This window comes from Mixophyes fleayi, chromosome 2, assembly GCF_038048845.1.
Source record: "Mixophyes fleayi isolate aMixFle1 chromosome 2, aMixFle1.hap1, whole genome shotgun sequence".
Classification (NCBI taxonomy): domain Eukaryota; kingdom Metazoa; phylum Chordata; class Amphibia; order Anura; family Limnodynastidae; genus Mixophyes; species Mixophyes fleayi.
In genome coordinates this window covers 118477311-118549399 of record NC_134403.1, presented here as the reverse complement: position 1 = coordinate 118549399, position 72089 = coordinate 118477311, and positions in this window count along the sequence as shown.

Sequence of the window (72089 nt, the reverse complement as noted above, 5' to 3'; positions counted from 1 at the left end):
TTTGTAGTTTGTTGCTTTTGGTTACATCACTTTACTGGCTATTTACTATCAACTCGCACTTTCATACATCGGCGGGTTCAAGCTCGACCAAGAAAATCGCTTAAAAAGGCAAATTAAAGCTTGATACATTTTGTTCCTTGTCTCTTTATCTTTGTATACATTTTAGTGCCTATGTGAAGGAGTGAAAACAGTGTATATATTGAACAGAGAGTAGTGTATTTTTTCGAATGACTACAATTGCTGCGGTAAGTGCATGTTGGGCAAGGTTATTTGCGATATGAACAGAATTTGCCATTTCAAAGAGATCAAGTCGTATTTCTTCCAAGAAAATCTTATTATAATCAGCAGTGATGTCATCTGCCGATGGGCTTCTCCCTGTATTTATAAAGGAGCCTGAAAAGGACCTAATGCAAGTATTGAAATGTTTAATAAAAGCAAAAAAATAATAACAGTGGAGACTTGTAATGTTATAAAGAAATATTGGAATAAAGAGCTCAAAACTGTTTGAGATTATGGCAGCATAACACGAAGCATCATCACAAACTGCTGGAGGATTGGGGCTGAGAATGGCATCCTCGTAGGGAACTCAGAAAGAATAGCAGCTTTGATGCTTAATCCAATTCACAACAATGTAATGTGTTTCAGAGCACAGTGGCTATTATTCATCAGGCATGGTAAAGATGTACAGAATAGATTCGTAAATAACTGGTTAATCCAGCTCATCAGTTAAAAATAAATCAATATGATTTCAAAGATCCAATAAATAAGATAATATCCTAAGAATCGAGAAAAGTATAAGTATATTATCAAGAAAAGTATATAAAGAATCGACAACATCAATATATGTGAAATTATACAATAACATATGTAAGCAAACATAATATTACCTATGAATATGGAGACATAATGGGGCTGATGTTGAGTTGACTTGTTTGTTCAGTGTAGAATAAGCAAATCTGTACTATGCATGGGTACCAATAAAATGCACGTCTACATCCATGAGCAGAGTTGGATGCATCTTACACTTGTGACTTTGTCCATTTAGAGAGGCACAAAGAAGTGTAGGGGTTAGCAAGCTTAGGCATTGTAAAGTAATAGCATATCTGGACACAGCTGTATGTACACCTGTCCAGACCCATATCTATTACAGCTGCTGAAGTGTTGGTGCAATATTCCATACTGATGATGATGATCATCATCAGAATGGACCTTGGCGTGGCCCCTCCCAAAAGTATTCCCCACACCAGCATCATATCCTGGGCTGGTAGCAGAAATATTGGGGGATAAACAGAATAGGGCCCCACCATGAAAGTTTCTACTGGTACTAGACTATGACAGGCTGGGCTGGTGACACTAAAACAGAAAAACACGAGCAGTTCATCATGCTTTAAGCATTCACACAAAATGATACCTATAAAATGATTTGTACATGTTTTGTGTGAGCACATTTTACATTTCCGTTTTGGTTGCAGATGCATTCAAACTCTACAGGCCTCACTGCCTCTTGCTCATCTTTAATCCCCCAGCAGTCTGCATTAACACTTTGGGCCGGAATCATTAAGGAACATATCTGGCGGTTTTGTGCCTATCATTTGCAAAAATCATGCTGCGCATGCTCAGACCTGGACAATATGCAACAGAACACAGCCACATCCAAGTCAGCTTTAAAAGCAAAGACACTTACTACAGCCTACAATTAAGGAGAGTGAACAGGGTGGGGAATGGGTGGATTTATGTAGGTAACATACAGTAAGAGTGTTCTTGTGCAGCAACATCCAAGTCAAAGTCAGCCTCACACAGAAGTACTTTGGTTTTCTGCCGTATCTCTTGCACAAGCTAGGGTTCTGGTCTAAATCTCGAATACTAGCTATGACAGCTGAGTATGCATGCTAAAATAAGTGTTTGCAATCAGGAGAAACTGTAAAAATGTCTGTTATGTAAGGTAGACATTACGAACACCCTAATAAATGTTTTTCTTGAAAACATTTTTCTTAAATGTTCATGTATAATCATAAATGGCTATAATATTGACATTTAACATTAATTGAACATATATTCTTTTTTCTTTGCAATCTTTTGAGATTTTGTATTCCACATAGTTATTGTACGAATACTGCATTGTCTGGTCTAATAGAGCAGAGCAAGCCTACACCTGTAGTCATCACCACACGTATCTTGAGATCCATTCCCTGTTGACTTTGGGAGTATGCAGAGCCAAGTTACGTGCAGTTTAAAATGAACACATGCTGTAGTCCTCTCATTTAACTTTGTGTTGTTTATGCATTCCTTTAAAACATTATAAGCCTACATTGTTATCATTTTTTAACTTCTGTTAAACATTACTACATTGATTTGCCTTTTTAGATAATTCACCTCCAGCATGGATCATGTGATGCAGGAGTTACGGCAAGCATGCAAAATATTTGCACCTACCTGGGAAGCATTCTAATCAATAGCCCTTCCTGTATTTATTTACTTGGACCTCCTCTCTGGATCTGGGCACTGTTTTTCCATTCATAGACATTAGTTGGATATATATTTTAGATGATAACAGCAACGTATTATTGTAAATAATATACCAATATACTGACTTTTTAATTTTCATTACTGATATTATTTTTATACTGTGAATTATATTCATCATTTTATTAATAATATTTAATTCATGGTTATTTGTCACTCACCGGACCGTGAGTGCCTCTTCCCGGACATTTAGGAACCGTGGCCGTCCGCCATCCTGAGGGTCTGCGCATGCGCAGCCCTTTTCTATACTTCAGTGTATACCCCTTTAACTCAATTGGCAGATCAGGCAACCTCCCTATATTAAGCACCTGTGGTCAACACCACGTTGCCTGATCTTGGAGTCTCATTCCTCATGAGTCTATGAAGGTGTTCCTGTATTACTCGTGTATTCAGCGCTGCTGATTCCTGTGGTTTCCAAACCACTTCTACTACTGTGGTTCCTTACCACTTCTACCATCAACTGTATCATCATTACTGTTTGCTCATTGCTATCCGCTGCCTCCGTGCACTCCAGCTTTTACCTCACTCACCTGCTTCTCATCAAGTCTGTTTGCTGATTTCTATCCGCTGCCTCCGTGCACTACAGTCTCCTGCTTGCAACGCGCCTGTGTTTAACATCGTGACTGCCAGCTGACTACTATCCGCTGCCTTTGTGCACTACAGTCTCCTGCTTGCAACTCGCCTGTGTTCAACATCGTGACTGCCAGCTGACTACTATCCGCTGCCTCTGTGCACTACGGTCTCCTGCTTGCAACTCACCTGTGTTCAACATCGTGACTGCCAGCTGACTACTATCCGCTGCCTCTGTGCACTACAGTCTCCTGCTTGCAACTCGCCTGTGTTCAACATCGTGACTGCCAGCTGATTACTATCCGCTGCCTCCGTGCACTACACTCTCATCTCATCTTTGCTGTGACTTCCTCGAGACTGCCGCTTTTCATTATCATCTGCTACACTTCATGATCTACAGCTCCTGCCCTGCGCTGCACTCCTGTTTCCCATCGCTGTTGGTTCCTGTGGTTGCTACTGGTTACCTCCGTTTGCCGCTGAGTCCTGCCGCTGTGGTCAGCGCTATCGTCCATCTCCTGCTGATCCACTCTCCACGCCTTCACGTGTTCTACTGGTCTCTACCCTCCTGTCAGCATTGGATTTGCATCTCTTCTACTACCCTCTGCTGGATCATCTCCATTCTCCTGGGTTTCCTATGAGTCCAGTTCCACGTGTTGCTGACTCCTGTGGATTCGTGTCCCTGTCGGTCTACTCACCTGTGCGCTGCACCTGCTAGACCGCTGCTTCATATATCCAGGGACTTCCTATCCAGTCGGCCTCCAGCCGCTCAGGTACCGCTGCATTCCCATCTGACTGCTACTGCTGAACCACGGTATGCATACTTCTCATTGACTGTGCTGTGTATTGCATATCTTGCTGGACTGTGTTTGGTTCTCTCTGGAGTCTGCTATCCGCTGAGTCTATTGCCATCATTGACTGTGTTATCATTGTGCTGGACTACTTCAAGAGACTTTCTAGATTGCAGACCTGAGCAGTCATTTACATATATATATATATATATATCTATATTGTGCATATTACTGTGGATCGTGTATAAGGTGCCTGTGTATATCCTGTGTTGCAGTCTTTCCCCGTGCACCTCCTCACATATATATTCAGTGGTACAACTTGCTGATGTCAGACCACTGATCCCTGTTTCCGGTATCACCTGTTCCATTATCCTCTCACATAGCAGTGGTACAACTTGCTACCGCAGACCACTGACTACCTGGATACCTCCACTTGGATTCCATTCCTTCACTCAGACAGCGGTACAACTTGCTACCCGCAGACCGCTGACTCTCATCACCTCCTTGTTTCTGTTGGACATTCCTCCTCACTATAGCAGTGGTACAACTTGCTATCGCAGACCACTGACTACCTTCACGTGTCCTTGCCCATACAGTTCCTTGTGTATCATTACCTCATTATTACCAGTGTTGCTAGTCATAGACTTCCCTGAGCATCTCATCGGTCATCATTTCATGTTCCGTGATCACCCAGCTACCAGAGTACCCTATTACCATCTACATTGCTCTGGTAAGCCTACCATCTGGTGATCCCTGGGTAAAGACTCCTAGTGCCCGTGACAGTAGTAAGATCAGGCCATGACAGACCCAGATGTGGAACCTACCGCCAAAGAGATGCTGCAACATCTGGTTAGCCGTGTGGAGCAACAGGATGCCCGCCAACAGCTGTTACTTCAGTGTTATCAGTCATTAACCTCCCAAGGAACATCTGGACAGACTGTGACAGCTACTACTGAAGCTCCTGTGCTTTCCTCCGTTTCCCCATTGCCATCCCAGGTGACTATAGCTTCCACGCTTCACCTGCCTACTCCGTCAAAGTACGATGGAGACCCCAAAACTTGTAGGGGTTTCCTTAACCAATGTTCAGTCCATTTTGAGCTCTAACCTCAAAATTTTTCTACCCATCGTTCCAGAGTGGCCTATCTTATCTCTTTGTTTTCAGGACAAGCCCTGGCTTGGGCCTCCCCTCTGTGGGAGAGGAACGATCCAATATTACAAGATAGTGCCAAATTCATTTCTACATTCCGAAGTGTGTTCGATGAACCAGGTCGTGTGACCTCCGCTGCTTCCAGCATCCTCCGTCTGCGACAAGGATCTCATACTGTAGGCCAGTACGTCATTCAATTTAGGATCTTAGCCTCTGAACTTCAGTGGAACACTGAAGCCCTAGTTGCCGCCTTCTGGCAGGGGCTTTCCGATAAAATTAAAGATGCACTGACTACCCAAGAGCTTCCTTCGTCACTTGAAGATTTGATCTCTCTATGCCATCGTGTTGATATGAGATTTCGTGAAAGAGAGGCTGAGAAAACGACTTCTGCTAAAGCACCTTTTCGCTCTAACCCTCAATTTCGTCCAGTGTCACCCGCTGTGATTCCCATGGAGATAGGACGTTCCAAGTTATCTTCTGAGGAGAGGAAACGAAGAGTCAAGAATAGACTCTGTATCTATTGTGCTGATTCCACTCATGTCCTCAGCTCCTGCCCTAAGAGAGCGGGAAATGCCAGGCCCTAACTAGTTCTGGAGAGGTGAAGTTAGGGTCCCTGGAGTCCTCTCCATCGTCTATGAAATCTAAAGTCTGCGCTTTTGATGTGACTATTTCCTTTGCTACCAAGACCTTTGAGTCACAGGCATTGATTGATTCCGGAGCAGCAGGAAATTTTATTTCCAAATCGTTAGTTAATCAATGGTCTCTACCAATGATTACCTTAAAAACTCCCATTACTGTGACGGCTATCGATGGATCACGTCTCATCAACGGTCTCATCACCCAGAGTACGTCTCCAGTAACCCTTCAGATTGGTGCTCTGCATCATGAAGAGATATCGTTTTTAATTCTTCCTGTTACGACAAGTCCGATTGTCCTAGGCCTTCCATGGCTTCAGTGTCACTCTCCCCAGATTGACTGGCGCACCCCTCAAGTCACGTCTTGGGGGCCTGAATGTCACCATCATTGCCTTTCCCAAGTCATCCCTCTCAAGGTACAGCAAGCTTCCATCTCAGCTATTTCACCGGGACTCCCTCCTCAATATGCTTCATTTACCGATGTTTTTGATAAAGCTCAGTCTGAACGTCTTCCTCCTCATCGTTCTTGGGATTGTCCGATTGATCTTCTTCCTGGCAAGACTCCTCCCAGGGGCCGGGTCTATCCACTCTCGTTACCCGAAACTCAAGCTACATCTGAATATATACGGGAGAACCTCCAGCGTGGGTTCATTCGACCTTCCACCTCGCCCGCTGGAGCTGGGTTCTTCTTTGTCAAAAAGAAGGATGGATCATTACGCCCTTGTATAGATTTTCGTGGACTCAATGCCATTACTATCAAGAATCGGTATCCCATTCCGTTGATCACTGAGCTATTTGACCGCATCAAGGGAGCCCGTATTTTTACTAAGTTGGATCTTCGTGGTGCCTACAATTTAATCAGAATCCGTTCCGGTGACGAATGGAAGACGGCGTTTAACACCAGAGACGGGCATTACGAATATCTGGTAATGCCTTTCGGGCTATGTAATGCCCCCGCTGTTTTTCAGGGCTTCATCAATGAGATTTTTCGGGACTTATTATATGTATGTGTCGTCGTCTACCTGGACGACATATTGATTTTTTCACAGGACCTGCCTTCTCACCACCAACATGTGGCAGAAGTCCTCTCCAGGCTACGGAAAAATTCATTGTTCTGTAAATTAGAAAAATGTTCATTCGAATTACCCCAGATTCCATTCTTGGGGTATATTGTTTCCGGAGTTGGTCTGAAGATGGATCCTGACAAAGTAAATGCTGTACTACATTGGCCCCAGCCAACTACTCTTCGTGCCATCCAGCGTTTTTTAGGTTTTGCCAATTACTATAGACGCTTCATTCAAGACTTCTCTTCCATTGCATCTCCTATTGTGGCTCTGACTCGAAAAGGGGCTAATCCTAAGCAATGGTCTACTGAGGCTATTCAAGCCTTTCAAACATTAAAAGAGTCCTTCTCTTCGGCCCCAATCCTTCGTCAGCCTGATGTGACACTCCCCTTTTTTCTAGAAGTAGATGCCTCTAATGTGGGCTTAGGAGCTATTCTCTCCCAACGCTCGGAACAGCAAAAACTCCACCCTTGTGCCTTCTATTCTCGGGGCCTCCTACCCGCAGAGAAGAATTATACCATCGGAGACAAGGAATTACTGGCTATCAAAGCCGCATTAGAGGAATGGAGATACTTGTTGGAGGGAGCTCGCCATCCGGTGACGATCTTCACGGATCATAAGAACTTGTCATATCTCCAGTCTGCCCAATGCTTGAACCCTCGTCAAGCAAGATGGTCTCTTTTCTTTTCCCGTTTTGAATTAATAATTACCTTCAAACCAGCTGCCAAGAACAAAAAAGCTGATGCCTTATCTAGAGCCTTTGTTACGTCCTCTGATATAGAAGAGGTTTCCAACCATACCATTCTAGACCCCAAATGTATCTCACTGGCTGCTTCATCCACCAAAACGCTACCATTTGGGAAGACCCTCGTGCCTCCTACTCTAAGGAGGAAAATCCTTTCGTGGTTCCATGCCTCTCGTTTTTTGGGACACGCCGGTGAACACAAGACTTTTGAGATCCTCTCTCGAAGTTACTGGTGGCCTTCAATGAGGAGAGACGTCAAAGAGTTCATTGCTTCCTGTGAATTATGTTCGCAATTCAAATCCTCCCGCAGAACCCCAGCAGGGTTACTGCGACCACTACCCATTCCCTCCAAACCATGGACCCATATTAGTATGGATTTCGTTACTGACTTACCACCTAGTAAGAACCATAACACTATTTGGGTGGTAGTGGACAGATTTTCGAAGATGGCTCATTTCATCCCTCTGTCTGGTTTGCCTTCCTCGTCTATCCTGGCTGAACATTTCATTAAAGAGATCTTCCGTATCCATGGATGTCCATCTGAGATTGTGTCTGATAGAGGAGTACAATTCGTGTCCAGATTCTGGCGAGCCCTTTGTAAAACCTTGGGCATACGATTAGCACTCTCATCTTCTTACCATCCACAATCCAATGGACAAACCGAACGTGTCAATCAAGATCTTGAGACTTTTATAAGGATATTTTCATCAGCCAATCAAGACAACTGGGTAGAGTTACTCCCTTGGGCTGAGTTCGCCCATAACAACATGTACCATGAGTCATCATCCAAAACTCCATTCTTTGTGGTCTACGGTCACCATCCGTCTTTTCCGGAATTTCCTGCCCTCCCGCCCACCCAAGTTCCTGCGGTGGAAACGGTTTGTCAGACCTTTAAAAATATCTGGTCTCAGGTCAGAACCTGTTTAAAGAAGACATCTGTCAAATATAAATCTTTCGCTGATAAGAAGAGGCGGGCTATTCCACCACTAAAAATTGGAGATCGTGTCTGGTTATCCACAAAAAATATTCGTTTGAAGGTTCCATCCATGAAATTCGCCCCTCGTTTTATTGGTCCATATAGGATCATTCAAGTTATCAATCCAGTATGTGTGAAACTCCTTCTTCCTAAGAGTCTTCGGATTTCTAATGCCTTCCATGTATCTTTGCTCAAACCTCTTATTATCAACCGTTTTTCAACTCCTCCCTCAGCTCCGCAGCCAGTTCAAGTTCATCAGGAGGAGGATTTTGAGATTACCGAGGTACTAGATGCAAAAATTTCGCGAGGAGTCCTCCACTTCCTCGTTCATTGGAAGGGCTTTGGTCCTGAGGAGCGCTCTTGGATCAAAGCTGAAGATCTTAATGCTCCTGCCCCTTTGAAGAAGTTTTACTCCAAAAATCCGGACAAGCCCGGTTCCAGGCGTTCTGTGCCCACCTTTAAAAGGGGGGGTACTGTCACTCACCGGACCGTGAGTGCCTCTTCCCGGACATTTAGGAACCGTGGCCGTCCGCCATCCTGAGGGTCTGCGCATGCGCAGCCCTTTTCTATACTTCAGTGTATACCCCTTTAACTCAATTGGCAGATCAGGCAACCTCCCTATATTAAGCACCTGTGGTCAACACCACGTTGCCTGATCTTGGAGTCTCATTCCTCATGAGTCTCTGAAGGTGTTCCTGTATTACTCGTGTATTCAGCGCTGCTGATTCCTGTGGTTTCCAAACCACTTCTACTACTGTGGTTCCTTACCACTTCTACCATCAACTGTATCATCATTACTGTTTGCTCATTGCTATCCGCTGCCTCCGTGCACTCCAGCTTTTACCTCACTCACCTGCTTCTCATCAAGTCTGTTTGCTGATTTCTATCCGCTGCCTCCGTGCACTACAGTCTCCTGCTTGCAACGCGCCTGTGTTTAACATCGTGACTGCCAGCTGACTACTATCCGCTGCCTTTGTGCACTACAGTCTCCTGCTTGCAACTCGCCTGTGTTCAACATCGTGACTGCCAGCTGACTACTATCCGCTGCCTCTGTGCACTACGGTCTCCTGCTTGCAACTCACCTGTGTTCAACATCGTGACTGCCAGCTGACTACTATCCGCTGCCTCTGTGCACTACAGTCTCCTGCTTGCAACTCGCCTGTGTTCAACATCGTGACTGCCAGCTGATTACTATCCGCTGCCTCCGTGCACTACACTCTCATCTCATCTTTGCTGTGACTTCCTCGAGACTGCCGCTTTTCATTATCATCTGCTACACTTCATGATCTACAGCTCCTGCCCTGCGCTGCACTCCTGTTTCCCATCGCTGTTGGTTCCTGTGGTTGCTACTGGTTACCTCCGTTTGCCGCTGAGTCCTGCCGCTGTGGTCAGCGCTATCGTCCATCTCCTGCTGATCCACTCTCCACGCCTTCACGTGTTCTACTGGTCTCTACCCTCCTGTCAGCATTGGATTTGCATCTCTTCTACTACCCTCTGCTGGATCATCTCCATTCTCCTGGGTTTCCTATGAGTCCAGTTCCACGTGTTGCTGACTCCTGTGGATTCGTGTCCCTGTCGGTCTACTCACCTGTGCGCTGCACCTGCTAGACCGCTGCTTCATATATCCAGGGACTTCCTATCCAGTCGGCCTCCAGCCGCTCAGGTACCGCTGCATTCCCATCTGACTGCTACTGCTGAACCACGGTATGCATACTTCTCATTGACTGTGCTGTGTATTGCATATCTTGCTGGACTGTGTTTGGTTCTCTCTGGAGTCTGCTATCCGCTGAGTCTATTGCCATCATTGACTGTGTTATCATTGTGCTGGACTACTTCAAGAGACTTTCTAGATTGCAGACCTGAGCAGTCATTTACATATATATATATATATATCTATATTGTGCATATTACTGTGGATCGTGTATAAGGTGCCTGTGTATATCCTGTGTTGCAGTCTTTCCCCGTGCACCTCCTCACATATATATTCAGTGGTACAACTTGCTGATGTCAGACCACTGATCCCTGTTTCCGGTATCACCTGTTCCATTATCCTCTCACATAGCAGTGGTACAACTTGCTACCGCAGACCACTGACTACCTGGATACCTCCACTTGGATTCCATTCCTTCACTCAGACAGCGGTACAACTTGCTACCCGCAGACCGCTGACTCTCATCACCTCCTTGTTTCTGTTGGACATTCCTCCTCACTATAGCAGTGGTACAACTTGCTATCGCAGACCACTGACTACCTTCACGTGTCCTTGCCCATACAGTTCCTTGTGTATCATTACCTCATTATTACCAGTGTTGCTAGTCATAGACTTCCCTGAGCATCTCATCGGTCATCATTTCATGTTCCGTGATCACCCAGCTACCAGAGTACCCTATTACCATCTACATTGCTCTGGTAAGCCTACCATCTGGTGATCCCTGGGTAAAGACTCCTAGTGCCCGTGACATTATTTAAGCATAATCACATACACTTATTAAAACTTGTTAACTTGGTGGCATGTCATGCCACCTCTTCTCCTACTGCCTTCTAAGTAAAACTATCAAATTCCATTTTTCCAGGTGAGACGGAACAAGAGTGTATGTAATCCATTCCAACGTTTCAGTATAGTACTTTCCTCAGGGACATCATGTGAGAGTCTGACAAACATACTTAATACATATAGTGCACAGCATAATTAACATACCTTACACCTGTTGCAATGTTAAATAAGCTGCCTATATTAACACTGCCATCCCAGCATGCATTGCAAGGGAATACCACTGCCACCAGATCAAAACTGCCAATCAATAAGCAATGCAGAGCAACATCATCATAAGGTTCATGGCTAACAAATGTCAACATGGCAACCCAAAAAAATACAAATAGTCTAATGAAAAGGTATTAAACCAGCATCTGTTTACTCACTAATCACTGGATAACCACCTAAAGTGCCATAACAATTTAAAACTACACTAAATAAAGACATTTAAAAAGAAAAGGAAAATGCATATATGTTGATATACAAATGGCAAAGCCACACTCATTATACAATATGTAAGTGTCACTTACCAATATCTGCATATATATGTAAGTTATATTTAATGAATGAAGAGAACGCTTACTGTTATTAATACATATATTAACCATTAATACTGCCACAACCTGGATTTCTACATTCTAAATAAATACATCATCTATTAATTGCATGATCATATTTAAATAAATCAACTATAGACCACTAACAATACATTGTATGTTCTAATGAATGTTCAAGAATCCATGCCTATGGAAGACCACCAAGGCTCGAATAAAAGAGCCTGGGAAGTTTCACAAGGAGCATGCATCTAGATCTACAGGAAACAATTTAGAGGGAGATTCTCATTAAGCCCGTATGGAGCCATTGTATTCAAGCGATATATCCAAGTAGATTTCAATTGTATTAATTTACTATCTCTATCTCCACCTCTTAGTAATGGTGGAACATGGTTAATAATTTTATACTGAAGCATAGCCATATTATGTCTAGCATTCAAAAAATGTCTACCAACTGGTTGTTCACTGTTGTGTTTTTCTATGGCCATTCTTATAGCTGATCTGTGAAGAGCCATCCTTTCATTGATTTGCTGAGATGTTTTGCCCACGTAGTAAAGGCCACATGGGCACATGATGATATACACTACGTATGTACTGGTGTAGGATAGCATGAAATTATTTTTTTTTTGTTTTCCTGAGTGAGGATGTTTAAAGATGTTTCCTGTCTCTATATACAGACTTGTTTGGCAATTTGGACACTTAAAGTAACCTATGCATACTTTTGTAAATATATCAATAATTTCAGATGATTTGATGTTTGTGACATCTGTGCGCATCACTAGGTCTTTGATGTTTCACCCCCATTTATAACAGGGCATAATGGAGACTTCTCTTAGTGATGACAGTTCTGGATCCGTTTGGATTATTGGCCACAAAGACTTGACAGTTTTAGCTGTATTTGGGCTTTTTGTGTTATGACACTGTACCGATTTTGTATATATATATTTACACAGTGGTCAAAGTGGACTGGTATACGGTGTCATTGCAAAATCCATAGGAACCACTTATTAAACTGTTATTATTTTACACTTTTTTTCCTGTAGCTGTCTAATTTTAAGCTGTTTGTCAGTCTTTAATAGTGAATGCTGCTCCATTACCTCATTGGAAAGGCATGCCAGATTGTGCTTTTTCAGGTAATCATTAATCATTTAAATATGAGTGTCATCCCTGCTGGAGGCCTGACTGATGGAGATGTGATACAGATCTGTATAATATTGTAAAATTATTGCCAAACTGTTTTGGTGATGTGTGTTGTTGTTTGGATTTATGTGCTCTGGCAAACATTTTATCAGATCTATTTCTATATAAATCAAATTTATTTAGAAAATATAAAAACATTTCAAAAGAAAATCAAAGTGACTTTATAGATGCTTTGGGAGACTATTTACTTATATGTTGGTTCCTTTTTGGCGAGGTATTGTTACACTCAAAGAGCACTCTTGGGGTATTTTCAGTCATGCTGGCTGTACCAAGGAGTATAATGAACCCCCTGCTCTTCAAGAACTGCTGCAAGGTCATATGGTCTTTGCTGTCAAAGGTTTGCAGGTCATGGCCCCAGAACAGCCCACTGACATGATAACAAAAGGGAATGGGGCAGGGACTGATGACGCTTCAGAAGTCTAAGGTCTGGTACGCAATCTGGCAGCATAATACAAAAGGGAGAAACTAGATCCGAAAGTCTGCAGAGTAGCCAAGGTCATCCAAAATTTCAGTGCAGTACAAAGGAGAATCAGGATGCGTAGTGCAAGGGGTAGCCAAAGTCCAACACTAGGAGATCAGATATAGGTGCACAGTACCAAGAGAAATCTGGTTTGTGGTCAGGTCAAGCTGAGGTAATACACTGAAAGACAATTAGAAGAACACAGGCCGCAGAGAAGCACAGAGTTATAGGCTAAGGGAGAAAACTTGTTGTTCTGAAACTGATAAAGTGTCAGAGCTGTTTGATTTAGGAAAAGGGATTCAAAATTCCTGCCTATAGGTCACATGACCGCAGTGATGATTCGGAGCCTCTCACCCGGAAGTTAGATGGCGCGAGCGGCAGTACAGTATGAGAACCGGATTGAGGGAGAGGTAAGTGCGTCTTCACCGAACTTACGCTGGGCTTCTGGGACTTTAATTTGACACTCAAGGAGTTGAATTTCTTTTTTTTATTTGTTTTTCTACAGCTGAGCCTCATCCTATAAACTAATAGTACATTTATGATCCTCCAAAATTGCCATCTTTGATGTGTCAGTTCTCTTATTTTCATGGAAAAAATATGACAGGATAGATTTTATGGTTTCCATTCTTATAGCGTCTGCAATCAATGAGGCATAATGCTTTAGGAGCACTGTCTCCTCTTTAATGAAGAAACCTCTAAGATGAGCACCACTGGTGTATGGTCTGTCTAAGTTATGTTACCTATAGGTACCTGGTGAATGTGGTGTAAGCAATAATGGGGCATAAAGAATAAACCATGCTTAGAGTACATATTATGTTGGTGAAAAAGTGATTGCAAAGTTTCCATGCATATAAGGCTTTCCAACAATCTAATAGCTGCTTATCATGGAATTTACTTCAAAGTCAAGCTATAACCATTTTGTGGAATATTATATTTGCTTGAAAAAGAGTCTAAGGGTAGTAAAAATAACTCCCAAAGAAGTACCTTTTGCTGAAACAAAAGCAAATCAAGGTCAAGGAAATGATTACGTGCAATATTTCAGTTATGTTATAAATGCAATTAAGTAAAACTCTATCAAAATAGTAATAAACATTAAATGAAACACATCGGGCCTGAGTCATTAAAGAGAGCAAAACATAAAAAAAGGAGTAACTTCGCAACTAGGCAAACCCATGTTGCTTTGGAGGAGGGAGGTAAATTTAAGATGTGGGGACAGATTTATAGTTGAGATAGAGCATGTCCGAGATCAACTTTAAATTTCAGTGTAAAAATAAAGCTATCAAGTATTTGTGTATTACATTAAAAATTTGTCAGTGTTTAACTTATGTGCAAAATAATAAACTAATTTGCACCCCTTGCATTGTAACATGATTTGTCCAGTAGAAAACTTACTCCTTTGTTTGCTTTGCTCTCCTTAATGACCCAGGCCCATCATGTCTACCCACAAGGGCTCATTTACAGTGAAGGTTGATGGCATAAAGTTACTTAGGTCCTGTGGTATAGTATTTCTCCAATAAATCTGCAAGAAAATTACATTTTAGTGCAAGTGGTGCTAAATTACTCAGAGATATGGTTTAAGCCACAAAGTACTGCCATAAATCAGGAGAATGCTAAAAAGAAAATGGCATGTGTCTCTGGGGATTGGGGATGTTGTTCAGTGGATGAAGGTTGCAAAGCCTGATCAGAATTTCTCTGGTTCCACTCTTCAGATGTGCAATCTTCTCTGCCTCTACAAAACATCTGGGGTTTTGGAATTTTTAGGAAGTGGTCATTAAGTAAGGAGGCTTTTGGAGAAGCATAGGCAACTGGCGTTCCCAATCAGGTAGGGTCGGAGTAGGCAAGAATAGCTGTTTTCATAAAAATATGGGTTTTTACCATGGAGGGACTACTACCATTAAGAGGCTCATTTTGGTATGGAAGCATTTGCACTTGAATGTACATAGCAAAACAAAAAACGTATTCATGTGCATATGTTCAGAAAGACGCATCACAAGATGGATACAGCTGTAAAATAGTAGCAAGAGAGAATAGTATCTTGACTGCTTTAATTGTAAATGCTTAATTTGCATTTTCAATATAAAACATAATAAAATACACATAGAAAAAACAAAGCAATTTAAATTAAATTAGCAGTAGTCAAAATAGAAATGTCAATTAAATAATGTTGCTGCTACTTAATATAAAAAGCCAATGTACTAATGATTTAAGTATTACCAGCTGGAGTACACAAAAAGCAATCATTAGTTGTCATCATAATTCCGTTACTTTGCAGCTGCACTCCAGCACCTGCAAGAGGTACACAGCATATTTGTGTACACATCTAGTTATTTTGATGTTATATGAGCAAACCATTACTGTACTTGGCTTACGACTGCCCACCCCCATTACACCTCCCCATTATAATTGGATAACAATTCAGTGATATGCAGAAATGTATATATCAATGTATTTGTTGCACAATATGGTGCACATTCACGGTATGGAAAAGCATATATTAGGTAAAAAAAAAAACAACCCTAGATGTATGTCCACTTTGACGTGATCCCCTAAGTGTAATATTAAAAACAAAAGAGAACCCTCTGCCAGAGTAACCTGGTGGATTTAATATCCTTCAGTTCTGCTTTGCCAGCCAGCAAAGATCTTGGCTTATTTTCACTTCTGAGGCTATAAATTTGTTATTTTGTATGTAAATGCATTGCACAACATGCTTTATTACTTAAGCATTGGTCCTGGAGGCTTTCTGGCTTGCAGGACCTATGATTGTTATACCTATAATTCTGCTATAGAGCTGTGCAATGTCTGCTTTCATCTCAGTCAGCTCCTCTGTCTCAGTAACAAAACACAAATTAGGTGTAAGTAGCGCTTATGAAAATAATACCCCTAGAGGAAAATATGAATACTTAAGAGAAAAAAACTAATACAGAAAAGTAAATTTTGTTGGTGAATAGCCACCTTAGAGAAATATTTGGGGAAACAACTTATACCGAGAGGTTTAAGGATGACAAAAATTCCCATATTTAGCACAAATTCTAAAGAATTTGCATAAAATTTTTAATCACTGCTCATTTTCCCTTATGGTGTTTATTGTTATAAAAAAAAGGAACTTACTAATATTAGCTATGAAATTGAAACATTGAAAACACTTATAGTTCCTTTTAGGGAATTGGAAGATTATAAAGAAATGTAATACAACATTAGTAGAAAATAAGATAAACAATAGAAAATGATTATGTTGACAAAACATGGAGAAAATACAAGAGGGATAGGAATGACTTTACTATAGATATGGTATGTATAAGTTCCGGCAAAGAGAGGAAAAAGATAGTCCATCAGGAGTATATTAAGTCAATAAATTCCCCTTTGGAGAAGAAAAGAGTATGAAAGAAAAACTTGAGAGGACACTACAGATAAATGTAAAAGTGATGATATAAAGAGATGGTCTTCCCCAAATCATTTTTTGGATGGAAGACATGGAGGAAGAGGTTTGAATTCCCTGGTCCAATTTTTGGACTGAAGGGACAAACAACAGGGACCTAAACTGTATCATAGAAGGAGTAGAAATTCATGCCATCCCAAAAAAGCTCTTGAATAGAGAAGAATAAGAGGGATGCAAAGGAAAAATTCTGATGGGATACAGGAGAAGGGGCGAACATACCCAAATACAAGAACAAAAATTCCTTGGAATAAAAATTCAGATTACCACCCAAAGATCACATGTAATGGATACGAAAAATCACATTGAAATAATTTTAGGATAATATAAATTAGATATAAACAAAAAATAAAACCAAAAAAAAAGAGGAAAATAGCAGGGAATAAAATCAATAGTAAAATAATAGAAATCAGAAAAATAAAACTAAAGGAAATAAAAAAAATTCTAGGGAAATATATGAAAATTTCAAAACACAAAGAGATACTAAAACTTTTAATTTGTGTCAGTATACATTAACAAGGGATAAGCAATCAGTTCTTAAAAAGAGTTTAAAATTCGCTCCCTCCAATAAAACAGATGAATTTGATGTTATTATAGATGTACAAAAATTTATATGTAAAATTACTTTAAAAATAAATTTTAGTCACAGGAATTCGAAAGAAGAAAAATCATATAAGTCTACAGAGACACAAGACAATAAAATAGATTCCTTTAAAAAATTAAAATCAACATTTTTTTCTACACATTGTAAGGGCCCAATTGTAGAGACATTTGAAAGGTTAGTTAAGGGGACGTACAAAAATTAAAACATGCAAGTAAGAGGCAAAATCTAAATAAGAAGGAATGAGAAGCCAACAAATCGTTAAAGTCCAGCAAAAATTTTATAATTACGCTTGCTGATAAGGGGGGCAGAATAGTAATACAAGATATTGAAATGACACCAAAATTAAATGTTACCTGGGTGATATGAGCACATATGAAAAGTTGAAAGACGACCTTACAGAAGCAATTTCAAGAAATCCTTTTGGTTTTTTAGAGAAGTCTGAAAAGTTTGAAGCTATTTTGCTACAACAGAAGGAATATATTAAAGTTGAAAATCCATGGATCCCTGTCCTATACACACTCCCAAAAATACACAAAAATCTTACCTGCCCTCTTGGGAGACCAATAGTGGCAGGCACATCATCGGTTACTTCTAATTTATCACATTTCATCGATCACCAATTACAGCCATTTATACATCAAATCAGATTGTATCTGATGGATACCATGTATATTCTCAATATTTTACAGACTCTGATTTAGAAAGAAACATACATAATGGTGACTGCTGATGTCAGCTCACTCTATACCATCATCAATCATGATGATGGTATCATCACAGTTATATATTTTTGGATCAATCTTCCATCAAATTAGAACATAAAATATTCATTTTGGAGGCTATAAAGATGATCCTTTGTAATAACTACTTCTGGTATGATGATGATTTTTGTAACCACAAGACTGGCATGGCGATGGGAACCAGGATTGCCTGTAGTTACACCAATATGTTCATGTCGTGGTGGGGGGATACCCACATTTGGCAAGATTCCATCATGGGGCAAACCTGGTTCTATGGCATCACAATATAGATGATGTTTTCTTTGTGTAGCAGGGAGATATAACATCATTAGAAGAATTTTATTTCAATTTCAAACTCTAACTCTCTAAATATAAAATTCACATTTGAGAAATGGTCCACTTTTTAGTCCTTGAGATTTACATCAAAGCGAATCAAGTGTTTACTTGTTATTATAATAAGCCTATGGATTCCCATTCATACATCTTAGCAGAAAATAATCACCACCATATATGGTTAGAAAGTATACCAACCAGCCAATTCTAAGGCATCAAAAGGAATTGTCGGAAAGATGATAGTTTTAGAGCACAAGCAACTATAATGAAAATCAATTTGTGTTGAAAGGATAAAAAGTAAATAAATTGGATAAGGTTATTAATAAAGTAGGCAAATTAGATAGAAAACTCCTCCTAGTTCCCAAAACAAAAGGAAAAAACAAATAAAGTTGAAAATAATGATCCATTTTTCATGCAATACAATTCAGAGTATAAAAATATAGAAAACGTCATTAGAAAATATTAGCCTATTCTAGGTAGGGATACAAATTTGAAAAACATAATCTGACACTCCTCTATTCATATACAGGAGAGCAGCAAACCTGAAAAACTATATAATTAAGAACTGCAATTCAGAACAAAGGGAAAACAAAATCACAACCAAGGACTTCTACAGATGTGGGTCCTGTACAATGTGTAGGAATATAAAAAGTGCAACCCCAAAAATATAGGAAGTTAAATTGAGTTTGACTAATTATACATACCATATAAATGACTTTATGTTGTGTAATTCCAAAAGTTGCATTTACAGTATATCATAGAATGTGAATGCAAAAAAATATATATAGGGAGGACATCCAGAAGACTAAGGGAAATGTGGGTGGAACATTTTAGGAATATTAAAAAAGAGTATTCTTTACACTTTCTTTCCAATCAAGTTGGGTACAGCATATCGATGCTGACTACCCCGACAACACTTATCCCGACATCTTCACAATGAACGACTCTTTCCCAACGCACTTATAATGATGACTGGTTGAAGTCACATTTGACAACACTCGTCATTGTAAGTGCGTCGGGAAGGAGTCGTTTACGTGAAGATGTCAGGGTAAGTGTTGTGCTGACTACCACCATTCCAATCATTGTAAACAAGAACATAATTGTAAAATCAATTCCATAGTGTCTTTCTGTGGAATTAAAAAAGTAGAGGGTGATTGGAGAGAGAAAGAACCTAGCATTAAATTAGCACAAAATGAGATGTGTCTCATTTATTTATTTGACTCATTATTCCCTAGAGAGCTAACTAATAATTTTGAATTTAAGTGGTTCCTTTCATAACAAAATGTGCAGAAATGCTTGTTAAATAGCTGTATCTCTTCTTTTCTTTTTTAAACATTGTGATTGTAAGTATCAGTGCATCCATGGATTAAGAAATCCAACAAAAAGTGAAATGGTATGTTTGTAAGGTTGAAGGTCGTGGGGTCAGTCCTGGAATCAGGGTTGAAGCAAATTGTAACATATTCATTTTCCTCTAATGGCATATTGTCCAGATAGGAAACAGGAAATTGGCAAGCATATTTCCATTTAATATAAGCTCTGGACACACTGATACGGGTTATGCCAAGTATTTTAAGGATTGGAGTTTAAAGTCCAAGTATTTGAAGACAGATTTGGAGAATTATTTATATAAATTGCAGAGAGTAAATTTCTTTTTTCCAACTTGGGAAGTTTGGTTGTGTTTGAAGCTTGTAAAATCAATTTTGCTCACCTGCGAATATGTGCATAATTTTTTTTTTACTACAATGTGTCTTTTGTAGGTTGATATGTTTGTACTTCTTATCTTCTTTTTTTTTATTCATCTTGATTTCCAGCATTATGGTGTCCACAGATTATAAGACTTATATAAGATCTACATGGCACAAGGAGTAATCTTCCGTTATAAGACTGAAGGTTGGAGTTCAGTCCTACAGTTAGGGTTGTATTTAAATAGAAAAAAAATATATATTTTTAGAAATGGAGACTTTTTCCCCCAAAGAAAGTGAAAAGTAAATATGCAAATATATTTTTATCTCATATGATCTTTGGACATACTAATGTATGTTCAGATGGTAATGATTTGAAAGACTGCGATCTAATTCTGTTATGCATTTATTCAAATTGTTGTGAATGTGATTGTTTTATGCTAATTGTGTTTGCAAAACCTATTTATTGTTATCATACATATGTTGTTCAACAATAATGGGAAAATGAGAAAAGTTGTCTTGTAATAGCAAATACAGTTTGTACATGATTAGTAGAGGAAAATATTTGGGCGATAACTTATTCTTTGCAAAGGTGAAGTTAGATAGTAATGAAGTTATTCCGCAAAGCTGATTGATTAATTGAATAAGTATGTGCTAAAGACATTAGGGGGCTATTCAATTAGGTTACCGGTCTGCGGTAACGTGCGTTACCGTGAAAAGTGTGTAGTATTGACGGTTGTACGGTACCACAATAACACAGATTTTCACTACTAACCGAGCAGTCCCTGGACTTGCCAAACTGCTTGGTGCTTTGCATTTTCTGGCTTCAGGAACATTTCAGCCCACCTTGGCAATTATTGCTGCGTTTTCCCAACCCACCTTTTCTAGGATCCTGTTCCAGGTTCTAAAAGCCCTCAAAAAGTACACTGCAACTTTTATTAATTTCCTGCAGTCTGCCAATGAGTGGCGTGAGGGCAAAGCTGATTTTTATGCTTTAGCTAAAATGCCCAATGTGCTGGGTGCAATTGATTGCACCCACATTGCACTTACACCACCCCACTGAATGGAAGAAAGTTTTCGTAATCGTAAACACTTTCATTCCATAAATGTTCAGATGGTTGGTGACGCAAACCAAAAAATCACCAATGTTGTTGTTGGTTTTCCAAATTCATTGCATGACTCCTTCATCTTGCAACAGTCGTCGTTGTTCTGGAATTTTGAAGCAAGATCCTTTCCACATGGCTGGCTGTTTGGTAATTAATTTTTTTGGGTTGTTTCAAATGTACTATTTATTGCAAGCAATAAATTGAGCTAAACCCAAAAATAAAGGTTAAGATTATGCCAGTGCTACTAAATAATGTTTTTCTTTTTTTTTTTTTTTAGGAGACACTAGATATGGAAACCAGTCTTGGTTGCTGACTCCATTAAGCAACCCTGCATCTTCCACAGAAAAAAGGTGCCAAGCAGCACACAATCATACAGGGGTGTTATTGAACGAAAATTTGGTGCCCTTAAAGGCCGGTTTCGGTGTTTAGACAGGTCCGGCGGTGTGTTTTTATATTCACCCTGTAAAGTTTTTGATAAAATTATTGCTTGTGCTATTCTGCACAATATTTGTATTGCAAACTGATTGGAGGTTGATATAGATCCAGAGATTTCTTTGGATTTGGACCTTTTTTACTGAGGTAGGATAGATTGTGGAGCTGGGAATTCATGTCCGTCAACGTGTAATAGAAGATTTCTTTTCATGTAAGTAATTTTTATTTGTAAGGCAAAAGTTATATTTGTGTAGTTAAATAATATAAATATGACCTTGTCATCCAATATATAGGAATGATGCCCAGCTGTCTAGCTGTCACCAAAGAGGATATTATCTAACATTTGGAATAATGAGCAAGAAAAGAAAAAAAAATCCATGCTGACTATAGTCTTTTTACATTACACTACTGTGTTAAATTGTTGTTTTGAATTTATATGTAAGGGAGTGATGTGACCTGGATTTGTCAATTGATAACCAAATTACTGACCCTTATTTTTTTACGTTAACGATTAAATGAAATATGAATGTATTACTGACATCATTTTTATTTTCTAAGATCTCCACCACTATTAAACATATCAACATGGATCATCTGTTTTCTGACTGTACATTGATATCCAGAGCTCAGCAGTGAGGTGTCCACTACAAATGTAATATTTTTTACAATAATATAACCTAAATTTAACTATATGAAATTTTACCTATATTTCAGTACAATAAGTGAGCAGTGCAATACCTCTATGAAGGTTCTCCAAGTAAAGTGACCTTGCAGATGGAAATCATTCATCATGAATGTGTTTTTGTACCAATCAATATGTTTGATTTTATAAATAAAAATTACAATTAAATTGTATTGTGATTTTTTTTATTAGGTACCCAATAATGGTTGACTATAGGTTACAGCCCAATGTAATTGTTTTTCTAAACAGCCACTAGATATTACTGAAGATATGTTTACCAAAGTAAATTAGTACAACTTTCATGAGATTTATTCATCCCAATAGAGTCAGGTCCCAAAAAGTTACAATGTTATAAATGCACCGATATTATGTGAAATGTGCTAATTCTAATTTTGCCTATCACAAAAAATTGTACATGAGTTTGTACAAATTATTACAACATCTATTTTACACCTATATGATAAGTCAAGTTGTTTAGACCCCTACTTATTTTGATTTTAACAAGCAAGACTTACCTCCTGACCATTGCACGCTTTGTTAGTTTCGGCAGTGCCCAATAAACAATTTGTTTGCATACCTGAGCGTAAAAATACACTTCCACAGTAAAGACGTGTCCCACCCCAACCTTAAGTGCGTTTTGTACCTGATCATAATTTTGTAATGTAATGTCTCAATAATTTGGGTAAAGGTGTATCTATTTAATAAAAAAATGAAACAATATTCTTTCAATGTTTTATTGAATATGAAAACTAAAATTAATAAGACATTTTTCACAATCTTCAAAATCGGTCCCTTTGCTTTTCTTGCAGTCTATTGGCACTGATATCAACATATTCTTCAATGATATCTGCAGCAAAACATAATGAAAATATGTTAAAGCTGCAATAAATATTACATTTTATAGTAGCCATTACAATTTGGAGGAGTTAGATGGGTATTTTTAAACAAGCATTGTAGGTGATTGAGGTTTTGGGGTTGATATAAAGCCACCTCTGTCAGTTTCTTGGGTGGTAGGGGGAAACTATATAAGCTATGTAAACAAACAACCAAAACATGTTTTTTGGTGAAACTAAAATAAATCCACATTGACATTGAAGTTTCACCAAATTGGAATTTTTTAAGTTAATTCTAGGGAGACGTGCTATCCTATACATTCACATCTTGTAGTGACATTACAATGTATGTATACTCAATTTTCTAATACATAAAACTTTACAGAATTATTACCTTCAATCCTTAGATGCCTTCAATGGTGTGTTCCAGGTTCTTTGACACTGGATCAACTTGCTAGTCTCTCGCATTGTAAAAAAAAGAAAAAAGTGCATGTGAAAACTCTATTTGATTTTTTTTTTACAATTATTACTTTTAAAACAAGGAAGGATCAGTATGGACTCCAATATAAAACATTTTTGTATCATTGTCCATTGGTCACATCATACCCCTTCCAGAAATTCAGTTTAAAAAACACCAAGAAAACAGACTAAACTGAAACAAACTCACCGCGTAAATTATGCTGGTATTCTTTCCGACTGTGGTTGATGAAAATTCGTTTATTAACAAAAATCTCTGTCTTGTATATAGATCTATATATATATATATATATATATATATATATATATATATATATATACACCAATATATTAGAGATACATAGATATAATAGATAGATAGGTAGCTAAAGACAGAGATCTCACTTAAATAAAAAATACCTTTAAAGTAACAATGCATGATTTCAAGGGGTTGATGGTATCTTCTTCCTCATTGCCCCTCCTGGGTCTGGTCAACGATTTTTCAGGTTTAGCTACAATCAAACTAAAAAAGAAATAAAGGATACATTAAATTTCTCAATACTACCATTTCACTTTAGAAAGTAAAAAATAACAATACATATGACAAATATATATATATATATATATATATATATATATATATATATATATATATTCTGGTAATCAGGCTATTAAAAATGGATATAGTTTTTTTTTATCTTATTTTCTTCAATCTGACTCTTCTTCCTCTTCTGACACTGAGTTGATGATTTTCTCTTCGGCCTCTTCTTCAAGCACTCTTCTCCTTGCTGCCTCAGGTCTTCTTATTTCTACCACGGAGGTGTTCAGTTCCGTTGACGTCCTCCGTTGTGGTGTGGAGGGAACAAGTCCAGAAATATTCCAATCAGGTAAAGGGAGTGAAACATTACCCTGGCCTCACCGGAACCTTAGCTCTTCAGAAATATTTAGAAGATGCATTGTCATCATTTAGAGATGCATTGTCTGTTGTTGTTGTTGAACATGCATCTATGCCATGGAGTGATTCATTCGATAATGGAGCGCTGTATTCTGATCCATTGAGACTGCCATGAAAGTTGTTGCTCAAGCGCAGAGATGCGAAAATTTCTGCTTGGACTGTGAGTAGTCGCTCCAATAATGAATTGGGGGCATTATGGGAGCTTCGTACCTCTTCCACAACAGACGTCAAATGGTCTACCGAATCACCAATTCTCTGGACTCTCTCTTCCAAATTTCAGCAAGTAGTTTCCTGCCTTCCTTCCATATGTCTTGCAAAGTGTCACGGGCACTAGGAGTCTTTACCCAGGGATCACCAGGTGATGGACTTACCAGAGCAGTATAGGTGGTAATATGGTACTCTGGTAGCGGGGTGATCACGGAACAGGAGACAGCAGATGGTAGAGAATGCTCGTGGAAAGTCTATGACTAGCAGCACTGGTTAAATATATGTAATAGTACACGAGGAACTGAATGGACAAAGGGAACGTGAGGGAAGTCAGTGGTCTGCGGGTAGCAAGTTGTACCACTGCTATAGTGAGGAGGAATGTCCAGTAGTAACGAGGAGGTGATGAGAGTCAGCGGTCTGCGTTTAGCAAGTTGTACCGCTGTCTAGGTGAGGGAACGGAATCCGGGTGGAGGTATCCGGGAAGTCAGTGGTCTGCGTTAGCAAGTTGTACCACTGCTATATAGAAGGATACAGAAACAGGAATCAGTGGTATGCCTCTAGCAAGTTGTACCACTGAAATATATATGTGAGGAGGAGCACGGGGAGATAACTGTAATGCAGAGTATACACGGGCACACTGAACTTGATCCCACGATGATATGCACAAAGTAGTAATAACTGAGCAGCACTGCATAAATATATAAAGTCACAGGAACTATCCAGACTACAAGGTAACACAGTCAAATGATGGCAATAGTCTCAGTAGATAGACAACTTCAGAGAAGAACAACTCAGTCCAGCAAGGTATGCAATACACGAGCACAGTCAATGGTAAGTATGCATACCGTGGTTCAGAAGAGCAGGCTGTCAGAAAGGAGTGCAGGGATACCTGAGCGGCAGGAGGCCGGCAGGATGTGAAGTCCCAGGGAAATGGAAGCGGTAAGCAAGTAGGTGCAGCGCACAGGTAGGTAGACCAGCAACGATGGAAACAATACTCAGGAAGCAGTAGTATATTGGACAGGTTACCTGGAGATCACTGAAGAGTAGAAGTAGTATGGCAGGGAAGACAGCAGCGGAGCGTTGATCCAATGCAGACAGGAGTTGACACAGGCAGGAACACTGTAGAAGCATGGAGAGCGGCTGGCTGCAGACACGAGTAGTACTGGAGGGTAACGACAAGCAGGACACTGCAGATACACGGAGGTAGCGGATAGGAATCAGCAGGTGCAGTAACGATGAAACACGGGAGAGTTGAGATGAGCTGGAACTGTTGAGCACGGAGGTAGCGGATAGGAATCAGCTGGAGCAGTCTCGATGAAACACGAGAGAGTTGAAGTGAGCTGATAACAGTAGTGCACGGAGGCAGCAGATAGGAATCAGCTAATGCAATCACGATGAAACACAGGAGAGTTGAAGTGAGCTGATAACTGTAGTGCACGGAGGCAGCGGGTAGGAATCAGCTAATGCACTCACGATGAAACACAGGAGAGTTGAAGTGATCTGAACTGTAGTGCACGGAGGCAGCGGATAGGAATCAGCTAATACAGTCACGATGAAACACAGGAGAGTTGAAGTGAGCTGAACTGTAGTGCACGGAGGCAGCGGATAGGAATCAGCTAATACATACAGTCACGATGAAACACAGGAGAGTTGAAGTGGTCTGGAAACCACAGGAATCAGCTGAGCTGAATACACGAGGAAACACAGGAACACCTTCAGAGGCTCATGGGGAATGAGACTCCAAAATCAGGCAACGAGGTATAGACAGCAGGTGCTTTAAATAGGGAGTGTTGCCTTATCAGCCAATTAACTAAAAGGAACATGTACTGAAGGTTTGAAAGGGCTGCACATGCGCAGACCCTCAGGATGGTGGCCGGCCACGGTTCCTAAACACACGGGAAGAAGCACTCACAGTCTGGTGAGTGACAGTACCCCCCCTTTTAAAGGTGGGCACAGAACACCTGGAACCGGGCTTGTCCGGATTTTTGGAATAAAACTTCTTAAGAAGAGCTGGAGCGTTGAGATCTTCAGATTTGATCCATGAACGCTCCTCAGGACCAAAGCCCTTCCAATGAACGAGGAAACGAAGAACTCCTCGCGAAATTTTTGCGTCCAATATATGAGTAAATTGGAAATCTTCCTCCTGATGAACTTGAACTGGCTGAGGTGCTGAAGGAGGGACCGAGAAACTGTTGATGATGAGAGGTTTGAGCAAGGACACATGGAAGGCGTTGGAAATACGAAGATTCTTAGGAAGTAGAAGTTTGAAACAAACTGGATTTATCACTTGAATGATCCTATATGGACCAATAAAACGGGGAGCTAATTTCATAGATGGGACCTTCAACCGAATATTTTTGGTAGATAACCAGACACGATCTCCAATTTTCAGTGGTGGAATAGCCCACCTCTTCTTATCTGCAAAAGACTTATATTTGGCAGATGTCTTCTTCAAACAGGTTTTGACCTGAGACCAAATATTTTTGAAGGTCTGACAAACAGTCTCTACAGCAGGAACTTGGGTGGGAGGGAGGGCAGGAAATTCCGGAAAAGACGGATGGTGACCGTAAACCACAAAGAATGGAGTTCTGGAAGATGACTCATGGTACATGTTGTTATGAGCGAATTCAGCCCAAGGAAGCAATTCTACCCAGTTGTCTTGATTGGCTGATGAGAACATCCTTATAAAGGTTTCAAGATCTTGATTGACCCTTTCAGTTTGTCCGTTTGATTGAGGATGGTAGGAAGATGAGAGTGCTAATCGTATGCCCAAGGTCTTACAAAGGGCCCGCCAGAATCTGGAAACGAATTGTACTCCTCTATCTGACACAATCTCAGACGGACATCCATGAATACGAAAGATTTCTTTGACGAAATGTTCAGCCAGAGTAGAAGAGGAAGGCAAACCAGACAAAGGGACAATATGAGCCATCTTCGAAAATCTGTCCACCACTACCCAAATAGTATTACAATTTTTACTAGGCGGAAGATCAGTAACAAAGTCCATACTAATATGGGTCCAGGGCTTGGACGGAATGGGTAGTGGTTGAAGCAAACCCGCTGGGGTTCTGCGGGAGGTCTTAAACTGAGAACACAATTCACAAGCAGCTACAAACTCTTTGACGTCTCTCCTCATAGAGGGCCACCAGTAACTTCGAGAAAGAATCTCAAAGGTCTTGCGTTCACCAGCATGTCCAGAAAAACGAGAAGAGTGGAACCACGAAAGGATTTTCTTCCTAAGAGTAGGAGGCACGAGGGTCTTCCCAAATGGTAGCACTTTAGTGGAAGAAGCAGCCAGCGAAATACATTTGAGGTCTAGTATAGAGTGGTTGGAAACCTCTTCAACGTCAGAGGACGTCACAAAAGCTCGGAATAGAGCGTCAGCTTTCTTGTTCTTTGCAGCTGGTTTGAAGGTTATGATTAATTCGAAATGAGAAAAGAAAAGAGACCATCTTGCTTGACGAGGATTCAAGCATTGGGCAGACTGTAGGTATGACAAGTTCTTATGATCCGTGAAAATTGTCACAGGATGACGAGATCCCTCCAACAAGTATCTCCACTCCTCTAATGCTACTTTGATACCCAGCAACTCCTTGTCCCCGATGGTGTAATTCCTCTCCGCAGGCAGGAGACCCCGAGAGTAAAAGGCACAAGATGGAATTTTTGTTGCTCCGATCTTTGGGAGAGAATGGCTCCTAAGCCAACATTAGAGGCATCTACTTCTAGGAAGAAGGGAAGTGTCACATCAGGCTGTCGAAGAATGGGAGCAGAGGAGAAGGACTCTTTAAGAAATTGAAAGGCTTGGATAGCCTCAGATGACCATTGCTTAGTATTAGCACCTTTACGAGTCAGGGCCACGATAGGAGATGCAATTGACGAGAAGTCTTGAATGAAGTGTCTATAGTAATTGGCAAAACCTAAAAAACGCTGAATGGCACGAAGAGTAGTTGGCTGAGGCCAATGTAACACAGCATTCACCTTTTCTGGATCCATTTGTAGGCCAACTCCGGAGACAATATAACCCAAAAATGGAATCTGGGGCAACTGAAATGAACATTTTTCTAGTTTGCAGAATAATGAATTTTTCCGGAGACTGGAAAGAACTTCTGCCACATGTTGGTGATGAGACGGCAGGTCCTGTGAAAAGATCAATATGTCGTCCAGGTAGACTACGACACATACATATAACAAGTCCCGAAAGATCTCATTAATGAAGTTCTGGAAAACAGCGGGGGCATTACATAACCCGAAAGGCATTACTAAATATTCATAATGCCCATCTCTGGTGTTGAAAGCTGTCTTCCATTCGTCACCGGACCGGATTCTAATTAAATTATAGGCACCACGAAGATCAAACTTGGTAAAGATCCGAGCTCCCTTAATGCGATCAAATAACTCAGTAATCAGAGGAATGGGATACCGATTTTTAATAGTAATGGCATTAAGTCCACGAAAATCTATGCAGGGGCGTAGTGATCCATCCTTCTTTTTTACGAAGAAGAACCCGGCTCCAGCGGGAGAGATGGAAGGTCGAATAAAACCTCGCTGGAGATTCTCTTGGATGTATTCAGATGTAGCTTGAGTTTCAGGTAACGAAAGTGGATACACCCGACCCCTAGGAGGAGTCTTGCCAGGTAGACGATCGATCGGACAATCCCATGAACGATGAGGAGGAAGACATTCAGACTGAGCTTTATCAAAAACATCGGCAAATGAAGCATACTGAGGAGGAAGTCCCGGTGAGGAAGGTGAGATGGAAGATTGCTGTATTTTAAGAGGAATTACTTGGGAAAGACAACAATGATGACATTCAGCTCCCCAAGACGTAACTTGAGGAGTGCGCCAGTCAATCTGGGGAGAATGACATTGAAGCCATGGAAGGCCTAAAACAATCGGACTTGTAGTAACCGGAAGAATTAAAAACAAAATTTCTTCTTGGTGTAGCACACCAATCTGAAGCGTTACTGGAGACGTACTCTGAGTGATGAGACCATTGATAAGACGTGATCCATCTATAGCAGTCACAGTAATAGGTGTTTTCAGAGTAATCACTGGTAGGGACCATTGATTCACTAGGGATTTAGAAATGAAATTTCCTGCTGCTCCAGAATCAATCAGTGCTTGGGACTCAAAGGATTTGGTAGCACAGGAAATCGTAACATCAAAAGCGCAGACTTTTAATTTCGTAGAACATGGAGAGGACTCCAGGGACCCTAACTTCACCTCTCCAGAACTAGTTAGGGCCTGGCATTTCCCGATTTCTTAGGGCAAGAATTGAGCATATGTGTGGAATCAGCACAATAGATACAAAGTCTATTCTTTACTCTTCGGTTCCTCTCCTCAGAAGTTAATTTGGAACGTCCTATCTCCATGGGAATCACAGAGGATGAAGCTGGACGAAATTGAGGGGTTGAGCGAAGAGGTGCTTTAACTGAAGTTGTTTTTTCAGATTCCCTTTCACGAAACCTCATGTCTACACGATGGCAGAGGGAAATCAAATCTTCTAATGACGTAGGTAGCTCTTCGGTAGTCAGTGCATCTTTAATTGTATCGGAGAGCCCCTGCCAGAAGGCGGCAATTAACACTTCAGTGTTCCACTGAAGTTCAGAGGCTAATATCCTAAATTGAATGACGTACTGGCCTACTGTACGAGAACCCTGACGTAAACGGAGAATGCTGGAAGCAGCGGAGATTACACGACCTGGTTCATCGAATACACTTCGGAAAATAGAAATGAATTTGGCACTATCCTGTAATACTGGATCGTTCCTCTCCCACAGGGGGAAGACCATGCTAGAGCTTATCCAGAAAACAATGAAATAAGATAGGCCACTCTGGAACGATGAGTCGAGAAATTTTGAGGTTGGAGCTCAAAATGAACTGAGCATTGGTTGAGAAAACCCCTACAAGTTTTGGGGTCTCCATCATACTTTGACGGAGTAGGCAGGTGAAGCGTTGAAGCCGTAGACACCTGGGATGGCACTGGGGAAACGGAGGAAAGCACAGGAGCTTCAACATTAGCTGTAATATTCTGTCCAGATGTTCCTTGGGAGGCTAACGCCTGGTAACATTGTAGTAACAGCTGTTGGCGAACATCCTGTTGCTCCACACGGGTAACCAGATGCTGCAGCATCTCTTTAGCTGTAGGTTCCGAATCTGGGTCTGTCATGGCCTAATCTTACTGTCTCGGGCACTAGGAGTCTTTACCCAGGGATCACCAGGTGATGGACTTACCAGAGCAGTATAGGTGGTAATATGGTACTATGGTAGCGGGGTGATCACGAAACAGGAGACAGCAGATGGTAGAGAATGCTCGTGGAAAGTCTATGACTAGCAGCACTGGTAAAATATATGTAATAGTACACGAGGAACTGAATGGACAAAGGGAACGTGAGGGTAGTCAGTGGTCTGCGGGTAGCAAGTTGTACCACTGCTATAGTGAGGAGGAATGTCCAGTAGTAACGAGGAGGTGATGAGAGTCAGCGGTCTGCGTTTAGCAAGTTGTACCGCTGTCTAGGTGAGGGAACGGAATCCGGGTGGAGGTATCCGGGAAGTCAGTGGTCTGCGTTAGCAAGTTGTACCACTGCTATATAGAAGGATACAGAAACAGGAATCAGTGGTATGCCTCTAGCAAGTTGTGCCACTGAAATATATATGTGAGGAGGAGCACGGGGAGATAACTGTAATGCAGAGTATACACGGGCACACTGAACTTGATCCCACGATGATATGCACAAAGTAGTAATAACTGAGCAGCACTGCACAAATATATAAAGTCACAGGAACTATCCAGACTACAAGGTAACACAGTCAAATGATGGCAATAGTCTCAGTGGATAGACAACTTCAGAGAAGAACAACTCAGTCCAGCAAGGTATGCAAAACATGAGCACAGTCAATGGTAAGTATGCATACCGTGGTTCAGAAGAGCAGGCTGCCAGAAAGGAGTGCAGGGATACCTGAGCGGCAGGAGGCCGGCAGGATGTGAAGTCCCAGGGAAATGGAAGCGGTAAGCAAGTAGGTGCAGCGCACAGGTAGGTAGACCAGCAACGATGGAAACAATACTCAGGAAGCAGTAGTATATTGGACAGGTCACCTGGAGATCACTGAAGAGTAGAAGTAGTATGGCAGGGAAGACAGCAGCGGAGCGTTGATCCAATGCAGACAGGAGTTGACACAGGCAGGAACACTGTAGAAGCACGGAGAGCGGATCAGCTGGCTGCAGACACGAGTAGTACTGGAGGGTAACGACAAGCAGGACACTGCAGATACACGGAGGTAGTGGATAGGAATCAGCAGGTGCAGTAACGATGAAACACGGGAGATTTGAGATGAGCTGGAACTGTTGAGCACGGAGGTAGCTGATAGGAATCAGCTGGAGCAGTCTCGATGAAACACGGGAGAGTTGAAGTGAGCTGATAACAGTAGTGAACGGAGGCAGCGGATAGGAATCAGCTAATGCAATCACGATGAAACACAGGAGAGTTGAAGTGAGCTGATAACTGTAGTGCACGGAGGCAGCGGGTAGGAATCAGCTAATGCACTCACGATGAAACACAGGAGAGTTGAAGTGAGCTGAACTGTAGTGCACGGAGGCAGCGGATAGGAATCAGCTAATACAGTCACGATGAAACACAGGAGAGTTGAAGTGAGCTGAACTGTAGTGCACGGAGGCAGCGGATAGGAATCAGCTAATACAGTCACGATGAAACACAGGAGAGTTGAAGTGGTCTGGAAACCACAGGAATCAGCTGGGCTGAATACACGAGGAAACACAGGAACACCTTCAGAGGCTTTTGGGGAATGAGACTCCAAGATCAGACAACCAGGTATAGACAGCAGGTGCTTTAAATGGGGAGTGTTGCCTGATCAGCCAATTAACTAAAAGGAACATGTACTGAAGGTTTGAAAGGGCTGCACATGCGCAGACCCTCAGGATGGTGGACGGCCACGGTTCCTAAACACACGGGAAGAAACACTCACAGTCTGGTGAGTGACACAAAGTTTGTGATGGAACCAAACCAAGTGCTTTCTTCTGGTAGACCGCACACCAGTTGTGGTGGAAGACTGGTGCCTGTGGAGGGTACCCTTGCTTGAGATGAACCTTCCCCTGTGGTGATGGGCTTGAATTTTGGTGGAAGGCTTCCTGGAGCATCTCAAATCTTGTAGCAGCATCTTCGTGGACCGAAGCCTCAGCAGGAGAAAATGACAATGAATCACTGTCATGTTCAATTTGCTCTGTAAACATAAACATTTTTGAAATAAATGAAATATTAAGCAATGAAATAATGTTTAAATTGAAAAAAAATGTAGGTAACATGTATTTAGTACACCAATTAGAAAAATAATTGTATACTCACCTGATTCTGAGACAACAACAGATACTATTTCTTCCATGGCATCGGGTAAATGATACGTGGTGATTGGAGTTACAACACGTTCTTGAGTGATAGATTCTAAAAATAAAAAAAATTAATTTGTCACAAATATAATATATTTTTGGTCAGTGTATATCTAATATATATATCTGTCTAGATAGATATATCTATATTTATATGGATAGATACCAAAATATATATATATGATCTTTCCCCAAAAAAAATGGATGTAAAACAGACAAAAAACAAAGCAAGCTTAAGTGAAACCATGACCTTGATGGACATTTCAACTCCAGCTCAAACACGTCTACAATGGTACAAAATACTAGCCTACACTACAATGGTATAATTTTGAACAACTAGGTTAATGAATACTTTTACCTATATGCAAATCAGATACTATGCAATAGTGTTAGAGAGCCGCGGCGGCCGTGAGCACCGCCGCGACTTACCGCCCCTCTCTCTCGGGTGTCCCGGTCGTCTCCATGATGACCAGTACGTCACTTCTGAAGAATTTGGGCCGATCGTTGCCAGGGCAATGATCGGAGGCCGAATTAAGCTCTGTGCGCTCAGGCAAGCCTAGCAGCCGGGCGCATGTGCAGGATTTTCAGCCTGTGAGCTGATTAACAGGTCATATTATTAATTAGCCTACACCTGAGTGTAGGTTCAGGGCAACCCCTGATTGGTTGATTCTAGTATTTAAGGCAGAAAGGGCTTAGCCTTCCTGCCGGTTGTAGCGCTTACTTACCAGTTTGCTGAGCTGCTCCAGTCTTGTCTATTGGACTCAGTTCCTGTGGATACTCTGCTATTGGATCTCCTGTTGTGACCTTCTGCCTGTACTTTGGACCTTGCCTGTTTGCCCGTGACCCTGACCCTTTGACCTGTATCTTGTACTCCACTTCTTTGCCTGTGACCCTGACCCTTGGCGTGTTTACTGACCATTCTGCTTGCTTGTGACCCTTGACCTCGGCTACCATCTGACTATCCGCTGCCTTCTATTCAGCCTCCTGGCCTGCCGCTAAGGGCCTGTATTGCCAAGTCACACTATGCCTGGAGTTAAGTCCTAGGGGAATCTGAGTACCGGTGAGCATATAAAGCTCTAAGGGAAAGGCGGCTGCTATAGGTGAAGACCTCCGCCATCTGGTTCTGTGAGTTGGTGATCAGACCGTCATTCTAACAAATAGGACAAATCTAACCAAGGTTAATAAATATATTACTTTGACATAAAAATGCTAGCAAATACTAAACATTATTAATTATTGGCCTAGCAAATCTTTAAAATATGTTTTATTACCTAATCTGCAGTTTAAATAAAAATAGTAAATCGGAACTAGGTTAGAAAAAATGTCCTTATCTGAAATTTAACTTTTTTTTTACACAAATCCTATATTTTGCACAGTGAACAGAAATACAGGGAAAATAATACAGTTTGGTGGGATATGTATGTGGTTGTGTGATTACAGCCAAAAAAAACACCAATGAGGAATACGAATTTGTATTTTTGTGTATGTATGTATGTATGGATGTATGTATGTATATATGTGTGTGTGGTGTAAGTAAGTGCTTGTAGTGTGGTATGTCTGTAGTATATTTGTGTATGTATAATAATGTAGTAGTCTCTTGTGTGTTATATTAATAAAAATTTGAAATATAAAAAATAAAAAGGGATTTTAAAATAGTGTAATGTAGTGTAGTTGTATGGAAATTCTCAGGAAAACTCACAAGCCAAATGCAGCAATGCAGAAGAGTCAGAGGCCAGAGCAGTCACCAAACCAGCCAACAGCTATCAGCAAATGACCGTTTGCTGATGGATGCATTCATATTTATATAGTCACGATGGCCGCGTTAAACCCTTCTCCACTCCCATGACAAAAACTTGCTCAGACCATTCATTAGCGCGCGAGGGCATGGTTGAAAGATTTTGAATTGAATTGCACAAGTTTTAGCGCTGTGTCAAGTAATAACGGTCGCTCTACCAGGTTAAAAACCCGCGTGGGTTTTTTTCTTTTAACACCGCGGGGACAAAAAAATCTCGCTGACAAATAAATACCCCCCTCTGAGACTTGCAGGATGCTGAGAAGTTGTTGCTGGCATTCTGCTATTTCACAGTGCAGAAAATTGCTTCACTTACATGCCTGTATTTCTGCTCAGTGGGGTAAGAGTACATCTTTACAGGGATCGAAGGCCATGAGCATTGAATGCTGAAATGTTTTTATGTTTGTATCCAGTTGCTTTTCTGGTAATAAAGAATATTTGTATTTTTTTTAACCAATGTGTTGGTTTTAATCTGAAGTCAATATATAAAATAAAGTGTGTACTGTATTTTATCAGCAGTGATTGTATGGTTAACACATGAATCAGTATTTGCATTACACCTGATTAGTAGTGAATGTTTGTTTTGCTTCCCCAGAATTAAAGAGAGGGGATAAAACATGCTTTTCAATGTACAGTCATTATGAGAAATTCTAATAAGTAATTATTTTTCCTTATTGCCACTTTTATGAAATGTTTTGTTGTTCTGGATAGTTTAAAATATTGAATACAAAAGAAGGTGCGGTCTGCACTATGATGTTTTATTCATTGTTTTATTTTACATGTTTTACTGAGAGAAAGAGGAATAAATCACGATTATAACAAGAGAACACACCATTCCAGAGAACTTCCAGAATTTTCACACGATTGTTGAACATTACTTTGAAATTCCATATATATTCATTGGATTTAATGAATGTTAATTGTTGAGAATTGTATTGACCCACTATTTTGAAATAGGAGGGGAATTATTTTCATAAGCACTATTTACACCTAATTTGTGTTCTTAGAGTGGAAATTGTTTTTTGGATGATAATCTATGGTGTACATTGCTGCATGTAATAGAAGCGCAGGTCAATTTAGAAAATCTTTTATAATCCTTTCACTGTGTCTCTCACAAAAGCCCTCATTGTGTCTTTCATTGTATCCCTGAATCCAAAGTTGGTGGGATGCTTGGGGAGGACTCTGCCTTCGTAGTGAGCCCTTCCTTCTTCTTCTTCTCATTATCCTCCATATCTTTCTCAATCCTGCTCAGGCCATGAAAATAGAGAACAATCTTTCCAGAGAGGAAAAGAGTTTGTCAAGTTGGACCCCAACTTCTTTCCATTATTCCCTGGGATGGTTTACCATGAAAGATAAACATTTGTCTTTTCCCATGACCACTTTAAGTGTTACTATATTAAAGAAATGGTGATTGTTATCTGTATACATGCAGGTCAGTCTCTAGCTACAACCTCTACAGTGATTCTTAGTTAATTTACCTGTTATAACAGATGCATGTCCTATCCAATTAAAGTAAGAGTGTAGCTCTGAAGCTTGATTAAAATCATACTGAATGACATGCATGCAATCTAATACTTATGCTAAGTGAATCAGGGGCTGGCTGGCAAATTTTAGCCATGGGGTGAGACTTAACTCAGAATATTCCCATGCCCCACTAAAGATGATTGAAGTTGCTGTATAATTTGATGTGTAAATGTTTATGGTGCAATAGGCCATTTCTCAGAGGTGCAATGCTGCAAAGATACAATCTTTTCATACTACTTTTGCTTTGCCATTTCCCAAAATGCCATTCTGTGCTGTATTTGTAAATTTGCCGTATTAACATTTTGCCTAATCTATAGCCTATAAATAGTGCTGTGATGGCAATGGTCAACTCATTCTGCTTTGTGGTGTGGTTAGGGTAGGACTAAGAACACTTAAGGCCAAAATTATTTTTGAAACATTTTCCTTACAAGCGTTCTTATACTTTGAGGAACAGTTGTTAAGATTTTGCTCAAGTCTAGTGTTTACACACTTTGAAGGGGCATTGGTGCTTGTCTCTTGGCCACCTAAATCAGTCGCACCTTACTCTAAGGTTTAGAAATCTACTGCAAACAAAGTTATTAATATTTCCACTTGGTGATTATTTACAATGGCAACTGGTAGAATTATAGTATTTTCAGCAAAGTACCAACTGTATCGATATTATTTTGGGATTTCAATTTTGTAGAAGGCCTGAGACATGTAAGGGGGAATTCAAAAGTAAAAAGTATTGCGGCCTGCGCACTGCTACTGTTATTACGGTAATAGTGCGCTTAAATACCGTTATTACGGTAGATTCAACTACGACTTTTTGCAGCTCAGGGAGCCGGGTTAAATTTACTGTAATAATGGTAATAGATTTAACGCTGCGCTAATTCGGGGGGGATTGAATTTCTCCTGTGGTGTTCTATCACTTTGTCATTGTTAAGACATTCATTTGAGCATTAATTAATGTGTGATTGCTTAATATGTTATATTTTATAATTGCTACTGTAATAATAATAAAAATAATAATACTACATTATTGTTCTTTTACATTTAAAACATGCTGAAGTAGGACACCCTTTTTTCTTGTACAAACTCATACTTCTACCAATGTAACTTGCGTATTTGTTACATTAGCTTTCTTTAACTTGGCGAACTTACAGTGGAAATATGATTTTGACATATAAGCTGTTTCTCTTTATTTAGATAATGAATTATGAAGCTGATTTACAATATGTGGATTTTGTATTATTCATTTTTCCAGACAGATGGTTTAAACCTGAAATGTAAATATGAAAATTGGCTTGAAATATTCAGTTCCTCATCAGCTAGGTCACAATATCTTACTTGGCAGATAAGGATTCTTGGTACTGATTATGTAACCTATAGCATCTGTAAATTTTCCACTTCATTGTGCCTTGTCTAAAGTGGTAATTTTTACAAATGTCTCATAGTCAGTAGAAGGGTTATGCTATTTAATAAACTGCTACGGACACATGGTGATCTAATATGTTTTTCTTCCAGAGGTTATTTTAATTACATGTAAAACAGAGGACAGGAAAGATTTACATACTTAAGTTCTGTATGTATATGTATATGTAAGTATGTACCATTTAACATGTAACTGTCATGTTACCGTAGTTTGCTGCTGTTGTTTTTTAACTTGCTATAATTTAAATGATTTGTTTACTATGTGATATGCTATCAAGTACATTACCATGTGGCATTGCCAAATAAATCCATTCAGGAATGAAGAATGATGCATGGGAAACCAAACTCTGTCCTTATATGTAAAGTTCTATTAATAGATTCATCTGCAAACTAAAATTAGTAATATTAAATGCAGTTTGCACTGCGACATGGGTTTCTAGCAATATCACCAAATGAATTAGTACTGATGGAGTTTGATAATCAGAGTATTTATTGACTTGGTATATAACGTTGGTTCAATTTAATAAATTATGGTTTAATCTCTAGAAACTGACCAATCATATTGAACAGGCCTGGCCAACTTGTGACACTAAAGGTGTTGTGAAACTACAAGCCTCAGCATGCTTTGTCAGTAGTGAGCACACAAAACAGCTATTTTCTAAAACACTATTTACATATTTGCAAATGTATTAAAAAAGAATCCCATTGTACAAATGGAAAGCCAAATAAGCATTGCACCCATTGACAAAGACTGAATGGAAAGGGTTGCTTGTAGCTGCTTATAAAGTAAGCTGAAAGGAGCTGGAGCTCTAGGTATTGTAGGACACTTACTGTATACTCAATAAGACTGAAAAAGCATGTCTGAATTGGCTTGAAATTTCTTGTTTTCAGACATGAAAAATGAGGAATGCCCATTAAACTGCTTTATTAGCAAGCATCCCCAGAAAAGCATGTTGAATTCTGGGGTCTGATCCTTTCAGGAAACCTAATATGACTGATGTAAAAAAAACACATTAGCCAACCCAAAATTAGGAAAATATGTCTGCAAAAACAGCTAAGCAACCTCTTGGAACAATGACTGCATTTCTCTTCACATTTAACTAGAGATGGGCGGGTTCGGTTTCCCAAGATCCGAATCCTGGATATCCGAGTACCGAGCCGAGCACGCTCGGTACTCTCCCGCCTATTTGGATTTGAAATCGAGGCAAAACGTCATTGTGACGTATTTGTTTTTCTGAGCTCGGTTCTCGCGAGATTTGAAAAGCATAAATACCAGCCTCCACAGCAATCCATCGCCATTTGACAGTGGGAGAAAGCAGGGTTAGGTCACACTGGCTATATCAGCGCAGGGACAGTAATTGATTTTATTCAATACCATTGTAATCAGTTGTTACAGCAGTAAGAGGAGAAGAGAGGAGGGTTTTTGTTCAATTTCTGGCACTCCAAGTGCGGTTGGGGTGTCCGCCATTGTTTTGCAGAAATTTATCTGACTGTCCAAAAAGTCCTATTTTGCAGCAGTGCCAAAAAAATATATTTAGCACTCCCATTTGTTTTTGGGGTGTCCCCCATTGTTTTGCAGAAATTTATCTGGCTGTCAAGAAAGTCCTATTTGGCAGCAGTGTCAAAATAATATATTTAGCACTCCTATTTGCTTTTGGGGTGTCCCCTATTCTTTTGCAGAAATTTATCTGGCTGTCAAAAAAGTCCTATTTTGCAGCAGTGCCCAAAAAATTATATTTAGCACTCCAAGTGCTTTTGGGGTGTCCCCCATTCTTTGCATTAATATTTCTGGCTGTCAAAAGTCCTGTTTGTCAGCAGTCTCCAAAAATAATATTTATCACTCCAAGTGCTTTTGGGGTGTCCCCCATTCTTTTGCATTAATATTTCTGGCTGTCAAAAGTCCTGTTTGTCAGCAGTCTAAAAAAATAATATTTAGCACTCCAAGTGTTTTTGGGCTGTCTCCCATTATTTTGCATTTATTTTTCTGGCTGTCAAAAGTCATAATTGTCAGCAGTATCTAAAACAATTTGTAGCACTACAAGTGCTTTGGGCTCATAATGGATTCAAAGCAGTCCACATATGAGCAGAATCAGCAACCAGGTTCTGTCACCAGTCCTGATGGTAATGTTCCCAGTACGTCATCTAGGAAAAGCAATGTCAAACTACACAGTCTTTTGAAATCAGTCAAAAAAAACAAAAACCCCCAAAAAAATTACCGTGTTGAAGCGAAAAAGAAGTGTAACTGAGGAAAGGTTAAGTGTCGATAAATTTTTTTTTTACAACATGCCATTCTACACACGCAGTGGCAAAGAGAGAATGAGGCCTTCACCTTTGTCTATTAGTGACAGATCAAAAAATGTTACCAAGCCTACAAGTGGTGCACAACTACTGTAACGCGCCAAAGCCGAGCTGCAAGATAACAGTAAGACAGTAAAGGATAAAGTTTGCTCTGAATCACAAATGACACCAATTCCTGTGGAGAGTCCATCCAACAGTGGGATGTCTAATCGTTAGCATTCTGTTAGTGTACCCATAAAGACGGACCCTTTCAGCAGTTCTGCTGATGTGTGCCTGAACAGCCCGAGTGTAGCCGGTAATACACAAATTGAGGATGCCACTTTGGAAATAGAAGAGGATGAGAGGGAGATTTGTGTAGGCGACGAGGGCGCTAATGAGGATGTTGATGAGGATGAGGTTGTTTGTGTCAGTCTTGCACCAGTGGCAGCAGTTCTGGCACGTGACAAGAAAAAGGCCATTGTCATGCCAGGCCATAAAACAAAAAAATCCACTTCTTATGTGTGGAATTATTTCTACCCCAATCCAGACAACATCTGTATAGCCATTTGTAGTGTATGTCAAGCCACAGTCAGTCGAGGGAGGGACCTTAACCATCTTGGAACCTCGTCTATGTTACGCCATTTGATGAGATTTCATGGCAAAGTGTTGGGAAAAGCTGAAAGTTCTTCCAAAAAAATTACAAGCACTCCATCATCAGCTAGCACCCTCCGCTCACCGACATCCTAATGGCTACAAAATACACCCACCACACCATCCTCATCTATATCCTCAGTAGCGCTCGGAGTTAGCCCAATTATTAAGGCTGGATGACTCCTGCACTATTATTGATTCCTCTGAAGAAAGCGTTAGTCCCACTGCTGCTGCTGTTGCTGCTGTTGGGGGTGAATCGTCAGCCCAGAGGAAGGCCAAGAAAAAGAGCAGTCCTACATTTCAACAATTAACTGTGAAACAATCATTTGCTAGGGGAAGCAAATATGACAGCAGTCATCCAGTCACCAAGCCCGTAAGATTTCAGGCAATTTCAGGCATTCTGCTACAGCATGTCGGGGATTGCAGCAGCTTCAAGAGCAGTTTAACTTGCCCTGCCACCAACTTAAGCAAGAGGTGGTAACTAGGTGGAATTCCACCCTGTACATGCTGCAGAGGATGGAGGAACAGCGCAAAGCAATCCAAGCGTATTGCACAAGCCATGACATTGGGAAAGGAGGGGGCATGTATTTCACTCTTGTACAGCCTTTCAGTGCTGTGCAAGGTGCTGAAACCATTTGAAGTTGTGACGTGTGAAGTGAGTGCAGATTGTGCTAGTTTGAGCCAAGTCATTCCTTTAATTAGACTATTGGAAAAGCAGCTTGAGAAACTGAAGGAGGAGATAAAAGCAAGCAATTCCGCAAAGTATGTTGGCCTTGTCGATCAAGTACTTAATTCGCTTCACAATGTTCCTCGAGTTATTAGGATCTTGAACTCGGATCAGTACGTTTTGGCCACAGTGCTTGATCCAAGGTTTAAGACCTACATTGAGTCTTTGCTTCAAAATGAACGAGATGTGAACTTTTGCAAGGAGCTATTGCTCAGCAAGTGGTCCGCTGAACTGGGCCTTGGCATGACGACATCTCCTCCTTCAGTTTCTCAAGCAGCTGCTGCTCGTAAAAAATTGAATTTTCAAAAAAGAAGCAGGGAAGACACAGAGGGCAGACCGGAACAGTTTAACATCTGGGTTGGTTTGAAGGATTTTTCTAAAAAATGTGTGACCTTGCCCATAACTCCATCCAATATGAGTATTAACATGCAAAGGATGGTGGAGGATTATTTTCAAGAGGTAATTGATATGGAAATGTCAGACAGTCCCTTACCTTACTGGGAAGAAAAGCAGGCAATTTGGAAACCCATGTACCAACTTGCTTTGCAATACTTAAGCTGCCCACCCTCCAGTGTGTACTCTGAACGAGTGTTCAGCACAGCAGGGAACTTAGTCAGTGATTGCCGTAGAAGGTTACTTCCAAAAAATGTGGAGAAAATGATGTTTATAAAAATGAACTACATCTTCCACGAGGAAGGCCTTTATCATCCAAGACATCCAAGCACTGACTGTTCTCTAATAGCGGATTCAAGCGGCGATGAATTGATAGTCTGTGATGATGACGTACACACTGATGAGGGTGAGGATGAAGCTCCAGATTATGACGATAACATCTTTTTAAAACTTTCTATGTAAGTGTAGGGTGCAATCTACCCTTAAAGAGGAAAGGGACTTGGGGCATTTCCATATCATGTACCGTCTTGAAAGGATGCTGTTTGGGCAATTTCTCCTTAAGGGTAGGGTGTCATACACAGAGTGACCCCAAACTGTCTTTGTTTATTTCTCTTAATATTGTACAGTCTATAACGGCTGAATTTTTTGGTATTTTCTACAACTGGAGGGGGGCCTAGAAAGACAGAAACCAAACTGCCTTTGTCCATTTCTTTACATATTTAAGTATAAGTGTAGGGTGTAATATACATCCAAAGACAATGGCTGCATTGCCAATAATTATAGATGGAGAGGAAGACAATCTGGTTTGTGTGTCGAATTAATGAAGGCCTACCAGAAATTAAACTGTTTTTTGGATAATTTATTAGCTTTACAATTACATTAATTATCCAAGAAACAGGTGGAGCACTAAATTTGGTTATTTTAGGCCCAAAAACATTGATTTTTAAACAAAATAGCAAAACAAAACCAAACTAATGCAAAACCAAAACCAAAACACGCAATGACGGTTTGGCAAAACCAAAACCAAAACACAACGGTAATCCAGATCCAAAACCAAAACCAAAACACGGGGGTCAGTGAGCACCTCTACATTTAACATTGCCATAGAAACTATTCTCTATATTTTTCTTTAACAGCCTGGTAATTTTTTTATGTCCTAAAGATACAACAGTACTCCCATTGCTCTCCTGTCTCTTTACTGTGAGACTGAACAACATTTGGTTAAATTAATGTATCCCAAACATTCTTCTCCTATAAAGTGTAGACAACCAGGAAATGTAGCGTGACTGTAAAATAGTGTTCTTTCACTTGCTGTGGAAGTCAAATTAAAGACATGGGGGTAAATGTAATAATGTCCGGATTCTTCAACTCCGGCGTGTTCAGCGTCTTCGGCGATTAAATTTAAAGCGGCGCTGCATTGTAAAGGGAAGTTTCAGTTCAGATTGTCTCAGTTCTAGGGGTGTATATCTATTATTTGCTACCATACAGCATCACTTCCTTATTGCTCTAAGCGGGCCCCGCATTATTACCTCTTCAGCACACCACTCCCAGGGTACAACTTTACGGACTCTATGTTCTTGTTAAATGCTAGGCATCAGGGATTGATCACCTCTCTAATAGGCCCCACTGTGGCCATGCATGTTAAATAGCACACATCCTCTTCTTCTCACCCATACACTCCTCTATCACCAACTACTACCTATAATGTACGTTGTGCCTCAACCTTTAATATGCATAAAACTACTGACAGGGGGAATAAGGGCACACCAGTGAAATCACGCAGTACTCCTCTAGACAAGATAAACTTACTTTTTTGCCACCACCTTCATCCCCTCCGTGGACACATTTTGAATCTGATAACGAATGTTCTACTATCCCCTCCACCAAAGCCAGTTTTGCTGTAATGTGTACTCTGATAATGTACCTCATCACTCTATTTGCGCTGAAAGCTAAAGAGGAATTGAAAACGGAAGTGTCCACACTTTAAAAAAGAACCACTCTTCTTGAGAGTAAAGATGTCTCCACTCTTAAATTTCAAAGCAAGAAATCTCATGAACTGGACTATCGTCTAAGAGAACATTTCTTCCTGAAAGCCAAATTGGAAGATTTAGAAAACCGGGAATGCCGCAATAATTTGAGGCTTTGTTATGTCCCTGAATCAGTGGAACCTAAGGAGTCAGAACATTACTAATGTAGATTCTTCTCTTCATTGGATCCTTCCCTGTCCAAACACCCCATTCAGATTGAAATGGTACATAGGTTTCTGAGGCCTCACCCAAAGGACTCTGATCCCCCTAAGGATGTGATATTGTGTATATTCTCCTTTAAATCCAAAGACTGGATTTTCTCAGCACTCAGGAACTCTCCATATGTCTTATTTTAGGGATTTCAGATTCTCGAACCCTCTTCTATTGTAAAATGATATGACTTCAGATGTGACTCTCACTTTACTTGACAATGGATACCAATATCGGTGGGGCTTCTCCTCCCGCGTCATGGTGGAGGGTAGGCAGGTGACCCTTCAGACCCTGAATGAGGGGAAAGACTTAATCCATCAGATTAACCTTTCTCACTCTAATCAGGACTCCCGATATGATCATTACCCTTTATAACAACCTCTGCGATCCCTGTTCTTTCCCAAGACCGCTCTGAGACTGGCAGTCAAGTTATCTCTCTTTCTCTATGCTCATTCTTGTCATTGTGAATTATATTTGTAATGTTTATTATTAACTTTATTATAGCCCTACGGGTTCCATATTTTTCTTAGTGCAGCTAAATCAGAACCAAGACTATGAAACCATGTGCCTTTGTTTGCTCCACTGTAATTATGTTTCACACCTAGATCTCTCTGCTCCTGAGACTTGTGTCTACGTTCTTTCCCTCCTGTACCTTTTTACTTCTTGGCCCTCATGGTATCGTCTCTTTGTCCCGCTCTCCTCCTTTTATTTTTCTTGCTTGGGGGAGCCCTGGCTTTTCCTCCTGGGATACCACTTTCTCTCATTAAGGCTACTTCCCTTAATTATCATGCCAACCATGTTTCACTCGCTTGATAGCAAAGGTTTGAACAGACCTTCATGTTACTCAAACCATCCATAAACTTAACAGTTTTTTTCAGGAATCGCATTTTAAGTCATGTGGTTATTCCTCACAGTACTCACACAAGTTCTCCTCGCTATACTATGCCTCTCATTCGACCCAAAAAAATGGGGTAATTATTTTGATTCGTAATACTGTTATATTTGCCCTATCATACACTAAAGTTGATTCTGAAGGCTGTTTTCTCATCCTCGCTGCCAAAATCGGACAAATAGACATCACTTTAGCAAATGTCTATACACCCAACATAGGTTAGTCAGTCTTTTCCCATCACTTTTTCACTACACTACACCACATGCATAGGGGATTACATCTGGTTTGTGGTGATTGGCAGTGATCTTAATATTATTATGTCACCTTCTCTTGGTAAGTCAGCCATCAGGTCTCCTCCTTTGCCATCTTCACACACATTAGCTCTCCAAACACATGTAGTTGAGGATGGTATTTTTTCATGTCTGGTAGTCATTGTATCCACATCCAAGGATCACACTTTTTACTCCTTCCTGCACAAATCTTATTCACAGATCAATTTGTTTCCATACTTTCGTTATTAATTAATTTGTTACAGAACCGTCAGGAGAGGACCTCATGTAAATTGAATGAGACTCTCCTTAAGTTACCTCACTTTAAAAAGACTATATCGGCCTTGATTATAAACTAATTTGATACCAGATGTTTCCATACCCAGGATATGGGAGGCCCACAACCCAGTGATTTATGGGAGCATTGTTAAGTTTGCTTCCCATAGGAATTTATCACGTTTTCAGCCCAATTGTGTGGCGTAGAAAAACTCTTCACAAATACTCCCACTTCACGTTTCTGTTCAAACAGATACAAAAAATCAAGGGGGAGCTCCAGGACAGACTGATTGTAGTTTTTGTTGGCTGAATAAGACTTTCTACGACAAAGGCGATAAAGCCAACTCGTTACTGGCAAACAGGCTTAGAGCTAAAAGGGCATTGCAAGTTATGATGTCACTTAGGATTGAAAAAGGGACACTGACCTTTAACCCCAGGGTCATAAACAACACGTTTTGATCATATTATGATGATTTATATAATTTACAGAATATGAATTCCTCTCCTGTAGCCAATATGTTGGCAATTCACTCTTATCTACAGAAGTTTTCTCTACCTAAATTGTCTCAATATCGGGTCTCCTCATTCAACCATGACATTACCAAGAAGGAAATTTCTTTGGTGCTAAAATTCCAGAAACCCTCTAGGGCGCCAGTCCTGACAAGTTTTATGATGTCTTATTACAAGGTGTTTGCAAGAGAACTGTGACTTAATTGTCTGACAAACTTGTTATGTTCCACAGTACTCGGTTGCCACCAGGCTCAGGTGGTAGCAACTATTGATCTAGCACCTGCCCAGTGGAGAGTGTGAGTAGGAGGCAATGAGCAACCAAGATATTAGCAGATTAGCAGACTTCTGAGCCAGACAAGCAAGGTTTAATGTGGAGTAGTCTGGCATTTGTCTGAAGTGGACAGCACACGGCAGCAAGTATTGACCAACCAGACTGTAAACAGCAGAACTCAGAGTCAGACAGGCAGGGATCAGGAGTACAGAAGACAGCAGAATCCATTAAACAAGCCTGCAATTAGGGCAGGTAAAAATATGAAAGCAAACCCATTTAACAAAACCAAAAGTCAGGAGTGGAGAAGACAGCAATTCCTATAAACAATCTGTGTCACGAACTAATAGCAGAATAGTCAGGAAACAAGGCACACTAGCTCAAGCAGGAACTATCACCAGCATTGGTATGCTACCATGAAGAGGTTTATAAAGGCAGTAACATCAATCAGAACTGCAGGATGATTAGCTGCATGAGTGTGGTAGTTGACTGCATATCTGAGGCTGCCAGACTGAGAGCTGAATGAAGCTTGTAACTATTTGCCTAGTAACCAGCTGCACCAGTGAACTGCAGTTATGATTCTACATATAGTAGTAGTAGTACCTGCACAGATGATAAATCAAACAAACAAACAAACAGGAGAGCTCCTATTTCTTAACAACATCCTTGACTCACTCCGATCAACTTGGGTTTGTCCCCACTGGACAATTGACATATATCGTATATTGACGAATATCAATAAGCGTAAGTTATTATGGCGATAGATGACGAAAAATACTTTAATAGGCTCTTGTGGCCCTTTATGCTTCGAACTCTGTAGCATTTTGGCCAGAACAAGGCCTTCATCAGTGTTATCTAGGCGCTTTACCACCTCCCCTGCTCATCAGTCCTAATCAATGGGCTGATGTCCTCCACTTTCACGCTGAATTAGACAGTGGTGCCCTGTTTTTCCTTTATTGTATGCCCTATGAATAGATCCCCTAGTTACCACCATTTATCGTAACAGGGAATCAAGTTGGGTCTTTCCATTTTAAACTGTTCTTATTTTCAGACAATACTTTGTTGACCCTTTATAACCATTTGATGTCATTGTCTAATTTCTTTAAAGAGTTGGCGACATTCGACTCATTGTCTGGGTAGAAAAATTATCAATTGAAAATCTGATGCCTTTTCTCTTCACACCACCGCTGCTGCAACTGATATCCTTGAGGTGAAATTTGATTTTCAATGGTGACCCCTGTGTCTCCATTACTAAAGATTATAAACATTTATTCCAAACAAATTATACCCCTCTTTTCATCTCTATTAAATGTGATCTTGTCAAATGGGATCCACTTTTCATTTCATGGTTTAGTAGAATCTGTGTGGTAAAGATGAACATTTTGCCTGTGTTCTTATTATTTCTTATTAGTTCTTATCCTATTTTAAACCCTCACAATTTCAGTTCCAGGGACATTTTTGTCCACCTTGCAAAGGCTTTGCAGTAAGTTCATCCCTCTCCTCTTATGACATTATGGCATCATCTGCTATTTTCTCATGGAAATTTTCCGGCCTACATCTTGTCTTGGCAACTTGCGTGTATCACCTAATTTACACATATCTCAGACGAATTCGCTCCTCAGACATTCTCAGCCCTCTGTGAGAAAACAGGCCTTCCCTCATCCTTGTACATCTCCTATCTACAACTTAGGGGGTTCATTCAGGCACAATGTAAACCTGCTAAGTTATGTAGACCCACAATCTTTGAGAGGCAATGTATGCACTTGGTGGGTTTTCTTGGTCTTGTATCTCTTATGTATCATTCCATCCTGTCTCCTAAAGATATGCCTTTGGTGTCTTTTGAAGCAGCGTGGGAGTCAGATTTTCAAAGAACCTTGCACCGGGAGAGATAGTTACATTACATACTTCATATAGCTAAATTCTCAATCAACACCTTTATAAAATAAACCGTTTACAGAGTTTACACCAGACTTTCTTGAAGGGCATGTTTGTGTGTGGGATCTTTCTATCATATTTAATGGCAATGCCCTATGTGTCCAGGTTACTGACCTCCTAACCCAGATTTTGAGCACTCATGTAGTCCCTGACTCCTTTCTTATGCTTCTGTGCTTCCCTCTGAAATTGATTTTGAAACACAACAATTAATTGGTAGAACATGTCTGCTACAGTTCACCTACAAATAGCTAAAGACTGGAAGCTCTCCTACCCCCCCCCCCCCCCATTGCATCCAAACAGTTATATTGTGTATATGGTACATAGTGGTGATGGAGTATTTCACTTATTTGTTGCATGACAAGATCTCCAATTTTCACAAGGTTTGGGACCCTTGGTATGACTTTTACCAATCTCCGATGCCTGATTCCCAATAATTCACTTACATTACTCCCACTTACTTGTTCCTTCCCCCTATGGTTCATGACTGAGTCGATGGCACTTTATAGCTCTGTTTCTTCCCTCTCCCTCTCTCTCTCCATGTTTGGGTTTGAGATTTGCTATTCTGTTTTATATTCCTGTTATCGCTTTGGTATTGCAACCTAAGACAAAAATATTTACTCCTGGTTTTCCTTGCATAATTGTTTACATTTTATATAGTAGATGCCCTGATGTATAGTTTGAACTGCTGTATCTCAGTGCAGCTTTTCTTTGTTTTGGTATTCATTGATGTTGACATAAATAAAAAGATTTAAAAAATGCGCTCAAAGCCAAAAGAGAACCATATGCTCTTCCATCCATATAATCGAATTCACATTTCATAAATTAAATTATGCCACAACTGCACATTTGAAATGTTGAATCTTGTATAGTATTTGTGCACTGTTTTAAGGGGAAATTAGTAAATATCCAAACAACTAAAATTAGAAGTTAAACATAAACAAGCCCCAAAAAATTATTTAAGAATATTGCAAACAATACTCAGTCTGGACACTAAAAGCAACATTTGCTAAAAAGTTCCTAAACAATTGTGTTTGGCAAGAGGGCATATTGATTTAGGATTCTTCAGATGCCAGTAGATGGGATGATTCCGCCTTACCTAATTACCTAAATTCTAATTGATTTTTTAAGCCAAGCAACTGTTCTTTGCAGGGTAGTTGATGTCTCCATTCTGTGCACAATCCATCCATCTATCATGGGGGAAGATGAAATTCTAGCTTCCTGTCAGGCAATGAGTAATGTGTTTCTCCGACATTTTCCTCCTCCAAAAACTTTCCATATTAGACAATTTAATACTGTTTTCTAGGTTCCTCTATTAATTAATTAGCATATAATTGCAACTGGTTTAATTGATAGTTGTCAAACCTGATGTATTTCTAGCATATTGGTTATCCATAAGCTTGAAAGTCTGTCAAACTTGATCAGATTAGTTGGACATTTATTTTATACATGCACTTAAAATTTTGACAATTTCAATTAAGGTATGCATCCTACCTACACTTTGCTGTCCACATTATTCAAACTGAATATATCCCACAGGTCAATGGACAGAAAATAAAAGAACATTTTAAAAAGAAGAAGAGAAGGTTTAATTATATCAACAGTTTTTACAGACATTATCATAGATTGAAGAAGGCTTTCTGTAAATAGAGAACAGACTTCTCAGGAATTCTGAAAAATAATTAGGATATGTTAGCTTATGCAACCTAATGCTTATTGTCAGTGTAATATAAATGTATCTAGGATAAACTATTTACTGTGTATACTAAACTGCAAGAATATTCTTTAATATTGGGTTCAGTTCATCTGGTGACAATGAGATAGTAAATTCATAAGGTTAATCTTGGTTATCCAGACATTTACAAAAGCAGCAATCATGACATAGCTAGTGACATCGGTTAAGTTCTCAATCTGATCAGTTTCGCAGATATTATGATTACAGGTTTCTAAGACTTATCACAACATTATTGTCAATGAAACAAAAGAACCATGGGGGCAGGGGAAGGTATAGGAGAGTCAATAGCTCCCATTGTAAAGCATTTATTATAGCCCGTAGTAGACAAGTGCTAAGAGAGCTGATTGACCAAACTTGGTTGAACACATCCTAAATCGATAGAGGAAATAGCAGGCTTGTTAGGACCAAGCATTCCCTTTTCCATCTCAAATGCGGGAATCTCAGGCAACATCCTCTTAGGCATTGGGTGTAAGGTAGAGTGTACAAAGGGTGTGTTTAGCCAGTTACCATCTACAACTTATTAGGACCTAAAAAACATAAAAAAGAGTCCAATGCAATATGAATGTAAATCATGGAGTTGATCTATTCAGTGTCTTTGATAAAAAAAAATCTTTTAATATTCTGATTTTCCCAAATAAGATGTATAAATGTGCTGTCATCTTTGCCACATTTAGGGCACTTAGGGGTATCACAAATACCTCCAGATCAAATCTGTGTAGGGCACATATAGACTTTGTGGACAAATGATGTTTCAATGCATTTCTTTCTGGCTTCAACTGAAACTTTATTGGGTGCTTTAATGAGTCACTTTCTATACTTCCTCGTAAATATCGCCCACATCTTCAGGATTTTATCATTGGTAGAGAGGTTTACTGGGGATGAAATTTGATGTAAAGAGTAGAATTTAGTTCCAGGTTTTCCACTTTAATCTCTAACGTAGGGCCCACACAATCCCATTGTGAGTACACTACATGGAGTAACTGGACGTATCTAAAGAACGAATAGCTAGGATTAATATGTTTCATATGAAATTGCTAGAAAGATATAAATCTTTTATTTTCAAAAGCCTCTTCTATGGACTCTACTCCACACGAACAGTACACCATACCACCCTAAAGTTTATTGAACTCAGATAGATGAATATTCCCTCAGAGCAGGGTTTAAGGTGAAACGGTGGTGAGTCTGTTATGAGTGCAGCTATTCCAGAGTTTTAAGAACTGGGTAATATAAATTAATTGTGAACATTCATGCATATTGTGACCCTAAACTATTTCATATTTATGAGACCCTTATGGCAGGCTTGATTCAGAATGTAGGTTGTATTGGAGGCCTCCTGGGTGAACCAGGGATTTATATGCACAAGCTGAGTGGCCAGATAATATATATACATATATATATCAGGGACCATCAACACACACTCTTTTATGTGTTTGTTCTTATTTACAGGCCAGTAAAACATGAGTAAGGAGTTAATGTTACAGATTGTACCTGGGGAGGAAAGGTATTTTTTATTGCACTGTCTCACCCTGGAGGTGTCTTGTAAAACTAGTGGCAATCCAAACTAACGGAAATTGTATATGTATTTGAGGAGGAGGCATTGGGTCAATTGGTTTAATAAAAAAATTTCCATTTTGGCAGAGCTTATCCCTCGCCATATGGAGTATAAGTTTCAATATGTGTAGACGCTGGGAGAGTCTTATAAATAAACAGCAAGTGGGATGCGAAGACCCCAAAAATGGGAAATAAACACATACGTAACAAAACACAGACGCTTAATAAAACAAAGATACTAGAGAAAAATAAACACCCAAACTAACCCCATATCCCTACCTACTAACATCCAACAAATTAATTAAGTAGGAGTATTATACATGAAAGCAAACACAGGTGGCTTTGCATCTAACAACAGATCTGTTGAAGTAGTACTGACCTGCTTCACACTTAGGGTTTTATTTAGAGTTGAATGTAAGTTCATATTGGAAATACACATTTCGTCATTGCAAATGTAAAAAAAATTGCTTATGGCAGCTTAAAAAATGGAAGTAAAACATCTTCCTATTGGTATACTATATCCTTTCGCCTGTTCTAAAGATTTGCTCTGCACTTGCAACTCTTTCCTTCCGAGGAAATCACATTTCCTTTACCTATAAGTAACAGTGGTCACTGATAGCTTTTAACCCTTTTTTCATGTACGAATAGTAATTTTCAAGCCATTTAGCTTAATAAATGCTCTCACCATTAGTACAAGTACTATTGCTGCTCTGTGAGTTGAAGAATCTCCTCCGTGCTGAAACCACCAACATATCGTTGAGATAATAGCAATTGCTTTTTATCAGCCTCCTTGTGACCTGACTGTGTGCTGCATATCTGCAAAATGTCCACCGGCATTGTATGCTGTTTTGGGCACTTGGTGGATGTGTAGTAATCTGCTTCAATTAAATGCATTCCGGATGGTTGCGGGTTGAAGATATCATCCTGAAAACTCCCTATTTAAACAGGTGAGTCTATTATTTCTATGCCTGAAATGTATGCTACGTCTGACTGCTTTGTCCAGCACTGCTGTAACTTCTGTTTTCTCCTTTGCGATGGGCTATGAATGTGCAGGCAGCTACTTTTGCACTCACACTTTAGTGGCTATGAGCATTAGAAGGTACTTAACTTCTAGAGGGTAAATACTTCAGATATTTCATTATTTCTCCAAATGCTTTTAAATACATTTTAAAGTGCTATTTGATATTAGCTCTTTACTAAGAATTCATGAGGAAGATCATGTAAGGTGTATTTAGTGAAGTTCATTTTAAGGTGTACTTAGTGAAGTTAATTTCTGAGAAGATTATATGGAAAAGCTATCCCCCCACATGTTGAATCTTCTGTGTTATCAGAAGTAAATAAGCTTTTTTGTTGGAGCCAAACATTAGCAATATACAGCCTTTCCTTTTTGGTTAGGTAACTTCCCTAAGGAATTTTACAAAAATCCTGGTTGTACTTATCTATTTGAGACTTCAGGGTGATCGGACCATATTCTTGTGAAAGCACTCAGCTGAGAACTGTTGTAAGATCATCTGCAAATTCACTTATGATGGTACAACTTGGAATGCTAATAAATTGGTCAATAATGGAACTTGAACATTTGTGGTAGTTCTGTTCAATATCATTAATTATAAGGTACACTTATCCACAGAGATCAATCAGTGTGGAGGGGGTAGCAGTTGGCCTTGATCTTTTTCAAGCTTCCCTGGAAGGATTGAAACACGTTGGAAAGTGTACCTTGTGAGAGAAGAACTATCCTCCATGGAATATAACATCTACATAGGCGACCAGCAGTGAAATAACCTGGCAAATATATTACACACTCGATTATCTATGACTATGGTAGAAGTGTCTGCATCTATAAGTTATTTTTATGAGAAAATGTGGGCCCCTGGTTTCGTACTAAGATTGAAGAATTCTTGAAAATTCATATTATATCAAAATTTCAAGAAATTATTCTGTAAGTAGGTCTCCTATGGGAGTGGTATACTTTGGATGGTGATCAAGACATGTTACCACCTTGTAAAGGAAAGGAGGTAAACATGATAAATCTTATGTTGTAATTTATAAGCACTTTTATTTAATTTAGGTTTAACTTAACTAACCTTTTCTTCAGAAAACGCTTCATTCCTTGAGAGGTATGTGTGTGCACAATGATGGAATGTCTCTGTAAAATGCAGGTATACAAAGAAATCATCATCATCATGACAGTTTATTTATATGGTGCCAACAGATTCCGTAGCGCTTTATAATTGGGAACAAACAGTAATAAAACAATTCTAGGTAAAACATACAGAGAGGTAAGAGGACCCTGCTCCCAAGCTTACAATATATGGGGCAAGAAATATCTCACACCTTAAGTATCCATTGTCACTTTGATTTGATAAGTCCTGTTGAAGCAGTTTATGTGAGGGTATTCAATATCAGTTTATTTGGATGGACAAGCACAATAATTTTACACAAGTGAAACAAAGAATTAAAATTAAGATTATTATATAATATAAACATTTACAGTAAAAGACAATGACCTTCCCACTTCGCAAATAACTTCTTTTGTTGGAAGTACCAGCTGATTCCCTTCCCAGATATTCACTACTGTATGTTCAGGTTGTGTCACAAGATGCTATTTTTAGTGTGTGATTACTGAAACATGACTGTATTCAAGCATGCCTACATTCCTCATAATCCGGTCCTCATGGGTGTTATCATGTTATTTCCCCTATAGGAGACTTACAACATCGTAATCTCTTCCACCTTAGCAAAAAAATAATAATATATTTGTGTAGACATAATACTAAATATGCAGTTAGTAACAATACATTTAGATGTTTGCAGACAGATATTTTAGTCTTTTCAGCTGAATTCATCTATTGTACTGAAATATTTAATTATTTTGGCTAATGTTTCACACAATCCAAGCAATATATTATGACAGTCTTTCCCCAAACATTTGTTTATCTTGCAGTTAAATATAATAAGATTACCTCTATGTTGAACTGGAATTAAAAAATTGTGAACAACACTGTAAGAGGCACTGTCAGTATATTTAAGACAGGAATAAATTAGTTTAGCTTAGCCTGATATACTGGAATAATATTGTTCAAGGCAAGCCTTCTGGAACATTTTTCTGAACAAAACACACTTATAGTAAGTCACTTTGAGCAATCTCCATTTATTTGTCTCTTTACATTTGGATCAATGGTTTGAACAATCTCTTAAGATTCACCAACATTTTTTCTATACCCTGTAATAAATTTGACATAAAAATGTGTCTATCATATCTTTTGCAATATTTGATACATTTACACAATCAAAACACAGTACAGCATAAAAATAAACAAAACACTCAACATGGTTGAATAATAAATGTTTACTTAGTAACAAAGTGCTGTTCTAGTCCAAATAAAGCACAATGAATATGTCTCAAGCAGTGTGTGGTTTCAATAATGCTTTAATTACCCCACCTAAAATTAATTTGAGATACAGTTATAACATAAAGATTTTTTTTTAATAGAAATGAGAGAACATAATTTAGTATTTTTTGTAATTATTTTGTAATTATTTTGTCACAAAATGCAGAATTTGTCCTTATTTATACAAGAGTAGGAAAGTATAGATAAACAAATCTCCCTGTATTGCAAAATTAGGTGCCCTAAATATGAAAAAGTCAAAGTTTGTAATCAAAATTCTAGGCAAAGAAAAGACACTTAGCAAAATCAGGTTTATAATTCAAATTCCTGTTGACACAAAAAGACACAGAATAGGTAATTTAGAAAGCAGATGTGAATCAAAAATTGTCCTCTTTCCTTTTGCGATGTCATGTATCAATTTCTGTGTGACTGCACCCATTTGTACAGGTCTAGGTGAAAGCAAATTTAAGTCATGTGCTTTTGATGGGAGTAGCTGGATGAATCTTTTCCTGCTAAGTGTGGAGTAGCTGCAGTAATACAGTACCCAAATGTGATTTTGTTTTGCAGGATGAGATTCACAAATAATTATAAACATGAATAGAACTTCTGCATTTTGGAGGGGTTCCTGTATTGTTCTGTGGCAGCAAACCTCATCTTGTCCACAAAACTATAATTAAACTAAACTTGACTTTTACACATTCTCAGAAGTACTTGAGATCGATATAGTCATTATTGTCAAACTTTTTATGTGCTACATTGTAATAGATATCAACTCCCCTAATAATTCTCTAATCTGTTTTCTGAGCAAAGCTTATTAATATTTTATCTTTTTGGTTCTATAATATTATATGCAATTGCATTATTTTTAGTGTTTGTTGGTTTTATTCAAATTGCTACACAGTGATAGTTTAATTGATGTTAATGAGGACAATATTTACATACCCTCCTCTATTCTCTGTAGCTACAGGTATTTCAGGTTGCCTGGAGTCTTTTAAAACATGTAGCAAAGGAACAGTTGAACAGGTTAACCCAGATTTACAATGTAGTGATGGGACAGGCGTGTACCTTTTCCAGGCTTGCTGCATAGGTTTCTGAATGTAAGTGTAATTTGTATTGTTAATCTTTAAGTTTCAGTGGTTCTATTGGAAGCCTTCTCTCTTCCCTATCCAGTTCTTACCTTTTTACTTACTTAATTTATTCTACTGGTATATCGCTACAGTTCAGTGAACACTGGAGATTACTACAGTAAACTTTCTGTGAGCTTACTTACTTAATCTCCTTGGGGATTTAACTTGTAATTATTTTCAGTTGGACACCTTTTTCAACTTGCATGTACACAATTTAAGAAAAAGTAAACGAATAGCAATGCAATTAAGACATTACAATGTACAAGAATTGCAACACAGGAGTTTTGCGATGACCCCTTTTATTTCTTCTGGCAGGTGCAATCTTCTCAATGACCACAATCCCACATAAGGTCATTCAAAGCATCTACATGGCGTTATTTCCAAAAAGCATGCTGTTCGAGCATATATATATATATATATATATATATATATATATAAACTTTCCTCTTCTTTAATAGCCTTTGTTACTCAGCATTGGGCAACAGATGCCCTGGCCCAAAGCTAAGTAGCACTGAGAACCTCCTGGTACTGCTGGACACTGGTATTAGGATAATAGGGTCACAACAGAGTACAAAATCTTGTGGCACTTGTAAGCACGTGTGGCACTACAAGTGCCAGCATGCATTCACAGCTCATCAATGTTATTGCATGCATGGTGTTTGTAGAAATAGAAATGGCAGTGTGTAAATGGGTGGCAGGGCATATGGACCCTTGTAGTGCACTATTATTTATTTATTCTCCTAATGGGTCATTATTATACATTTGTTCTTCTAAAGGGGCACTATTTACTTACTCTCCTTAGGTGACCAACACTTGTAGTGCCACAAGTGTACACTACAAGTGTCCATGTGCTCTGCTGCCCATGCATTTACTTCTATAAGCACCAGCATGCAATAACATTAATGGGCATTGAGTGTATACTGATACTTGTGGTGCTACAGTACTACTTATCATCTCTAAGTGTAGGGGCCCAATCATTTGTTCAGGTCTCCTAAGTGAATGGCCTGATACTACACAGAGTAGAATGAGCTGGAACCAGGGGCTGGCTTGGCCAGTCCCTTAGTGGGCTACACTGGGCTGGGTCACTGGGCTACATGCATTTAGTTTCCTATTAAATGTTCTTAATAGGCTGCTGAGCCAAGTTTCACCCCCAGGGCTAAAGTTTGTCAGCACTCCCCTGGTTGGAACCTAATGCAGGGTAAAACCAGGCTAAACTGCATGCAATTTTTAAAACCAAACACCAGTGCATGCTGAGAAGAGCAGAGCAGGGGCACTGAAAGGGTTGACTGGCATTTCCAGACCCAACTACCCTCCAGGCATCATAGCAGCCAATTTCCAGTAGTGGCAGTGGCTCCTCCACTGCTAGGAAGAAATTGTAGCATAATCAATGTGTCATGTGACATGAGTCACCACAAAGAATTATTCTTCTTTTTAATGAAATATAGTGGTGCTCTGTTGGTACAGTCATAATAAATGAAGAAGAAAAAATTGTTAGCCTTGACAGGATATCGAACCCCCTTTGCCAATCCTGGTGTCAGGCCCTAGCTAAGATGTTGATGTACATTGAATGCATCAGATTTTGAATTGACAGTGACTCCTATCCAGTCAACTTCTGCATATAGTACAAACCTACAAGGACAGGTGTTTGGATGGGTCAAGCCACCCTTATAGCTTTTTACTTGTCCTGTTATCTTTCCGTTATGGTGTCAGGGGTTAGCTGGCTAAGCTGCAGGGGCTGGACAATATTTATAACAGAAACTTACTAGTTTTTTTATTTAAATATGTGCAAACATTGAGCAAAATGAATCCACTTTTTATCCATAACTATGTCATGTTTCTATGTCCTAGAATACAATCTTTTTGCTGTAGGATACATTGGAACACAAATATAATTTGTCAGCCAAGACATTAAATGTGCCAGCCTTTTATTTTATGGAGTGCTTAGCAAGATGATAATTAGTATGTAAGCTATACATTTTACCTTATGGCAATGAAAGCTTTAAGGCTACTAGCTAAACTCTTAGCATATATTACGTTAACAGAAGCATTGTAAAATAATGAGTTATGGAGCTATTCACTTAAATATTTAGATAAATAATATTTAAAGCTGAGTAGTTCAGAATCTCCCTGCATGTGATGGCTTCATTTTGGATTTGGGGAATGAGCAAGAAAGGGTTCAAAGCTTAGAGCACTCTGCAGTACAAACAACAGTAAAAAATATATATATATATTTGCTAGTAGCAGTTTTTAAATTTAATAGGAATTACAACCTTATAGGCTGGAAAGTTGTAAATGAGAGATCTATTCATCTTTCTGTCAGGTATGGTATAGAAGAGTACCATACTGTTTGACACCATACAATGTAAAGCGGTATGACATAGGTACAATACTAAAAATAATTATACTTCAGAGTAGAGATGTGATCAGACCATCCATGTTTTAATTTTGGTTTCAGTTTTAAAACTATCTTTGTGTTTTGCTTTTGGCTTTTGCTTTTGGCCAAAAATCTTCATGTGTTTTGGTTTTGGATCTGGATTTAATATAAAAATTGTGAAAAATAGGTAAAATCATGTGATTGTGATGCAATTGTGTGAGGGGCAATTTCACATATGTACTAGTAAGCATACAAAAGACAGGGCGTTGTGTTTGACAGCACAATCCAAATAAAACATTTTCTTTAATGAACCAAATGTATTTTTTTGAATGATATTGTGGAACAGTGTTTACATTGCAAGGTAACAGTCCTTCCTTTCCCTATCTCGCTGGACATTAACATGATGTGGTGACAGCTACAACTAGCTCCAACTTCAAGTAGTTTTACTCCTTTTGTCAATTATGGATCAGTCTAAAGGTCAGGGGCATCCTTGTACTAATACTGTCAGTAGAAACACTTGTCATGTGGGAAGTGTAAGAAAGGTCGCTCTAAAATCCAAACATTTTTCAATCTAAAAGAAAATCAGATCTTGATGTCAGTATCAAGGGAAAAGTAACTGATGAATGTGGTGATTTGTCTAAAAAAGAAAAAATACCTTTCATACATCACATGCAGTAGCTAGAAAAGCCTCAGACCATGCCCACTTTTTGCTTGCGGTTGAAGCATAGTTGTACAAACAGTTGTCTGTGATGCAAGCCTTTGCAAGTATGGCAGCCAGCATCATATTGCACAGCAGATCACTAAGGCCATAACAGCTATGTTAGCATTGAAGGTGCCCTCAATTTTCACCATCAATGCATCAGTTTTTAGCAGATTATTTGAGATTATGGGGTAAATGTATCAAGCTGAGAGTTTTACGGCGGGTTTAAAAAGTGGAGATGTTGCCTATAGCAACCAATCAGATTCTAGCTTTCATTTTATAGAATGTAATAAATAAAAGATAACTAGAATCTGATTGGCTTTTCAAAACCGCTGGAAAACTCTCAGCTTGATACATTTTCCTCCATGTGTCCATGTTATCAATTCCTCAGCTGTAGCACTGGGAGGTCAGACAAAATGTAATTCAGTCCCTAGAAAATGCCATTGTACCGACTATTCACTTAGTTTATGAACAAGTGGTACTGGTCAAACAAAAGAATACATGACAGTGACAGCCCGCTGGCTAGATTTACAGCCTTCAGCAGCAGCATTGTATGTAGCATCCTCCGCCTCCTCATCATCATCCCTTCAGCATAGAGCTAGAGTTTGTCCATTAAGTAGTTCATATGTCACTGATACTGTCCCTCATACAATTGCCTTCAGATTGAATCACATGGGATTTTAAATGCAAGAAATGTATTTTTTTGGGCTGTGTGCAGCTCACAGTCATATAACACTCTGTTTTTCTCCACTAAATAGTTCAGATGTCTATACTGTATAAACTATAGCATACTCTTACAACTAGTAACAACTGCTGGTCTACTCTTCACCCTCTCTCACCCAGTTGATCAGCACACAATTCCAGCAGACTTATCTGTAAATAAACTCTTAAGATTTGTGCAGTAAAATCCCAGCTATTGCAGTATACATTGCCTCTTTCACTCTGTCCAACCCTTGACAAGCGATTTTATGAGCACAGAAAAGGTCTTACCCACATGCTATCACTACTAAAATGACAACTGAGAACAGAGGGAAGGGCTGGATATAGAAATTATCGATCAAAAACTTGAGAGATCTGACATTTTACCAGAAACTACATTTTGTATTGATTTCAGATTTGAATTTGGCACAAGGAACTGAGTTTGACTCGATACCCAAAAATTTGGATATGTGAGATTTCTCTGGATCCAAAATACTCATCTCTACATCAAAGTGACTATGGCGGCTGTTAGTGACTCTTGTATCTTTGATTCTTCTACTCATCTTCAAACAGTCTGTAATGTTAAGTTTATTTAATATAGGATAGATAATGTTGCAAATAAAACATTATTTAGGCAAATGCTATCAAAACTTAATGATGCTCTAAAAGGAAACAGAGAGCTAAACAAAGCTATAGTACTAGTAGTACTATTGTTGAATATTATTGATTAATAAACCTTTCCTGTGTGTGTGTGTGTGTGTGTGTGTGTATGTGTGTGTGTGTGTGTGTGTGTGTGTGTGTGTGTTTGTTTGTGTGTATGTGTGTGTGTAAATAGTGCAGAACATATAAAGAGAGGGCTCATTGGAGCACTCACGAACTGAACATGTGTAAAAACATTATATAAAATAAAATTGTCATGATATCAGAGAGCAAAACAGCTCTTAGTAAAGAAATTATGTAATCTTCCTTTCCTTATTTAATTGTACTTTCACATGGTGCAGTAGCAGCTAAAACAAAAATATTGTTTTGTGATATATTTTGTAGTGACACTGCAGTAAAAAGCTTTACTGCTGTTGCCATCCATTGAACCGGAGCACTTAGTGCTAGTAGTAACAAAAGTACTATTTCTACTAAAAGTAAAAGTCATGTAAGTAGAAAGTTTCAGACAGGGCCCTCCAAAAATACACGTTATGATCTCTCAAAAAACAACAGTTCTTTTAAGCGTAAAGAAGAAGCTTAATAAAATTAATACTCCTTGTGATGACTTTTGCAAAGAAAAAAAGCAGCCAGCATCACATATATCACCCACAGTGGACGAAAAAAGTTCTGAAACCATGGCCATTAATATTTAGTAGTACTGGTTCTGCTACTTTTCATAATGCAATTCCAAAGGTCATACATCTTCTGTAAATTGTCATGCATCATGTTCTAACTCTATGTATAGGTCTGTCACTACCAAAACAGGTACTTCAAAGAATCAGAAGAAGAAAATTAAGCCTGAATAAGAACCAATTAGGCCTTAACATGATGCAGAGGAGATTGTAAACATCTCCATGAGTTTTATGTCTAACATTTCAGAGTCTGATGATGTCATAGAGGATGATCTTTTTTATATCAGTTCTATCACTGATGAGAATGAGGATGATGAGCAAATTGAAGAAGGTTCCCACTCTGAGCCTGAAACAATGTGTAATCCAAAATACATTATATTTCATATTTTGAAGCAAACAAAATCAAGCATTTAAGCCACATTCCAAAATCCTAATGATAGGTTAATTGGCTGCTGACAAAATTAACCCTGTGTGTGTCTGTATCTTTGTGTTGGTGTGTTTGGGAATTTAGATTATACGCTCCATTTGGGGCAGGAAATGTTGTGAATGGCAAATATTTTGTTTCACTGAATATCTAGGATAGTGTATCACTACTACAAATACCAGAGATGGAAATTAAATCCTCAGGGACTGGTGAAGAATATGTTGAATAAAAAACACTTGATTTTCAAATTGCCTGGTATCTTGTGAATTATAATATTATACTTTAGTGCTTTTTTTTTTGGTGTTGGAAGTTTATTATTTGATTAAAAAAAGATAAAATGCTAACATACTATCCCTCATTAATATCAACACAATATTTTATCAGCACAAACCTTTTATTAATGATGCTATTTTTATAGTCTACTGACACCAAATATATATCTTCACTAGTGGATGTCACAAGCCTTACTTGAGCCTTTGTGACATCGGGTTGTAAAAAGGTTAATCAAAACAAACCCACCTGGTCTGCCTAAAAGGATTAGACCCCCCTTAAATTACATCTCACATTAATTAAATACCCAGTTCTGCCAGCAGTAAGATTTGGTTCCAAAGCTCTACACTCTAAGGAAGTCTTAAGTTACTCTTCAGTTATTGATTTACCTCAAAATACAGTCTCAACCTAATTTAATCAGTTATTAGTAAACCCAAAAATGATCTGCATTAAAAGTGGCATTATAACAACCAAGACTCACTGTACATGAATTATTTAGGGACACAAACACAAGACATAATTTAATGGAATTTAATATGACAAAGAAAGTCATAATTGCATAAACTTATACGAAAACTTATAAGAAAAGGACATGCAGAAATAGGTTTGCAAAACAATTTCTTAAAATAAACAGGAATAACAACAGAAAGAGGAAACTCAAATTCTCTTCTTGTAACTGCTGTCTGGGACATAGCTAGAATGTGAACAGGTTCTCATTAGCAGACTGACCACCAAAAGCAAATCATCTTTAACACTATTTCTATGATCCTCAAATGATCTCTCCGGTTCTCACACAACTATCCTATCCCCCTCACTGAAAGAAGTATGTATGCATGCAAATATCCTGCTATTGCATTTTGTTCAAAACCAATGATTATCAGAATTTCTATAATTAGGCTTAACTCCTGACCTTAACTATGATAATCATGACCATGGTAATTCAAATGCTATACACTGCATGATGCTTAGAACCTTATAATCTGATTATTTAAAATTCTCAATACATCAAGCTAGGGGAAAGATCCAATGATCCAATGGAATCTCTCATTCTACACACATACACACAAATCCACACACCTATTAGACTAATTGAGAGTTGTTAATTCCATGTCCACTAAAGCAAATCTTCAAATTAATTAATAGAAGCTCTGGAGACAAGAATAACAATCTGCTGTCTTGGTGGTGCTTATGGCAGTGCATGAAAATATAGTAGCCACTAGTTGCAGATTAATTTCAATTTTCATACATATCTATGCACTATAATCAACACTGAACATAACACTCTATATCAGGTTGTAAACCTGACTGGATCAGTCAAGTAAATTATCCTCAGCTATAGATACCTTTTAGAATATGACGCTTCAGAAATCTTATGACTACATTATTTATTAGGTTTAATTAGACCCTGTGGCTGGATCACTTATAAATAAATTACTGTAATAATATATTTAAATTATTAGCACAATGTGCTAATTTATATTGTGGCAAATGTACTGATTCTTGATACTATATATTAAAAATGTTACTTATTTTATTATATTGTGTAGCACTTTGTATAGGAAATGCATTATTTTCTGAGGTATTGATTTCTAATTTATCATGCCAGAAATAGAGGAAGTCTGTTTTGCTGATAGCAGGAAATGCTAATTAATTCTTCTCAGCTCAGTGGTGACAAACACCTATTTTAGGCTGAAAGCCTGGTGGGAGGTCATTATCTGTTATATCTTGTTAGAGAAACGGGAAACCTCCTAACAAAAAGACAGCGAATTGAGGAAAATCAGGTTGATGTAAATTGTGTTAGATGTAATATTATGCAAAATTATATTACACCCTGAAATCTGATGAAATATTTCAGACCTGTTGGATCAGGGGGTGCCTGCAAAGGTGTGTCAGAATGTGTGTAAAAATGGCCCTGTTTGACCATGTGATGTATCATTCCATTTGTAACTCTTGAAAGACTGCTAGTACCACAGACTGGTGTTTAACTGTCCTTATTAGGACTACTTGAGCTAATAAAACATCCTTGCTTCAAAAACCTGCTTTGACGACTACTTACTCTGCTGTAATTCCTGTGACCACAGATTAGATCAAATCTAATACGTTCTTCGGCTGTTCCGAGGTTGGACCCTAGCTTTCCAGTACCAACGCATTGCCTGCCACCTGCAGCTCAGGCCAGTGTGATAGGCCAGGGGTTCCATCCAGAGCAACCCTAATCTGAAGGCAAGAGGTACCAGTCCAGGTGTACAAGCAAGGGGGTACATTAGCAGCAAGAGTTACCTGGAGGAACACAAGTCTGGATGTCGCTAAGGAGTCCAGTGGTGGCAGCAGCTTAAGCCCCTACTACTACAGTTAGAGGGAGTATTTGGGGATGGTGGCAAGGCAAACCCAATTGGTTCCCAACAACACAATAGACAGGGTGGCACAGATTTATTTAAAATACTTTTTCAACTTCCTCATAGCAACACCTTTTAAGATCCTGCACATGATTTCCTGAAACATGAAAACACTAATCACTTGGACAATGCTTTAATGGTTGTCCACATTTCTTCAGAGTCCAGATAATGTTTAGCAGTATTGTCTCTAATATTGTAGCTTTACTACTACTACATCATGTTACATTTAAACCAGGGGTGACTTCAGGTATGAAATGGAAGCATTTTACTTCAAAAATAATTACTTAGAAAACCTCACTTTCATTTGTTTAAGCTGTTTTTCGATTTTAATCCACTTCTTAAAATCTACTTTATTAATAAGTGATCCCTATTTCATATATTTCAACATTCTCATTCTCAGTTACCTCTCACTAACTAGCATTTGTCTGGAGTATGTCTCAGTGGTCTGAAAAGTGGCTTAATGGGAGTTTGGTTTCACCACTAAATAGAAAGAGGACACAAATCATCTTCTGTTGATAATAAAAAGCAGACTACTACATGTGTTGAATCAAGAGCTTTTAACAACAGAAATATTAAGAAATTAATACAGCATGTTACAGCAGAAATTAATAAACACAAACTATAAGGTTGGATCGAATTTGAAAATAAGTAACATTTATAAATTTAATTCATTTTAATATTTACCATTTAAAATATGTAAACAAACTGCCTGAGTTGGTTAATTGGGTTCTATGTATTGATAATTTATTACAAGTTTTTATCTTAAAGGTACTGCTATAATAAATTATAAAGGTTATACATAAAGTTCCATGAGACAGATTGAATGGTGACATGTGTTCAGGTAACTTACTGTAAAATCTCTTTTTATTCTTCTTTCATATTTATGAGATTCCAGCTGTAGCATAATTCAAGTGCAAAACCATGTTTTCACTTCAAACATACATATACCTATATTTCAGCTATAATTTATGATGACAGAGCTTTGTACTTCACTTTAGCTCTAAGAAAAGAATCCCAAGTTACAGTATAACCAAAAGTACAAAATATTCTCCCTGTATTAACTATTTTTGCTTATGGTTTGACATTGCTACAGGACAATTCTTACTGCTTCTTGTTACATTTTCCATTTTGATGTATGGTAATTGTTATATATTTGTAAATATTTTTATTATTTCCTTCCCTCATTTCACCGCCTCCTGGTATGTTGCCTTATAACAACTCCTTTCTGTTAATTAGTCTTCACTCAATATGCACTGTTTCTTTAGAGAACTTGGTCAGTATGCGACCTATAGCTGGGTACACCCACCCCTTAGATTGTACGCTCCTTTGAGCAGGTTATTCTCTCCTCCTCTCTTCACCACTGTTAACTCTGCTCTCCAGCTACTTAGCCCTCCTCCTTGAGGACCCTCTTCCCCCCGTCCCCTCTCGCTCCCTCCTCTCCCCTTGGGGGTCTCCCTGTCTTCCGTGCCTTCCCTCTTGGACTCCGTCATTGGCGGACTTTCCCCTCTCCCATCCTCCGCCCCTCTAGCTGTGCTTTGAGCTCACTGAGTTACTGTGCTTATTCTTTACTGTACTGTGCTGTCTCACCTTGTATTGTAATTTTGTTTGTCCCTATACGGCGCTACGGACACCTAGTGGTGCCCTATAAATAAAAATTATTATTAATAATAATAATAATAATAATACACACTACAGAAATTTCAACCAACTTTTTATGCCGAGCGATTTTACATGCGATCTATGTTCCGATCGCTCGGTCCATGGACTGCATACACACTAGCCTTGTTTAGGACGATAAAGGGAAGAACGGACAGCCCTTTAGCGACTTTTTACAGCCATGTTATCGTGAGCAACGGCTGTAATTTCGTACTCACTGTTGTGGATCGGTCGGAAGTTTATACACACTACACAACGGAAACGAGATTGGAATGAAAATATTAAACGGTACGACCAACCAAATGAGGCAACAATCGTCCATTTGGGCAGACTTTCGACCATCGTGTCACTGCACACACTGACCTGACTTTGAACGAGCGGTCGTATGTCGGCTGATTTAGCGGATTATTGGATGAAAACTGTGTAGTGTGTACCGAGCTTATGTCAATTTGTGCCTATTTCTAACTGTTGCACAAATTATTAATTAGAGCAGAATTAAACCAGAAGGGAGCTGCCATAACATTCAGTCTGAAACACTCTGAACAACTTTCTGCTCTGGATACCTATGTTGTCAGCATTATCTGGTTAATTATAGTAAACACACCAGGCCTGATTCATTAAGTAAACTAAGGCAAAAAAAGTGAGTAAGTTTTTTCTTGGACAAAACCATGTTGCAATGCAAGGGGTGCAAATTTTTATTTTTATTTTGCACATAAGTTAATTACTGTCTGTTTTTTTCAAGTAGCACAGAAATAATTGATAGCTTATTTATACACTGAAATTTAAAGTTGATCTAGGACATGCCCTACCCCAAACACAAATCTCCCATCACATTTTAAATTTACATCCCCCTCCAATGCAACATGGTTTTGCCAAGGTGCAAAGTTACTGATATCTTTGCTTTACTTTCCTTAATGAATCAGGCGCACCACATTTACTTTCTCTTCTTTTTTCTCCCTAAAATGCTCCAACTCCTCCAATTCTCCAATCCTTTATGATTGTATTGACATTGCTCTATAAATTTCTTCATAAACTGCTATTCATAAGAATATTGTCTCTCTTCTGCATTTCCAAGTATACACTTAACACTTTCAAATTTATATCCTAGCTTCTCTTCTGCTTCCTCTTCCTCCTCCTCCTCCTAGTTGCTGGTGATATTACTCCTAACCTAGTGGAATGTAGCCCTAACATTTGGTTATACCTATATTACTCTTCTAATCTAAACAACCTTATTAATGTCATGTTTCTTCCCTCTACTCCTACCCCCATGACCTGTGCAGTATGGAATGCCCTCTCAGTGTATAACAAACTGACCTTTATACAAAAATTTGTATCTACCAATTTCTCGCTCATTGGCCTTATAGAAATGTGGCTCATTTCAGTTGCCCCACCCTCCTAAGGGCACCTTCAGTTCAACCTTATCCCTAGACCTGGGACAAATCTGAGTGTAGGTATCTTACTGTCTTACCAGTACTTATTCCAAACCATAAATCTCTTTCGTCCCCTCTCATTCACTTCATTAGAAGTTCACTGCATTCCGATTTAGCTTTATTTTCTGTCCTCCTGGACCTGCCTCTCAACACCTAGATCATTTATTTTCCTGGTTCTTTCTATTTATCTTCAATGATATCCCAACATTAATGTGGGTATTTAATATTATTATTGATGCAGACAACATTGTTGCCAACAAGCTTTTCTCTCTCACCTCCTCCTTGGCCTCTTACAGTGATCCATATATCCCACCTACTAGAATTGCCACAGACTTAATTTGTCTTTACACACACATCTGCTCTGTGTCTAACTTTTAAAACATTGTTCTGTGATCCATTGTCTGACAACAATCCAATAACTTTAGCATGATTCTTTCTTCCTGAACTCCTCTAGTATACCATGCTACACACACACACAAAAAAAACCCAGTATATTATAGTCCTGCAACATCTCTCTGGTGTGCTAAAACCTTCTCTCTACATCTCTTTATTCACTCGAGTCATATTTTATGCAATATAAAAGTTTGAAGATGCTCTGTTCTCTGAAAAATAAATTAACTTCTATTCCTAAATATCCATGCAGGTGCATGGATACTAAACAGCTATTCAACACTTAAAGCTTCCTTCTCTGTCCCCGTCCTCCAGCTTGTAACACTTGCATCTAATCTGAGGACTATGCCAACTTTTTTACAAACAGAATTGAGGAAATTAAACATGGTTTGAGAAATAATCCACTCAGTCTAACATAATCATCATCAGCAGCTATTTATATTGCACTAATAATTCTTCAGTGCTGTACAGAGAACTCACTCACATCAGTGCCTCCCCCATGGGGTCTTATAGTCTATATTCCCTAACATACATACAATTAACTATTAAAGTAATTCCATCATTTTCAAATAAGCATTGCATAGGCGATTGTATTAAGGTTTTAACAAGTGATTATACTATGCATGTATAACAACTATCAAAACAATTGTTTAAACACGTGACAATATTACCGGAAGTACACATACGCAAGGCAGGAAGTACACATACCCTATGCAATGCAATACCCTTTAAAACGTAAAACGACAATAAAAAGAAACATTTTTCTTTCTTGTCCCTAGATTCAAATTATCGTTCCTTCAGACTATGCAACAACGGACCTTTGGTTTCGCAACACAGAGTGAACCACAGGTCTTGAACACAATGCGTTCTTTCCCGTATAGGACGCGTCGGTCAATCCACCCTTTGTTGAGGAACCAAAAACCATAAGCGTTGCATACCTGCCGATAACATAACCTCCAAACTAAGAGCCCCCAATTATTAAAGTAATTCTATCGTTTTCAAATAAGCATTGCATAGGCGATTGTATTGTGTTTTCAACGCACAAAGTGATTTATTTTAGCAGATGTAAATAGTTAACAGTTCAATACATTATTATATTATGATACAGTACAGTACAGCCAATACCAAAAGATATATACATACTGCTGCATTCGCATGCACTCCCACGGTACCAGTGGACAGTGGTTCACCCTTGAATACTGTGGTCAGAGTAGACTGAAGACTGGGAGCACAGCTATGATTATATATACATTCAGTGTTACAGAGAGAACAATGCAGATGACGTGGCTTGCTTCTATAGGTCCAGACTTCGGGTGGGTCCAGGGTAAACAGGTCATAGGCTAGTTCAAACAACCCCCTCAAAGGCTGAGGTCAACATTCCAGATGATTCTCCCGCCCAGAAACCAGTTACAACTAGTCCATTAGCATTTTTACAGTTTGATATCAATCTGACAAGATATTGCCTAACATCAATAACTAGAGTATGCAATATGCGATCTCTTCTTCGATGGAACCGGACAGCTGCTGATGAATAGGGGAATAAAATGATATCAGAAATGACACATTTCCTATAACCTGAACCTTAAATAACACTGAAGTGTACGTATAATCATAATATATAAACTAATAATAAACTAAATACTATCTGCTCATAAATTACTATATAAAGGAACCAATATGAATATGAATTATATAAATAAATAAATGTTGTAATGCGAAGTGTACGTGCATATTTTACCGTGCGATTGCCGTGGCATACTGAGTGCTATCGACCAATAAAACAATATTAACCAATATACTTTCGTTCATCCAATTATACGACTTCGACAGTTCCACCCTTTGATAGTATTATAAACTATCACCTTAAAGATGTCATATGCAGGATCTCAGTACCACGTTTCATTGCTATGTAATGCAAGTCCCCCTTGGTGTATGACCACGATGTTTGTAGATCTAAACAAGTTATCATAAGAGAGAGTCTTAATCCTCCAAACGATTTCTTCTTTTCCTTTACCCCTGAATTGAATAGAGTAATTGGCTGGACCGATTATGCTACTAACTTCTCCTTCATCCCCAATTCCTCAATATCATTACCTGAACCAGCCTCTGTCACCTGCTAATAATTAAAAGAATTGACCGTCCTGAGAAGAGAATGAAATGAGAGAGACACAAAACAGGAAAAACTACAACTTCATGCTGGACAACTGTCTTAGCCTTTGGCTCAGGTGCTACTAACTGCATTCAAGGCTTTCCAGAACAGATTCATGAGTGCCCTTGGACTCTTCTCTGAGTTGGTGGAATGGATACCAGTGTCTCTGCTACTCTTGGTGCTGGTAGCTTACGCTTGGTACCTGTCTGTAAAAAAACCTGAGCCTAAGTACTTACTGTTCCACAACTTACTCTTCAGGTCCAACATCCTGACAGTTAGTGTTTCTTTTCAGGAAACAGTGTTTTGAACGTTCTCAGTTGCTGTCTCACTATTTACCTTCCCTCTCAAGGTCTAAACTAGTCTCTCATTTACATATTCATCCCAAGAGGGGTCAAAAACATTTCAAAAGTCAACAGGTTAAGAGGCAGCTCAGGAGTTGTATTGATAGTGTGGAGGACTAGTGGCTAAAGCTTTTAGCCACTTCAATCAAGTTCCAACTCTCATTCTATTCAATTAGTTCTACCTAGTACAGTTACTTTATGTTCACACTGGTATGTAATTCGTTACCACTACTCATACATTATACATTTATTATCAATAACATGAATACCCCTATCACCTATTATAATTCTAGGGCTATCACATTGAATAACAAAAGCTTTGAGTATGACACAGTAATACATTATTAGACACATTTCAATACACCTCATCATCATCATCATCTTTACTAGACATATTTTATCGGTACACCAGTGTATACTTGAGGATCCTGCAAGGTGGTAATTGGATGAAGCGGATTTGTTTCACCTGGAGAAATTCTTCAGGTAACCCAAATCTTCATATATTAACCAATATGTGTATGCGTGCATGTGTGTGTGTGTGTGTTCACATTTTAAAACTAAAACAATACAATGAAAAACAAAACAAAACATAGATTTGTTAAGTGTCACATAAAACTCTGCTGTCTATTTGACAGCTATGTTCGCCCTGGTGTGACAGCCATGTATGGTCGTGTGTGTAAGTGTGGACTTTACTAGCAGCTACTTCAGTTGGTAACTGGTTTCTGTGTAAAGTCCTCTATGTAGTGTCCTACTCATGTGCTGGTATTGCTATTAAGGATTTCTCAGTCACCTTAACATCGCCCCCTAGACTAGAAAAATGCTGAAGACCAATGTATATCAATCAATTTTCCCTCTGCCAACTCACATGCCATTTTCAGTACCTCACATTCAGCTACTTGACTAAGTGGGAAAGGCAAAGGGGTCTATTTCTATAACACTTTCTTCAAATATAACAGTAACCAGTACATGTCAGTTTAACAGTAAAAAACATAAAACACGAAAATTCTACATTTTCTAGGGTTTCACATTATGTCATATCTTGTGGCAAAAATCCTACTCCAATGTTCTACACAGAGATGCATATCTGTATGCCTAAATTCTAGCAATCTCTCCACCCTTTGTGCATAAATATAAAGGCACACTTTGTACAGGAGGCAGATATGCATTCTAAATAAAAAAAACATGAATCATTTTCCCACACAAAACTTTCTGCTTAACATTAGCAGCTTTTATACACATAACACCAAACCCCTGACTGTTTCTGTAACTCATGTCAATCTAGTGTGTATATCCCTGAGTTTGTCTTATGTAAAAAATATTTTAGCCCCATTAATGAGACTGTGTCTATGTCTTTTCGTATCTATAGAAGAGGATCCTCGAGAGAGAGAGAGAGAGAGAGAGAGAGAGAGAGAGAGAGAGAGATACTAGCATAGATGTAAAGAATGAGAAATAAGCAATGAATAATAGGAATACAAAGCTTTGAATACAAGAGTTTGAAAACAAACATACATGCAGAAAGGGAAATTGTGCAGCAAAAATGACAGCTGGATTGGACTCTATGGGAAAATGGCTGTATTCATTTCACTAATTCCCTTAGCTATTTGATAATCTATGACCCCTCCCCATACTTGACTAGGGGGTCTTACATCAACCGTGCAATCCAGTGTCGTCCGTCATTTGTTCATTAAGAACTCGGTATCACATTGACTACATACCTTTTCGACGGACTTCCTGACTTATGACAGAGAAATGTAAAGATTAACTCTTGATGACTCGTCTTGAGATACATAAAACAATATTTTGGAGCAAAGTATGTACATACTCTATTTTTTGGATAATGATTCTCAGCCAGACAAATTATTATGAGTCACTGCAGCCTAAAACAAAGAATGTTCCAATGATCCATTGTT